Consider the following 72,089-nt stretch of genomic DNA (forward strand, 5'->3'; position numbering starts at 1 on the left):
TTCTTAATCATATCTCCTGTTTCTCATCATCCGTGACTACAAGATCTACTGGATGAAATATTCCTTCTCTCGACTCTTCTACATTATCCCTGAGATTTAATTTAACCTCTTCATCTTTCAGACACATAATGACAAACCCTTCCTCCAAAAACAAAACCACTTTGAAATATTTTAAAAAGTCATGCCCTAATATCACTTTCAGTAGTAAATGATGTATCACTAGACAGTTATCACATGTAATTGTCACTTCTATTCTGCTCTTAATTGTTCTTACACATCTTCGTCTTGCTGTTTACTGTTCCATGTGTTTCTACAATGTGTATTATGAACATTGACCATTTCTACTTTCTGTCACAGATTACATATACTTCCGATCAATCAACGACACGTGGCTTCTCAAGTCGAGCACACGTGTTACTGCGTGCATTTACATTTATAATCAGGTACCCAATATCCTCTGTTCTGCAGTCGAATTTCTTTATTATTGTGATAACGTTTCCTTTTGCTCATCACAGTTCACAAACAAGGCTCCTAATAGACTGATACTGTCTTACGGGGAAGTCAGAGCTTCAGCTGCTAGTCAGATTCTCTGTTCATTTCTTTATTCTGCATTCCGCTGATTTCTCCTACGATTTGGGCCATGTATCAGTACTATTTCAGCTTCCTGTCTGTACTGTTTGCCCATTGTCCCTTCGTTTCTTATTTCATTCAGCTTATTGTGCAGTCCCCATTGTCGACATAGATTCTGACAGTTCCACAGACTTCTGTTCTATCATGGTGGATGTCTCAGTTACCAATTCTTATTGTCCTCGTCATGTCTTTCCAGCTGAACATGAGTCATGAAAAGCATACCAGTTCCTTTGCTGTTGCAACATGATCGTATCCAAGTACCTGAAGTAGGTATTGGAATGCTCTATAATCTAGAATATTTTGACCTCCAATGATATTCTCTCTTTGGTGGCCATAGAGTAGCTTCACGATCCTGTCTGGCTTGTGACCAGTAATCTTTCAGGAATGTGTACTTAAAATACTTACATTTTTTACACTCTACCATGATTACTCGCATTCGTGTGGCTTCTTCCTCACCAAAATATGCATAAACAAAATTTATTTTCACTGCGTATGACCACAACATCTGCAATGCCCCTTCACACTGGTCTATCCACATTTTGGGGTGAAAACTGTTCGAGGGATCCTGAGAAAAGAGTAATTTTATATTGAGGCAAAGTGTTTGTGGATCACATCCTCGTCAAAGTCTTGACATACTGCACTTACCATTACACATGATTCTGTGGGTTAAAATGACTGTGTGGTCACACCTCTAAAACGAAAAGTCCGTATGTTACGTCTCAGAATTCTTCTTCGTCTCGTCTCACTTCTGCTTTGTTCATACTTATATCAGTACCTTTTGAATTGTATTATATTGTATGTTAACTGGGGGCCTGGAAACGACGGAGAGGCTCCGTCCCAGCAGCAGCCGCAGTGGTCCACAACCCCACGACGACTACCGCAGTCCACATCACCTCTCCGCCACCCCACACCGAACCACAGTTTCAGGGTTACTGTGCGTACGTGGTGAAATAGTTTGCGCTTCAATCGCAGACATAGTGTAGCTTCAAAATGGTTCAAATGGCTCTGAGCACTATGGGAGTTAACTTCTGTGGTCATCAGTCCCCTAGAACGTAGAACTACTTAAACCTAACTAACCTAAGGACATAACAGACATCCATGACCGAGTCCGGATTCGAACCTGCGACCGTAGCGATCGCACGGTTCCAGACTGTAGCGCCTAGAATCGCTCGGCCACTCCGGCTGGCATAGTGTAGTTGAGGCGGAATAAGGTGAACCAGCCCTCATTCGCCGAGGCAGATGGCAAACCGCCTAAAAACCATCCACAGACTGGCCGGGTCACCGGACCTCGACACAAGTCCGCCGGGTGGATTCGTGCCGGGGACCAGGCGCTCCTTCCCAATACACAAAGCCGTGTGTTAGACCTCCCGGCCAACCGGATGGGCACCTTTTGAATTACTATCCGAGTTGTTGCTCCACTCTTTCCCCTTTTGTAAGACATCTAACGCCTCTCTCTTTTACCGACTGATGTGAGCCTTCAACTGCAATACTCCTTTACTGTCTTCCTGATCGTGATAATTTTTGGGACAACCCTATCAGACAACGAATCATTATTCATTAACAGCTGTTGTACGGCTGTAGTGAAAACTTCGATTCACTCATTTACCTCCTTTACTGCATTTTCCTGTGACTTGATCTTTAAAGACCTTCACCTCCTTTGTGGTTTCTCCTTTTCATGAACTAATTTTTGCGTTTCTCTTCATATTACTGTCAATATCTTTCCGTAATACGTTGGCCATTTCTTTAGTGTTTTGTGCCAGTGTCTCAGATTTGTTATCGGTATCACGTGCATGTTCATCAGCTTTCTGCATTAATTGATCGTGCAATTGTTTCACATCATCTTCAGTCCTCTTCTCCATATTTTAAAATTTTTCATCGTTCTTCCTCTCCAATTTTTTTGACTTCTTGATACTCTCCTTGGACTGTTCCTTGCTGCATCTCAGTAGGCTCTCGATCTTCTTGTCTAGTTTCCCTAACTGTCATACTAAGAATATTTTCATATCAAATGCTGCTGTAACTCGAGGATTTGGTTCACGATATACATTCTGCGCCGCTGTTTCCTGCCTGGTACCTTTCAATGTCTCCGCCGCCTGTGAACTGTCACGTAATCTTCGGCCATGAACTCTTTTCCTAAGACATCCCCGCAATTTTGCATGTTGTTCTGTTTCTCTTACTCATCTATTCCACACTGTAAGCTTTCTTTCTGCGGCTCATTAAAATTAACCAACAAAATATTTTATTATTAAATCTCCAAGTCCCACATAGTATCTACTTTTTTTTTAAAATTAGCAGACAATTATTTCCCAATTATGACTATAGTTAAAAAAGTTTTCGTTCAGGACGCATTAATTTCGGCATGATACATTGAAAGTAACCTTTTATACTTCTAATCCTTGAATACAAACTGTAATTTCTTGGACAAATTCGGTAAACCTAAAAACTCTCAAAAAAAAAAAATAATAAACAGATTAACACAAACCCCTCCATATGTTCAACGATGACCTTCAACTGGTCAATGACTGACAAATACAAACCTACTCACATTGCTGAAAGAAAGTACGTGGGTTAGTTATGCACAGCGACTTAATGATAATTTAATTTCGTTAGCAGAGTTATTATTGAGGTTAAAATTGATGATTCTATCTGCACACTTCTGATCGTGAAGGAACAGGAAAAAAGTTTAAGTGAAAGCAAATGTTCTGACTTCTAAATCAAGAGATTGCAAATAACTGAAAACACGGAAGGTGTCGGTAATTTCCTTTGCGACGTTATCCAATGGAAGCAGCTTTTGTTGCTTATCAGCAGAGTCAGTAACAAATCAGTAAGGTTGGCGCCAGCCTAAAGGAGGCGCGTCCGTGTTCTTAAACACAAAAGCGCTCGACAGCCTCCTGTCTCATTCCGCTCAGGTAGAGTGTTTGCCGAAATGTTGATTACCTCCTGAGGGCAGGGCGCTGCAAAATTGTATTCTTTCATTGTCTGCTCGCAGTGTGTCCCTCCGGCGCTAGTTCACTGTTCATGTTAAAAACATGATACAAGGATTTATCATCAATTAGGACACAGTATAGTCGGTACCGCTTTGGTGGAGTTTAGCCCGCAACCAATACACTAGCCCGACTTCCTAACTGCGCTTCTTATCACCATGGTGGCATTTGTCTTTTGACAAGGTTGGCGGCTCACCTGATAGCAGGAGTCTGGCTATTTTCCCTGCACGGGTGGCCTTTGATCAAATTGTGTTCAGTAAGGCTCCGAGCTACATTCAAACAGACCTCTAGAGAAAGAATTTAGGACGACCATCTTAAAGCAGAATGTGGCAATCACTGAAATTAATTTTAATGATACTTTAGTTTCTAGCTTAGGGTTAATTTACATTGGCTGAGCTTATAAATTAATTGGAATTTAACTATGGTACATGAATTTGATTATGGTACATGAATTTAATCGATGAAAGAAGAAAATCTAAAAATGCAGTAAATGAAGCAGGCGAATAGGAATACAGACGTCTCAAAAATGAGATCGAAAGGAAGTGCAAAATGGCTAAGCAGGGAAGGCCAGAGGCAAAATGTAAGGATGTAGAAGCATGTATCACTAGGGGTAAGATAGATACTGCCTACAGCAAAATTACAGAGACTTTAGGAGAAAGAGAACCACGTATTTGAATATCAACAGCTGAAATGGAAAACAGTCCTGAACAGAGAAGGGAAAGCAGAAAGTTGGAAGAGAGGATCTATACAAGAGCGATGTACTAGTGGGCAATATTACGGAAATGGAGGAGAACGTAGTTGAAGATGAAATGGGAGATATGATACTGCGTGAAGAATTTGAAATTGTTCAAATGGCTCTGAGCACTATGGGACTTAACATCTGAGGTCATCAGTCCCCTAGAACTTAGAACTACTTCAACCTAACTAACCTAAAGACATCACACAAAACCATGCCCGAGGCAGGATTCGAACTTTCGACCTTAGCGGTCGCACGATTCCAGGCTGTAGCGCCTAGAACCGCTCGGTCACTACGGCCGGCGAAGAACTTGACAGAGCACTTGTAGTAATCACAACCAACAGCGGGAAAGCCTTGGGCCGCGGATCGGAGCCGCCAGGCGGGGAAGCCGCCGGCGGTGGAGCACGCACCACCGGGTAGACACAGGACGAGTCGGACGACAAACCAACGACAACTGACAACAACCGACCACGACCGACAATGAGTGAGACAACAAGGAAGAGATAAACAACGGAGGCTTGTGGAAACCACAACACCCAACACCAAACGTAAATCCACTCGGAACCAGAGCCAGGCAAATGTCAACAACGACCAACGACCAGAACGCCGAACCGCCGAGATAGAAACGAAATCCAGAGCGAGTACCAGACTGGCTGGACTAGGTTTTTTTTTCCTTTATTGTAATTTCATTCCCCTGCCCCATATGGGCAGGGGAGGGCTCTTCAGCCGAGTGACACAACAACTAAAACAAGAATAAAATGATACATACATAAGGAGATAAAAAAGGGGAACATAAAACAGAGAAAGGGGAGAACATGGAGGTAAAAATACACGGACATGGAGACGTTCATAGGGGACTGTTAAGAAAGTCACCAGAAAGTTAAAAAAACATTTGGTGATTCTTAAAACACAGAGAAGACACTGAATGCGCATGCACAGGTGAAAGGTCGGCCACAGTAATAAAAACACTTTGGAACAACACATTTAAAACCCATTCAGAGCACACACGACGAAGAATAAAACTGCCAGGTGGGACCTGCTGAGGGAAAGGTCAGAGAGGATGGAAAAGGAGGGGAGGGCATGGAGCAGCTGGGAAAGCGGCGGAATGAAGAGAGGAGGGGGCAGCAGGAGACACGTGGGGCGGGAGAGGGAGAGGGAAGGCAGGGCAGGATGGAGCGCAGAGACGCTGAAATGAGGCACAAGAGATCGAGGGGGACTAGGAGGGTGAAGCCACTCAGGAGGAGGGAGGGGGAGGAGACGGAGTCCTGAGGAGGAGGCAGGAAGATGGGGTTAGAGTTGGTAGGAAGGGTAGATGTCAGGGCGAAGCTCATCATCCGGGAGGGGTAGATGTTGGAAGCTGTGTTGGGAAGGGAGATGGAGGGTGTGGAGATGGAGAGAGGGTGGGACACAACGGTAAAGGTGTGGCAACTGGTTAGGGGTGGAGAGGAAGGGAGACACCAGGGGGTGAGGGGGGTCAAGGCGACGGACAATGTATAGTGTGCAGATGTGTTCAAGGAAAAGGAGAAGGTGGGGGAAGGGGATGAGGTCGTAGAGGATGCGCGTGGGGGATGGAAGGCAGATGCAGAAGGTGAGGCGGAGCACATGGCGTTTGAGGATTTGGAGGGATTTATAGAACTGGGGAGGGGCGGAAATCCAAGCGACGCTGGCATAACAAAGGATGGGGCAGATCAAGGATTTGTAGGTGTGAAGGGTGGTGGAAGGATGCAGACCCCACGTCTGGCCAGACAGGAGTTTCAGGAGGCGGAGGCGGTTGTGAGCTTTGTTTTGGATGGTAAGGAGGTGGGGGGTCCAGGTGAGGTGGCGGTCGAGTGTGAGGCCAAGGTATTTGAGGGTAGGAGTGAGGTGGATAGGACGGCCGTAAATGGTGAGGTAGAAATCATGGAGGCGGAAGGAGCGGGTTGTGCGGCCTATGATGATCGCCTGGGTCTTGGAGGGATTAACACAGAGGAACCACTGGTTGCACCCAGCAGTGAACTGGTCAAGGTGGGTTTGGAGGGTTATGTTGGGACAGCTGAAAGGTAGGAAAAGGGCTAGGAAGGTGGTGTCATCAGCGAACTGGAGAAGATGAACAGGAGGGGGAGGTTTGGGCATATCATCAGTGTACAGGAGATAGAGGAGAGGGGAAGGGACAGAACCTTGGGGCACGCCGGCAGAGGGGTAGAAAGTACAGGAGTTGGAATTGTGGATAGTCACATAGGAGGGATGATGGGAGAGGAAGGAAGCAACAAGACGGACAAAGTTGATGGGGAGAGCATAGGTCTGGAGTTTGAAGAGGAGCCCAGGCTGCCAGACACGGTCATAGGCGTTCTGGAGATCAAGGGAAACAAAGATAGCAGAGTGACGGGAGTTAAGTTGGAGGGAAGGAAGATTGGTAAGGTTAAGGAGCTGGTCGTCGGCGGAGAAGGAAGGCCGGAAGCCACATTGGGTAAGAGGAAGGAGGCGATGCTGGTTAAGGTGAATACGGTGAGAGAGGATGGCCTCGAAGACCTTACTGAACACAGAGGTGAGGCAGATTGGACGATAGGAAGAGATATCAGAAGGGGGTTTGTTAGGTTTAGGGAACAGCAGGACACAGGAAGTCTTCCACAGGTTGTGGTAAAATCCAGTGGAGGAGGAGGACATTGTACAGGGTAGCAAGGACAGACAGGAAGGATAGTGGGGATTCCTTGAGGTGACAGTAGGTGACGCCATCATTACCATGTGTGGTGATGGGAGTGTTGATGTCTGAGGGGGGTGACTGATCCAAGTACTGGAAGCTAGGGGCGAGTGGGGGACAGAGGTGTCAGTGTGGTCATGGACGGTGGGGAAGAGGGAGTAATCAAAATTGGGATTGTCAGGAATGGAGAAGACCTCAGATAAGTTGGAAGCAAAATGGTTAGCCTTACTGAGGTTGTCAGAAAAGGGTCGATCGTCATGGAGGATGGGGTAATGCGGGGTGGGATGGCTACCAGTAAGGCGGTGGATGGCTGACCAGTACTTGGAGGAGTTGACAGGGAGGGTGGAATTGAGGTTTGTGCATGTCTGGCGCCAGTCCCGGCGTATCTTTGCTGTAGGGAGGTTCTGGATATGTCACTGTAATTGTCAGTGGCGGGTGAGAGTATCCCAGTCACGAGTGCGGAGGAAGGAGTGGTAGAGCCTGCGGGATTCACGCAGAAGGAGGACAGCCTGTGGAGGAAGCGTAGGGCGGTGTGGGTGGATGAGTTTCGTAGGGACATGAGCCTCCACAGCGTCAGTGATGGTCTTCTGAAGGAAGGAAGAGGCATGGGTGATGTCATCAGGGTGGTGAAAGGTGAGGGAGTGGCTTTTGACCTGTAAGGCAATGGATTCCCGGCAGGCAACCCAATTGGCATGGTGGTAGTCATGGACAGACTTTGGAGGGGCAGCTGGGCGGGTGGCTGCAGTGGCGGGACGGGTAGAGGAGATGGTGAGAAGGACAGGGAGATGGTCACTACCAACAGGATCGAGGACATCAACGGCAATGCGATGAAGGAGGTTGGGGGAAGCGAGGATAACATCAGGGGTGGAGTTACTTTCAGGATAAGTGTGCTGTGGGAGAGGAACAAGGTCACCATGGAGGGTGGCAAGGAACTGATGCCACCGCCGAAGGGCTGCAGTGTCATGGCTGTGAATGTTGAGGTCAGTGGCGATCACATAGGTGGAGAAGGTACCGTCAACATGGGAAATTAAGTCAAAGGGGAGAGGAGCTGCAGGGCAGATATAGATAGTGGCACAGGTGACGGTGACGGAGGGGAAAAAATAGGCTGAGGAGAAGATGTTCAGTCGGGTCATTGAGGAGGGGTTTTGGCTGGACAGGGAGATGCCTGAGGTGGCCTATAGCGACCCCGCCTCGGGCTAGGGGAAGGGGATTGTCAGTGTGGTGAAGGAGATAAGGGGTGGTGCGGACAACATGGTGGGGTTCGAGGAAGGTTTCATTAAGGATGAAGGATTCAACCTGGTGCTGGGAGAGGGTATGCATGAAGAGGTATTTGTTTGCAGGGAGGGAGCGAATGTTGAGGTAGAGGAGATGATACTGTTGAGGTGCCAGTAGGTTGGCGGTAGGAAGGATGCGGGAAGGGGAGACAGGCGCGTAAACGAGGGTGTCTAGGTGGGTGAAGGTAAAGTGGGCCTGGTTGTGGGAGTATGTGGCGTAGGTGTTTAAGTGGAAAACAGAGCGGGCAGCAAGGGAAATCTGCTGGAGAGTCTGGGGGCCCTGGAAGGGGTGGATGTTCTGCAGGATGATGGTGAGGAACCGGATGATAACTACTGCTGTAGGGGGAGGGCGGAGGGAATTGTTAGGGTGGATGGGTGGGTCAATGGGGCGAACGGGGACAGTGAGTTCAGGTTTGGTGGGAGGGGGCTTGGCTTTGAATTTGGAGGAATAGGTGGGGTGAGGTTCATTGCAGGTGTTGCAGGACTGGGGGGAGGCGATGTTGGGACACTGTTTAAGGAAGTGGGAGGCTTTACAATGGGGGCAGGTGGGTGGGTTCTTGCAGTTTTGGGTGAGTTGGTCATTGTACAGAAGACAACGCTGGCAGCGGTAGGATTGAGGAGGGGAACGGGATGGGTCAACAGGGGGTGGCAGTTGAAAATCAGGGCTCCTTGCATGAGGAGGTGGTCGATGGAGGAGGCGGACTCTGTAAATATACGCATGAGGAAAGTAGGGCCAGAGGAGTTGTAAATACGGCAGGTGGAGCGGACTTCCAGGGCAGGGTGGGCATTCAGTTCCGCCAACACCTCAGCCTCCGTAACCACAGGGCTGAGTTTCGTGATGATGATGGTGAGGGTCGGCAGACAACGAGTCGGTTGTTGATGATGAGGAGAGGAGGAAGTTAGGAATGGGGTGAGGGATGCGTGGGGCCCAAAGCTGATGCGGGGAAGGCGCCGGAGGGGATCAGTATGGAAGGATGGAGAGGGAGACTTCATGAGAACAGAGTCTCTGCGAGGGATAAGTTGGGTGATGGGTGCACTGGGGATGTAGTTCCGGATTTCAAAGGTGAGGGTGCGGGCATCCAGGAATTTTGGATCAGGGTTGGCTAGGACAAAGGTATACAGGGAGGGGACCGGAGAGGGGGGGGTGGGGTGGTATCCATAGCAGGGTTGGTAGGAGGTGGGGCAGGCAGTGGCTTTTTGGATGAGGGAGTAGAGGAGAGGTCGCCACTGGGCCGTTTGGAAGATTTTTTGGTGGGCGTTGCCTGGGATGAGGGACTGGATGGATGGGGAGGTGGTGTGAGGCAGGGGCAGGGCCCTCCTGTGAGGCATTAGCACTGGATGAGAGGGTAGGGTGCTCTGTGGCGGCGACTGTGGCGCGGCGGGCGGTGACTCGGGCAGGGGAAGCAGTGGCAGTTGCAGGGGGGAGAGGGGGAAAGTCGTCTCGGCAGGCGACAGGAGCGGGTGGGGGGGGCGGGAGCAAGGGCAGAGGCAGGAGCAGCAGCAGCAGCAGGTGCAGTAGCAGGGGTAGGAGCAGGAGTAACATACAGGTGAGGATACAGTGATGGAGAGGAGATAGAAGGGGAGGAGACTGTGAGTAGGGGAGGTGGATGAGACGGGTTGATCCCAGAGGAAGCACTCCATGACGTTACAGTGGGGGCAAGTGAAGGGGAGGTTTAGATGATGGTGGTAGTTGGGGTGTCCTTGACTGCAGGCAGTAGCAGACACCAAGAGTCGGCGGCAGCAGCGGCGGCAGAAGCGGTGAGCACCGAGAGACGGCGGTAGAAGAAGCGGCGAGCACCGAGAGATGGCGGTAGAAGAAGCGGCGAGCACCGAGAGACAGCGGCAGCGTCAAAGATACACCCTGAGAGTAGCCCAGGCAGTGCGAGTCCTCGATGAGGAAGTGAGGGAACCCAGCCCTCGAATGCTGGACTAGGGTTGTTTTTTTTTTTTTCTTTATTGTTATTTTAAACCCGTACAACAGGCAGGCTGTCAGCAGCATTCTACGCCGCTCTTCAGCCAGAGGATACACAAAGAGAAGAAACACTGAGAAGACACATAAGTTACAGAATGGTGAGCAATAAAACAGCAGACACATAAAGACAAACACGGAGCCGTTCACACGCGATGATAATCCACACTACAAACTGTTGATACGATGCACAAACACTGAAGAAGACGATGGCACTGGTGAACGATGGAGTGTGACGGTGAGCACTGAACACTAAACATGACGGCACACACGAAACACTGATGGCGGTGATCTCCGGCGCGCGAATGTCCACTTAGGGTGTGCGAGTCTGGGGACCTGCCAAGAGGGGAACAGGGGTGAGGTGGGGGAGGGGAGAAAAAGGATGCCAATGGCTGAGGATACGAGGGCAGGAGGTGAGGGACAGGGGAGGGAAGGCCCGGGGGAGGAGGGGGGAGAAAAGGAGGAGGGAGGGAAATGGGTGAGAAGGGACGGAGGGAGCCCAGAGGTGCAGGCACAGGAGGAGGGCGGGAGGATCGAAGTTGGTAGGAGGGGTAGATGGAGGGGAGGAGGGCATCATCAGGGAGGGGGAGCTGGCGGAAGCCACCTTGGGAGAGGGTAAGGAAAGTGGAGGGATGGAGACCGGGTGGGACGTGCGAATACAGGTGCGGCAGCGGGCGGGGGTGGGAGAGGATCGGGGAGACGAGCGGGTGAGGAGGATCGAGTTTGCGTGTACAGGATCCGTATCCTTTCAAGGAAAAGGAGGAGGTGGAGGAAGGGGATGAGATCGTACAGGATCCGCGTGGGGGAGGGGAGACGGATGCGATAGGCGAGGCGGAGAGCATGACATTCAAGGATTTGGAGGGATTTATAAAAGGTAGGTGGGACGGAGATCCAAGCCGGATGGGCATAACAAAGGATAGGGCGGATGAGGGACTTATAGGTGTGGAGGATGGTGGAGGGCTCCAGACCCCACGTACGGCCGGAGAAGAGCTTGAGGAGACTGAGTCGGGAGCGTGCCTTGGCTTGGATTGGCCGGAGGTGGGGAGTCCAGGAGAGGCGACGGTCGAGGGTGACGCCAAGGTACTTAAGGGTGGGAGTGAGGGCGATAGGACGGCCATAGATGGTGAGATAGAAATCAAGGAGGCGGAAGGAAGGGGTGGTTTTGCCTACAATGATCGCCTGGGTTTTGGAGGGATTGACCTTGAGCAACCACTGGTTGCACCAAGCGGTGAACCGGTCAAGATGGGATTGGAGAAGGTGTTGGGAGCGCTGTAGGGTGGGGGCAAGGGCAAGGAAGGCGTTGTCATCGGCAAACTGGAGAAGGTGGACGGGGGCTGACGGCGGCGGCATGTCCGCCGTGTACAAAAGGTACAGAAGGGGGGAGAGGACGGAGCCTTGGGGCACACTGGCAGAGGGGAAAAAGGTGTAGGAATCCTTGTTATGGATGGTGACATAGGAAGGACGGCGGGAGAGTAAGGAGCCGATCAGACGGATGTAGTTAATGGGAAGGACGAAGGTTTGGAGTTTGAAGAGGAGACCGGAGTGCCATACGCGGTCATATGCACGTTCGAGGTCCAGGGAGAGGAAGATTGCGGAGCGACGGGAATTAAGCTGTTCGGAAAGGAGATGAGTGAGGTGAAGGAGAAGGTCGTCGGAAGGGAAGGACGGCCGAAAGCCACACTGGGTAACGGGAAGGAGGCGGTGCCGGCGGAGATGCTGGTGGATGCGTCGGGTGAGGATAGATTTCAGGACCTTGCTGAAGACCGAGGTAAGGCTGATGGGACGGTAGGAGGAGACGGCGGACGGCGGTTTGCCAGGTTTAAGGAACATGAGGATACGGGAGGTTTTCCACAGGTCGTGGTAGTAACCGGTGGACACGACTACATTGTAGAGCCTGGCCAGGGTGGAGAGGAAAGAGACAGGAGCTTCACGAAGGTGACGGTAGGTGACACGATCGTGACCAGGAGCGGTGTTGCGTTTTGTGCGGAGTCCTGGACTAGGGCAGAGCGGGTGCCTATATACGAAACCGGAGGGAGCGGCTATTGGCCGCTGTCTGCACGTGGCTTAGCGGTGGCGCCCTCGCTGCTCGAGAGCCGCTGCGTGGAATAGCCGCCGCGGAGTTGGAGCCCTCTATGGGCTGACCACGTCCATTTGATCTGCCGCGTGTTCGACTTCCGCGGCGGAAGGTACTAGAGCACTGAAAGTCCTAGGTCGAAACAAGGCCTCTCGAGTAGACAACATTCCATTAGAACTACTAATATCCTTGGGACAGCCAACCTAGAGAAGACTCTTCCATCTGGTAAGCAAGATGTATGAGATAGGCGAAATACCTTCAGACTTCAGGTAGAATGTAATAATTGTAATCCCTAAGAAAGCAAATGTTGACAGGTGTGAAGATTACCGAATAGGCCGTGGTTGCGAAATACTAACACGAATTCCTTACAGACGAATGGAAATACTGGTACAAGCCAACCTCGGGGAAGATCGGTTTGGATTCCATAGAAATGATGGAACACGCGAGGCAATACTGACCCAACGACATTCCTTAGGAGATAGGTTACGGAAAGGCAAACCTACGTTTCTAGCATTTGTAGACTTAGGGGAAAGCTTTTGACAATGTTACTGGAGTACTCTCTTTCAAATTATGAAGGTGGCAGGGGTAAAATACAGCGAAATGCTATTTACAATTTGTACAGAAACCATATGGCAGTTACAAGAGTCGAGGGGCACGAAAGAGAATCAGTGGTTGACAAGGGAGTGAGACGGGATTGTAGCCTATCTCCGACGTTATTCAATCTGTATGTTGAGCAAGCAGTAAATGAAACAAAAGAAAAATCTCGAGTAGCAATTAAAATCCATGGAGAAGAAATAAGAACTTTGAAGTTTGCGAACGATATTGTAATTCTGTCAGAGACAGCAAAAGACCTGGAAGAGCAGCTGAACGGAATATACAGTGTCTTGAAAGGAGGATATAAGATGAACATCAACAATAGAAAAAACCGCTACGGTCGCAGGTTCGAATCCTGCCTCGGGCATGGATGTGTGTGATGTCCTTAGGTTAGTTAGGTTTAAGTAGTTCTAAGTTCTAGGGGACTGATGACCTCGGAAGTTATGTCCCATAGTGCTCAGAGCCATTTGAACCATTTGAACAATAGAAAAACGAAGATAATGGAATGTAGTCGAATTAAATCTGGTGATGCTGAGGGAATTAGATTAGGAAATGAGACACTTAAAGTAGTAGATGAGTTTTGCTATTTGGGCAGCAAAATAACTGATGATGGTCGAAGTAGAGAGGATATAAAATGCAGACTGGCTATGGTAAAGAAAGCGTTTCTGAAGAAGAGAAATTTGTTAACATCGAGTATAGATTGAAGTGTCAAGAACCCTTTTCCGAAAGTATTTGTATAGAGTGTAGCCATGCATGGAAGTGAAGCATGGACAATAACTACTTTAGAAAAGAAGAGAATAGAAGCTTTCGAAATGGGGTGATATAGAAGAATGCTGAATATTAAATAGGTAGACCACATAATTATTTAGAGGGTAATGAATAAGATTGGGGAGATGTGGAATTTGTGGCACAACTTGACTGGTAGAAGGGATCGGTTGATAGGACACGTTATGATGCATCAAGGGATCACCAATTTAGTATTGAAGGGAAGCGCAGAGGGTAAAAATCGTAGAAGGAGAAAAAGAGATGAATACACTAAGCAGATTGAGAAGGACGTAGGTTACAGTAGCTATTCGGAGATGATGAGGCCTGCGCAGGATGGAGAAGCATGGAGAGCTGCATCTAACTAGTCTCTGGACTGAAGAACACAACAACAACACAACATGACACTAGCGTCAAAACTGATAGCGTAACAGTTTTAGTGAGGAAAAATTCCATGTCCTCACTCTGAGTATGTTACAAAATCTCATGCTCAGCATAAAGCACACAAAATTGTGATCATGTAGTGCAGCAGTAGCCAACCGCGACAGACGCAGCAACAGATAAGTAACCGCATTTGTCATTTACGAGTTCCTAACCAGGAGCGAATTTTATTGTATCATCTGTGTGCTTTAATAGTTTTGTTTTTGAGTACTTCCGTAGTTAGGTTTTTGAATATCTGCGTATTACTAGACACAATTCGTGCGATTTCGTCAGGTTCTACAGTAGAGTTGCGCAGCACGTGCTGATAGTCCGTTTATCTGCAAAGTTTAGTTTTCCTCGGTCTTTAGTATGGGCAGGGCCTGCAGTTGCTGTGTCCGGATGCGAGCCGAGTTGGTGACACTTCGCTCTCAGCTTCAAGCTGTGATGGCTTCGGTTACACAGCTTGACGCTGCAGTGGATGGGCACCACTGTTGTGGGCCGGCCGTAGGGATCCAACGGACGTCAAGCGCGTCAGAGTCGTACGATCGGTCCTCACCGGTGGCCAACCCAGTTACTGCTCGCACTGAGGCTGACCCCTCACATGTGGTCGTGGGAGGTCTCCCCGGAGCGAAGCAGGTGGCGAAAGACTTCCCAGGCAGCCACACATAAGGCTTCCCCGGTTTGTCTGACAAACAGGTTCTAGGTGCTCTCTGTGGCTGTCACTGTCGCTAAGCCAGATGCTGTCGCCTGTCCTGTTTCAGAGGAAACCACTCAGACTGAAAGATCCGGGCAATCGCAGAGGGTGGGATTATTGGTAGTTGTGACCTCCAACGTTAGGCGCGTTGTGGGGCCACTTAGGGACTTGGCAGGCAACAAGGGTGAGAAACCCGAAGTGCACTCCGTGTGCATACCGGGTGGAGTCATTCCGGATGTGGAAAGGGTCCTCCCAGATGCCATGAAGAGCACAGGGTCCAGCCAACTGCAGGTGGTGGTTCGCGTTGCTGCCAATGATGTGTGTCACTTTGCATCAGAAGAGATTCTCTCTGGTTTCGAGCGGCTAACAGAAGTGGTGAAGGCTGCCAGTCTTGCTTGCAAGATGAAAGCAGAGCTGACCATCTGCAGCATAGTCGACAGGACCGATTGCGGACCTCTGGTACAAAGCCGAGTGGAGGGTCTGAATCAGAGGCTCAGACGGTTCTGCGACCGTGTAGGCAGCAGATTCCTCGACTTGCGCCAAAGGGTGGTTGGGTTTCGGGTTCCGATCAATAGGTCAGGTGTCCACTATACTAAGGAGGCTTCTACACGGGTAGCAGGGGCTGTGTGGCACGGACTGGGCGATTTTTTAGGTTAGAGGGTCTCGGGGAAACGCAAGAAGGGCTGCAGTCACAAAGGATGCAGGCTGAACACAGGAAGAACGTAGATACAGGAACCATTGGTATAGAATTTGTAAATTTTCGTAGCTGTGTTGGGAAAGTACCACTGATGCTCAAATCGGTCAAAGAAAACTTGAGTTTGATTTCAAACACGTACCGGAATCATACGATAATAGTTGGTGGTGACTTTAATTTACCCTCGATATGTTGGCGAAAATACATGTTTAATTCCGAAGGTACGCATAAAATATCATCCGAAATTGTGCTAAACGCATTCTCTGAAAATTATCTCGAGCAATTAGTTCATGAGCCCACGCGAATAGTAAACGGTTGCGAAAACACATCTGACATCTTAGCAATAAATAATCCTGAGTTAATAACGAGCATGAAAACCGATTCAGAGATTAGTGAACACAGGGCTGTCGTAGCAAGATGGTATATTGTAATCCCCAAATCCTCGAAAAATAAGCTCAGAGTATACCTCTTCAGAAAAGCAGATAAACATTCACTTGACGTCTTCCTCAGAGACGATCCCCACTCATTCCAAATTAATAATATAAGTGTAGACCAGATGTGGCTTAAATTCAAAGAAACAGTATCGGCAGCAATTGCGAGATTTATACCAAATAAATTAACAAACTACGGAGCTGATCCTCCTTGGTACACAAAACGCATTAGAACGCTGTTGCAGAAACAACGAAACAAACCTACCAAATTTAAACAGACGCAAAATCCCCAAGACTGGCGATCCTTTACAGAAGCTCGAAATTTAGCGCGAACTGCAATGCGAGATACCTATAACAGTTTCCACAACGAAATTTTCTCTCGAAACCTGGAAGAAAATCCAAAGCGATTCTGGTCGTATGTGAAGTATGTTAGCGGCAAGAAACAATCAATACCTTCTCTACGCGATAGCAATGGATATACTATAGAAGACATTGCTGCCAAAGCAGAGTTACTAAATACAGCCTTTCGAAATGCCTTCACAAAAGAAGACGAAGTAAATATTGCAGAATTCGAATCGAGAACAGCTGTCAACATGAGTAATTTAGAAGTAAATGTCCTCGGAGTAGTGAAGCAACTTAAATCACTTAATAAATGCAAGTCTTCTGGTCCAGACTGTATACCAATTTGGTTCCTTTCGGAGTATGCTGATGCATTAGCTCCATACTTAACAATCATATACAACCGTTCGCTCGACGAAAGATCTGTGTCCATAGACTTGAAAGTTGCACAGGTCACACGAATATTCAAGAAAGGTAGTGGGAGTCATCTACTAAATTACAGGCCCATACGTTAACGTCGATATGCAGCAGGATTTTACAACATACGTTGTGTTCGAACGTAATGAATTACCTCGAAGAAAACGGTCTATTGACACACAGTCAACGTGGGTTTAGAAAATATCATTCTTGTGAAACACAACTAGCTCTTTATTCACATGAAGTGCTGTGTGCTTTTGACAAGGGATTTCAGATCGATTCCGTATTTCTGGATTTCCGGAAGGCTTTTGACACTGTAGCACACAAGCGGCTCGTAGTGAAATTGCGTGCTTATAGAATATCGTCTCAGTTATGTGACTGGATCTGTGATATCCTGCCAGAGGGGTCACAGTTCGTTGTAATTGTCGGAAAGTCATCGAGTAAAACAGAAGTGATTTCAAGCGTTCCCCAAGGTAGTATTAGAGGCCCTTTCCTGTTCCTTATCTATATAAACGATTTGGGAGACAATCTGAGCAGCCTTCTTCGGTTGTTTGCGGATGACGCAGTCGTTTATCGACTAATAAAGTCATCAGAAGATCGAAACTAACTGCAAAACGATTTAGAAGAAATATCGAAATGGTGCGAAAAGTGGCAGTTAATCTTAAATAACGAAAAGTGCGAAGTCATCCACATGAGTGCTAAAAAGAACGCGTTAAACTTCGGTTACACGATAAATAAGTCTAATCTAAAAGCCGTAAATTCAACTAAATATCTAGGAATTACAATTACGTACAGTTTAAATTGGAAGGAACACATAGAAAATGTTGTGGGGACGGTTAACCAAAGGCTGCGTTTCATTGGCAGGACACTTAGAAAATGTAACAGACCTACTAAGGAGACTGCCTACACTACGCTTGTCCGTTCTCTTTTAGAATACTGTTGCGCGCTGTGAGATCCTTACCAGATATGACTGACGGAGTACATCGGAAAAGTTCAAAGAAAGACAGCACGTTTTGAATTATCGCGAAATATGGTGAGAGTGTCACAGAAATGATACAGGATTAGGGATGGACGTCATTAAAAGAAAGGCGTTTTTCGTTGCGACGGAATCTTCTCACGAAATTCCAATCACCAACTTTCTCCTCCGAATGCGAAAATATTTTGTTGACACTGACTTACATAGGGAGGAACGATCACAAAGATAAAATAATGGAAATCAGAGCTCGTACGGAAAGATATAGGTGGTCATTCTTCCCACGCGCTGTACGATATTGGAAAAATAGAGAACTGTGAAGGTGGTTCGATGAACCCTCTTCCAGGTACTTAAATGCGATTTGCAGAGTATCCATGTAGATGTAGATGTAGATGAGAAGAGGTAGACATCAGGGTCTGGTGAAGGAAGATAATTTGATTGCTGTTATTAGATTAATAAGTTGAGGTGAAGCAGAGATACACTGTTCATGGTCTGTAAATTATCCAAGTTAATTGTAATGTTTCCATCAAATACCTTAAGAAGTGTTAGAATCAGATATATTTGAGATCTTCTGTTGCTTGGCGGCATAATGTGATGCGGCGGCCTTGGTGATTCCGAAGAAAAATGGGGTATTTCTCGATTCTAGAGGTAGCTTCCTTTGTTTTACACTGTACTTACCAAATAGAATTTATCCCCTTTACTGAACCTTAGATGTTACCGCAATCATTTATAGAACACAGTTATCCTTTATATTTCAAAAAATTTGAATAGTAATCATTGGTTATTGCCAGCATTTCCAGAACCACGGTATGTGGGCTTTAACTCTTTTAATAGGTGTGATGTCGTAGCATTCGAAAAACAGGAAGAGACTATGAAGCACATAGTCAATATACATGTCTCTCATTCAAAATTCATTGCCGCTACCAGCATCGCACTTTATCTTATATGAAATCATACTTAAACAATAGTTGGTGGCGAAGATGGAAAACGCATGTGAATTAGTCAACAGCACAAACGTCTATTTTCGATAAATTGTGCTATTCATTAACGGTACCCAGTATACAAGGGTTACACTTAAATTAACGCACTGAGTTTATGATACTGATGCAGACATACAGCCGCGTGGAGTGGCAGGGTAGTTTGAGGCGCCACGTCATGGATTGCGCTGCCCGTCCCGCCGGAGGTTCGATTCCTCGCTCGGGCTTGGGTGGGTGTGTTTTGTTCTTAGTGTAAGTTAGTTTAAGTATTGTGTAAGTCTAGGGACCGATGACATCATCAGTTTGGTCCCTTTCGAATTCACACACATTTACAGACATACAAGAGCCACACTTAAATTAAAGCACTGCATTTGTGATCCTGACGCATATTCGAAACTGGGAACAACGACATTCCTTGCTGCGGGTAACCGTTATGCGAGATCCAAGTTCAGTTATATGAAAACTGAATCCATTTTCCGTTGCCATCTCAAACACTTTGTATTAATAAAAGAAAAACACTCTGAGACAAAAAAAAGCAAACAAGAAACTACACATCAGAAACTAATTATCGGAATGTGAGGGAAATCGGTAGATGTGAAGTACAGGTAGAGACAAACAGATGATTACAATTTCAGAAAAAGTGGATGATTTATTCAGGCAAAAGAGCTTCACAAACTGAGCAAGTCAATAACGCGCTAGTCCATCCCTGACCTTTACGCAAGCAGTTACTTGATTTGATATAGACTGATAGAGTTGTTAGATGTCCTCCCAAACATTCGGGACAGATCCAGAGACCTTGGTGGCCAATGTACAGTTTGGAAAGCACGAAGACAAGTAGTAGAAACTTTCGCCGTGTGCAGGCGAGCATTATCTTGCTGATCTGTGAACTCAGTACGGCTTGCCACGAAGGGCAACAGAACAGGCCGTAGAATATTGTCGTTGTACTACTATGCTAGAAGGGTACCACGGATGACAACAAAAGGGGTCCTGCTATCAAATGAAGTGGCAACCCAGACCATCATTCCGGTTCTCAGGCCTTACGGCGGACGACAGTGTGGTTGGTGTCCCACCGCAGTCCGTGGCGTTACAAGACACGTCTTCGCTAGTTGTGGGGGCTCAGTTTGAAGTGGGAATAATCACTGAAGACAATTTTACTCCAGTCAGTGATATTACAGGCCAAAACCGTGTTTGGAGATCCCCCAGACTGTGGTGGGATACTAATCAGTCTGTTGTCCATACGGTTCGACAACCAGGATTGATGGCCTGGGGCGTCATTTTATTTCATAGCAGACACATTTCGTTGTCATCTGTGGCACTCTTACTGCACAGCGGTACGCCGACGATGTTCTGCAATCTGTTTCGCTGATCTTCATAGCAAACCATCCTGAACTTACATTGAGTCAAGATAATTCCAGCCCACACGCAACGAGATTTTTTACTGACTGTCTTCGTTCTTGCCAAATCCTGTCTCGGCTAGTAAGATTACCTGAACTCCTCACAACTGAGAAAGTTTGGAGCATTGCTTGTAGCGCCCCTAACAAGCACGGGATTTTGACGGTATAACGCACCAGTTGGGCAGAATTTAGCACGATATCCTTCAGGAAGTCATCCACCAGCTCTAGCAATCAGTACGGAAACAACCAATCACTTGCATAGGGCCCAGAGGTGGATCAGCGCGTTATTGACTTGCTCAACGTGTATAGCTCTTCCTCTTGAATGAATCATCCAACTTACCTGAAATTGTAATAATTTGTTTGCTTTACATGTGCATCACATTTACTGATTTCTGCCCCATTCGGATAATTCCTTCGTGCTGCGTCGTTTGCTTTCTTTGCCTTAGAGTGTATTATTGCGTCTATCTTTATCATAATGTTGTTTATGTACCTATGCATGGAAGTAAATGATGCCTATGTATTTCAGTGTGCTGACCAGTGTTTAGTAACTCACCCTAAGTTTTTTCAGCAAATTTCTTGCTATTTTAAGTTATAGTGGGAACTCTGTAGAGCATATTTTAGTGGTTATTTATTCTCCGCAGTGGTATCTGGTACACATCCCAACTTCAGGGGCGCCACAGACAGGTAATTTTGTCTTTTGCGGTAGTTTTCTTGTCATTTCCCAGGACGTACTGACTGCTTTGTTGTATTTTTCGAGACTTCACCTAAGTATTTTACACAGCACGAAATGGAAAGAGACTGTGCTTGTTGTGTGCGCACACAAAGGGAATTGGCTGCTGTCCGTAGATAGCTGGAAGCTGCGTTGGCCTCAGCCAACAGGTTTCTGGCAACTGCTCAGAGCTGCGGCGACATTGGGACCACGGAGACGAGTCCTGCAAAACTTTTATTGCTCTTTGAATTGCCTGGTGACCTGGTTGTTTCTGCAGCAACTTCCGATATGTAACATCTGACCAGTTTGTGTTCACTCGACAGTAAGTGGCGGTTAGTGGTGGGTTTGCGCGCCTCTGGGCGGAATGTGTTAATGGGAATTAACCACACTTCTAACTTCGTTAACCTTAGCATCAGGTACGCGGTGTTGCTCGCAGTAAACGCCTCCCCTGTTGGACATGTCACCCTTTTCCTTACCCAGTTGAGACAAGTGAATAAGGTGGATATGCAAGTAATTCAGAGCTCCACGAGGGGTTGAGGGGGCGGGCGGGGGGGGGGGGGGGGGGTGGAGCCCCTCAGGGAAATAGCACGAGAGTCATGAAAGAATGCCACTGTGCACTTGGTATGCTTGTCGGGCGAGAATCTCGTCCAACATGTAGAGGAGGCACTGACGGTTGTCATCGGGCGCAGTGGGTGCAACCGTCGGCAAATCCTGGCTCATGTCAGCAGGCTCAGTACTACGGGTATTACAAGGAGTGTTAGGAAAGGTAGGAAAATATTGTAGCTTAACAAGAGTAAAACGCCACAAATAACAGAGTATCTGAGTATTCAACATCAAAAATTTAGTGATGAGGACGAATATGTGAAAGAAAAATAGAAAAAATTAGAAATCATTGTGAAATATGTCTTAGAAATTTGCTCATATGTTCTGAATAAGGTCTTAAGGTATTGGAAATATCGAAACTGGTTTACTATACGCGTTACAAAACTACTTCGGAAACAAAGAATTCTTCATCACGTATTTGAGAGAAATCAAAATCTAGCTGACTAACATATGGAGAACGAAGCGACAACGGGAGTAAGGAAAGGACTGAGAGAAACGTTAAATGACTTGGAAAGTAAAGTTTTGTAAACATATATGAGTAAATATCCAAAGTGGTTTACATCATGCGTAAAAGTTGTAAGTGGTTCGAAATCCTCTATTTATACTGAGAAGCCTAAATATTATGACTACTGCCCACTGCGACGGTGACTGCCACCTTCTGGCACAACGGGAGTAAGGAGAGGACTGAGAGAAACGTTAAATGACGTGGAAAGTAAAGTTTTGTAAACAGCTATGAGTAAATATCCAAAGTGGTTTACATCATGCGTAAAAGTTGTAAGTGGTTCGAAAGCCTCTATTTATACTGAGAAGCCTAAATATTATGACTCCTGCCCACTGCGACGGTGACTGCCACCTTCTGGCTTTGCGGGCTCGTGATGAGGTAACAAAAGTATGTAAGTGGTGCAGACGCGGACAGGGGATCACCCTAGCGAAGATATGGGCTGCAAATGGGGATATCCATTGAGATAGCGTTTTTGACAAAGGGTAAATTATTTTTACGCAGAGCCTCCGAACAATCGCCTCGAAAACGGCGAAGCTGGTCGAATTATCACTTGCTACTGTCGTGAGCATACATGGAAAAAGGGAAAGGACAGTGGAACTACGACTAGGTGCTAAATCGTTGGACATTCACGACTCTGCACTGAACATGGGGTTACGAGGCTTTTTCGCTCTGTAAAGCAGTAGAGAAGGCGATCTGTGGCAGCTCTGCCGAAAAAGCACAGTGCTGGTGCACGCACAAATGTTTCGGAGCACACCATTCATCGTACATTGTTGAACATGGGACTTCACCGTAGACCACTCCTACTTGTTCACGTGTTGACCCAACAACATCGTCAATTATGATTGCAGTAGGCAATCGCGATTCGATCGTCGACCAATGGAAACGTGTCGGCTCTACAGGTGAATCACATTTTTGCTAAACTAGGTCGATGGTCGTACCCACAAACGCCGTCATCAAGTTGAACGGCGGCTCGAAACGTGCAGCGCACCACGGACACACGCTTGTGGGAGCAGTATTATGCTCTGGCAGACATTCTCCTGCTGTTGCATAGGACTGCGACAGTAATAGAAGACACAGTGACAGATGCGAACCACCAGCATCCCTTCGTGCTTGACGTGTCCTCCGACGGCGATGTCATCTTTCAACAGCATAACTGTCCGTGCCTCGGAGCCAGAACCGTGCTACAGTGGTTTGAGGAGCATTATAATGACCTCACGTACACGTCTCGGCGAACAAATTTGCCTGATGTAAATTCTATGGAACCCCTCTCGATCGCTATCGAGCACCATCACCGCGTACGCCAATCAGCTGCTCGTTATTTACGTGAATTACACGACCTGTTGTAAACATCTAGTGCGACATACCTCTACAAAGCTACTGAAAAACTGTCGGGTCTCTGATACGCAGAATCAGTGATCCGATGGCTGACAGACAGGCTACGAAGCAGGTAGTCATAATATTTTGGTTCATAAGTGTATACACTCAATGATAAAATTGGCACCAAAACGGAAGATAAGAGAGAGAAAGCCGTAATACGTAAGTGGATCTTTCGAAACTGTTTTACCACGTAAGATTGCAACACGATCCCTTTAATCATCATACGCACTTCGAAATGGCAGATGAGATAACCCATCGCGGAATAGAGAAACCACTGCAAACGCTTTGTAGTGGAAAGGCATCAGGAACAAGAGAAATTCCTTTTACATTCTACGGAGACCGTGCGAAAGAGCTTCCTCCGCTTCTAGCAGCGGTTTATCGCAGGTCGCTTTAGCAAAGAAGACTACCTAGCGACTGGCAAACAGCTCACGTCTTTCCGGTTTTAAAGGAGGTCCGCAGGACAGATAAACATAATTATAGGCCTATATCGTTGACGGAAATCTGTTGTATAATTATGGAACGTGTTGTAAGCTTATTTGTCCGTCGCTGACATAGAAGACCGCAAACCTTCTTTCCTTCGCGTCTGGGCAAGCTGTGCCGTGACTAGAGTACATATAAAGCTTACTAGGACAGGGCAAATGCTAGCCGTGAATCTCTTTGTCCACCCACACACTTCTGAGAATGGCATATTAACTATTTGCAATTACACGCCCGTATTATCGGCAGCTATGTTGATAAATACTCGGCATCTTGCAAGGATAACTACCAGATCAAGAATATTAGGTAAGCTGTTGGAAGTGGTTAAGCGTTGGTGAAAATCTCACTTCTGAGCACACAAAGAGCTCTAACCGCAGAACGCTGCACGGAACACGCGTTGGTGCAGTGCTGCGATACAGACCGTATAACTCCCTTCGAAGACGATGGCCAAGATGACGTCTCCAAGTCCGTACCGCGCGATGGCTGTAGGCGGAGTTCTCCTCTCCACAATTCTCCCTTCTCACACGCGTACGAAAACGCGGCGGAAGAAAACCCCGTTTCGGCCAATGTCGAAAGCTCTATCATCGCCGAAATCCCTCCAACGACATTTCTGAGATCTGCCCAATGATCGAGTAGGTCATATCGCCCATAGGCAAACTAAATTCCCGTCTTCGCCACGCGTTGCCCAGCACAGGTGGCTCCGGATGCCGGGCTATCCCCAAAAGCGTCGTATTGCCCCATCGTTTCCGGTGACCAATACATGCCGCCCACAGCGACGCGGCGAGCTACGGCCAGCTGCAGACTCTATATTCCACAATTCCCAGCTTCCGACACTTTTCACCAAAGCTTTAAGTTAGTGATCCAATCATGCAGACATGCAGAGAATACTGCTCGAGAGTGCCTCATATTTATCATGATTCAATAGAGTCATGATCTGATGCCCGTGCCAGTCCCTTCATTATTAATACTAATGTTGGTAAACTAACGTGTAAGTGCCCATGTCCTGGAACCTTACAATGTTTTGCACTTATTTGTTATGACGGTTTTGGGGAACGAAAATATCCTGTCTGAAAATCAACATGGATTCCACAAACGGAGATTTTGAGGCACTCAGCTGGCTCTGTTACTCCATTAAATCCACAGCACTGTAGGCATAGCCGTGTTCCTGCATTTCAGGACAATTGACACAGTCCCAAAGCTCCGTTTAGTGGAAGAAATGAGAACCTGTCCAGTATCGGACCAGATTTGCAGCTCGATTCAAAACTGCCTTGTTAAAGAACTAAAGACGTCCCTCTTAAGGGAACAAAACTGACAGATATGAAGCTAATTTCGGGGGTACCGCAAAGAAGTGAGATACAAGCGTTACGGCTTACATTGCGTGTAAAAGATCTAGTAGAATACTGTTAAAGCTGTTTAGTGCATTTCACAGATCATGCGTATGTCAGTAAGCTGAGAAAAATTAGAGAAGAAAGTACCGATTTACAAAAGAACCTACAGAGGTTTGATGATTGGTGCAGGGCCTGATAGTCGACCTTAAACGTAAATAACAGTTGATGACAAATTTCTGGGAATAGTAACCACTGAATTTATCTAGGAGTATCACTGCTGAGTGACCTTAAGTGGTATGACTATATGAAACAAACAGTAGAAGAAGCAAATGACAGACTGGTATTCAGAGGCAGGATTTTAAGGACACGTTCTAATGTTTCAAATGGCTCTGAGCACTATGGGACTTAACTTCCGTGGTCATCAGTCCCCTGAACTTAGAACTACTTAAACTTAACTAACCTAAAGACATCACACACATCCATGCCCGAGGCATGATTCGAACCTGCGACCGTGGCGGTCGCGCGGTTCCAGACTGAAGCGCCTAGAACCGCTCGGCTACACCGGCCGGCGAAGGACAAGTAATTCATCCACTAAATAAGCGGATTACAAGACACTTATTCGAGTCATTCTTGAGTATTGTCCATTAATCTGGGTCCCTTATCCGGTAGGACTAATAGAAGAGATAGTGAAAGTCCAACGAAGATCGACGCCCTTCGTTACGGCATCGTTTAGTCAATGCGAGGGAGAGACGCTGAGACGTTCAACAACAAATTCCGGTGGCAGACGCTACAACAGAGGCGTTATGCATCAACTAGAGGTTTTCTGTTGAAATTTCGAGGAGGAGGACGAGGAGGAAGAGATTAATGTGTAACGTCCCATAGACAACGAGGTTATAAGGGACGGAGCACAAGCTCGGATTAAAGAAGGATGGAGAAGGAAGGCGGCAGTCCCCTTTCGAAGGAACCATCCCGGAATTTGTCTTAATCGGTTTAGGGAAATCACGGAAAACCTAAAGCATGATGGCCGACGCGGGCTCGAACCGTTGTCGTCATGGATGTGAAGTCCAGCGTGCTAATTAAATTTCGTGAGTGTACTTTCCTGGAAGAGTCGGGCAACATGCTACTTCCTCCCATAGACGATTCAAGAAATCACCAAAGCGAGAATAATCGAGAAATTGGAGCTTGCCGACAGTTATTCTGCCCACATGCCATTCGCGAATGGTACTGGAAGAGGTAGTCAGTTACTTGTACCGTAAGTGCACTCCACCATACACCGTCTTCTAACTTGCGGAGCACTGATGCAGATGTACACGTAGATGTACATTTGAGGAACTTACATTTCTGTGTTTCTTGTTGAAACTCATAATTCAAACTTCTTCTTCCCGTAGTAGTAGTGATGTACAGGACTCATGATACCTGATGTATCAGGCCATGTTGACTAATCTAGTAGTGGTTTTACCCGTATAGTGCTAGGTATCCGTCCAGCCGTGTCTCAGTAGTGATGATATCGGGTGGAAGACGACCCTAGTGCTACTCAAGCTGAGCATTTTATTGATACTAGCTGATGAAGGACCCACACAAAGAAGGAAAATCAGCCTTTAGTTTGACATTTTCTTAATATTCCGTTCATGTGAATCCCCACATTGGAGCGGATTGACTTGATTTATTGATACGAAAAGAAAACATATTTTGTTCATTCCTTTCTATGGGGATGTGGCAACCAGCTTGGGCGCTGGCTTCTCACCACGATGGCACGCCTTCAGAGTGTGATGCTGACGTGCTAGAATTACCGTAGTGAAAGGAACAAGGGACGTACTCTGTGGACTACGTTCAACTTCTTCGGCGGGCATAGCGCTCAGAGCCATTTGAACCATTTGAACTTCTTCGGCCAATAGAGTGGCGTGAAACGAATGACGCTTTGCCTTGGCTAAGTATACGCATGTAACTGTGTGGAGCGCAGCTCTCTCTTACCGTCCTCCATTCCTCCAGTTAACACGCTCGGCTCTTGCTCTTCTACGCCGTGATTTTGATTTTCGCAAGCTGATGTTCCAGCTAGTTTGGTCATCTTTCCCCTTCTCCAGGCTCTGATGTATACCTACGTTTTGCAACAAACCTCATCTGGTGTGAGCTTTTACTATGCGATCTTTATTCATGATTAAGACCACCCAAGGTCTGGATACCTTCTTCTTCTTCTCTCGGCCTACCTTGTACGATGTTGTTCATATAAAGTTGTGTAGAAACCCTATGAATTCGATAAGCTGAAATAACACCAGAAGTTATCATTAATGTTTTCATTTATTGGTTCATCTACTTGTTGTAAATAAAGTTTCAGTTCCTACCATGAAATGTATTCTACGTATTCTTCATTAAGTACCCTAATCTCTCAGACGCAGAAGTATGGGTAGGCGGAATATGCCTGTGACGTAGTAGATAGACAAAGGAGGATTATCTTTTACATAATGCTAATTGTATCTTTGCCCTCTCTCAGCTTTTATAGGCTTAGCCGTAGTTTTGCTCGAGCAACTGACTGTTCAGCTGAAATGGTTCAGGGAAACTACGAAAAGCCTATTCCATTACAATCAGACTACAGCTGTAACCCACCGTTACATTGCCTTCTACTTAAGCCTTTCTGCCTTGATCGTATTTGGGGTCCGGATGAGTATACGTGTCTTGGACTCAAAGGAGCTGATATTTCGATAATGAACGACTAGGGCAGCTGCTATTTCTGCCTAGCTGTAAACTCAGTCGGGGCACCGTTATTATTTCACATGGTTGCAGGGATATAATTTCTAGACTGCCACTGCCTCTTTACTCACCATAAATGGAGTGGATAATTTGAGAGTCTATAATGAAAGCGGGTAATTGGTGAATGGAAGGAGAGACCCTTAATGTACCGTCGACGGTGAGATCATTGGAGACAGACTAAAATCACAGTGAATCAGATACAAGAATGGAATCGCTTTTCAAAGGAGCCGTCCAGATAGGTTAAAAGGCACTTCTTCTGATGTTAGCAGTTACGGCAATCTGAGACCACATGATACTAAAGAACAGTTTTATTCGGGAATGACGTGTTTGAAACGCTATAGAACGAGAATACGTGTCAAAGAAATGAAATTATACACACCAGACAGCGGTGTCTAACTGAACCAGTAAATTGTAGTAACGGTCGTTGGGGATGCTGCAAGAAACAACGAGTGGTATTGTTTCACACCTGAGTGATCTGACTGATACTGTTACGCCAACAGATCTCTCCTCAGGAGAGAGCGCTGATTGCTAATTTTTAAATGAACACACCGCTATTTGACTGTATCGTTGTTTATTTAATTACGACCCAGGTTTCGGCCTTTTATGCAATTAGCATATACCGGGTGGTCCATTAATAGTGACCGGCCCAAATATCTCACGAAATAAGCGTTAAACGAAAAAACTACAACGAAGGAAACTCGTCTAGCTTGAAGGGAGAAACCAAATTGCGCTATGGTTGGCCCGCTAGATGGCACTGCCATAGGTGAAACTGATATCAACTGCGTTTTTTTAAAAATAGGAACCCCCATTTTTATTACATATTCGTGTAGGACGTCAAGAAATATGAATGTTTCAGTTGGACCACTCTTTTCGCTTTGTGATAGATGGTGCTGTAATAGTCACAAACGTATAACTACATGGTATCACGTAATATTCAGACAGTGCGGACGGTATTTGCTTCGTGATACATTACTCGTGTTAAAATGGACCGTTTACCAATTGCGGAAAAGGTCGATATCGTGCTGATGTATGGCTATTGTGATCAGAATGCCTAACAGGCGTGTCCTGTGTATGCTGCTCGGTATCATGGACGACATCATCTAAGTGTCCGAACCGTTCGCCGGATAGTTACGTTATTTAAGGAAACAGGAAGCGTTCAGCCACTGTGAAACGTCAGCCACGACCTGCAACAAATGATGATGCCCAAGCAGGTGTTTTAGCTGCTGTCGCTGCTAATCTGCACATCAGTAGCAGACAAATTACGCGGAAATCGGAAATCACAAAAACGTCGGTGTTGAGAATGCGTCGATTGCACCCGTACCATATTCCTATGCACCAGAAATTGCATGGCGACGACTTTGAACGTCGTGTACAGTTCTGCCACTGGGCACAAGAGAAATTACTGGACGATGACAGATTTTTTGCACGCCTTCTATTTAGCAACGAAGCGTCATTCATAAACAGCGGTAACGTAAACCGGCATAATATGCACTATTGCGCAACGGAAAATCCACGATCTGCGACAAGTGGAACATCAAAAATGGTTCAAATGGCTCTGAGCACCATGGAACTTAACTTTTGAGGTCATCAGTCCCCTAGAACGTAGAACAACTTAAACCTAACTAACCTAAAGACATTACACACATCCATGCCCGAGGCAGGATTCGAACCTGCAACCATAGCGGTCGCGCGGTTCCAGACTGTAGCGCCTAGAACCGCTCGGCCACTCCGGCCGGCTAAGTGGAGCATCAGCGACCTTGGCGGGTTAATGTATGGTGCGGCATTATGGGAGGAAGGATAATTGGCCCCCATTTTATCGATGGGAATCTAAATGGTGCAGTGTATGCTGATTTCCTATGTAATGTGCTACTGATGTTACTACAAGATGTTTCACTGCATGACAGAATGGCGATGTACTTCCAACATGATGGATGTCCGGCACCTGCCTCGCGTGCGGTTGAAGCGGTATTGAATAGCATATTTCATGACAGGTCGATTGGTCGTCGAAGCACCATGCCATGGCCCGCACGTTCACAGGATCTGACGTCCCCGGATTCCTTTCTGTGGGGTAAGTTGAAGGATATTTGCTATCGTGATCCACCGACAACGCCTGGCAACATGCATCAGTGCATTGTCAATGCATGTGCGAACATTACTGAAGGCGAAGTACTCGCTGTTGAGAGCAATGTCGTTACACGTATTGCCAAATGCATTGAGGTTGACGGACATCATTTTGAGCATTTATTACATTAATGTGGTATTTACAGATAATCACGCTGTAACACCATGCGTTCTCAGAAATGATAAGCTCACAAAGGTACATGTATCACATTGGAACAACCGAAATAAAATGTTCAAACGTACCCACGTTCTGTATTTTAATTTTAAAAACCTACCTGTTACCAACTGTTCGTCTAAAATTGTGAGCCACGTGTTTGTGACTATTACAGCGCCATCTAGCACAAAGCGAAAAAATGGTCCAACTAAAACATACATATTTCTTTACATACTACATGAATATGTAACAAAAATGGGGGTTCCTATTTTTAAAAAGGCAGTTGATATCCGTTCGACCTATGGCAGCGCCATCTAGCGGGCCAACCTTAGCGCCATCTGGTTTCCCCCTTCAACCTAGACAAGTATCCTTCTTTGTAGCTTTTTCATTTGACGCTTATTTCGTGATATATTTGGCGCGGTCAATGGACCACCCTGTATTGCAGGGCATGTTAATGACATAAATTCAATCATTTGAAAATGGCGTAAAAGACCTAAACCTGGATCGTAATTAAATAAACAACAGTGCAGTCAAATGCGGGTGTGTTCATTTAAAAATTATTGTACGACTATTGCTCAGCAATATCAAAAACCATTTACTGGTTAACAATGTTTCTCAATGGAATTTAAAAACATGCGAGATATTATGGGGCCCTGAGCACTGTATCCTGAGTGGGTCTTACTGAACCTTCTATAAATCCCACCTATGAACACGTGATTCATGGACTGTACAAGAGAAGCCAGTGACGAAAGTATATTTATAATTTACCCCAAAACTGACATATAAGATTTTGAAGCGATTAAATATTCATTGCTAACAGTTTCAACTCACGTAGTACGTAGATGGTCACACCAATGACAGTAACTAGTTGTTAGCAAGGTTCTAAGATGGAAGAGAGTGACAATTTGATTACGACGATTCACTGCTATTGTTATTAAATCACAAAGTTACATGATGGGTACGCAGATATCCCAAAGTGTGGAGATTACAGAACATGAATAAATGTATGTTACTGAGGCAGCGTGATCGATAGTGTTAGCTGCTTCCATAGAACTTAACAAGGCATCGTGCTTATCTGTCACTATCATGGTAGTACTGCAATGCATTCTTACCCTAAGCAACGGTGGTCGCCGTCAAACGGTAGTGGCGTTAACTCTAGGGGTCTCTCCGTCTCTGCTCGTCGGACGTGCGCTTCCCTGAGCCGTCTGTCTCCAAACTTCTTGGTCGGAAAGTCCTAATCTAAATGTAGTTTGTTGTAGACTCTTAGATCGAATGTATGGAAATGTCCAAACCGGTCTGCTCAAACTGGAAATTCTGCGACTGTCCTGTTTTGCACTCAATGCCCGAATCTTCATCAACGTCCAGAAAATACCTCTCCACATCTGGCGACGGTTTTCCTCGTGCCTAAAAATTTCTGGCATATTACCCAATTTGCCGCCAACACCGCCCAATGGCCTAATTTTGTAATGTCCTTCATCCTCCCACCAGCAGCTCCATATAAAGTCTTCTACCAGTTATCTTCTACGCGGCCCTTCTCAATTTTAAAAGAGGTGCTCAGAGTCTATGTCACAGGACGTCTGAAAATGAGAGACTGTAATTTTTCCACTGGCGCTATTTCGCCGTTGTGGGGAAACGAAAAGGAGAAAAGTCCTGATTTCTCAGTGTAAGCTACGCGGGACGGCAGCTACGCAATAAAGTCACAGTCAGTGGTGTTTGTTACACTCTCTAAAGACGTTACCAGTGGACGGAGCCTATGGTTTTGTTCGACCACAGTAGTATTTCTCTGTAAACTCTCATACCACCAGATAAGTTTTTCTTGTAAATCAGACAGCAATTTGTATGGCCCGCAGGTTGGACTGGGGGAACCATGAGGGTTGCATTTTTATCGCTGGAGATGTGTCCCACCATATTGTCCTCAATCCTGACGGTTGTCGCTAGCGCCTGCCGGGCCACCAGCACACAGCCCCAATCTTTTGCTTTCCATTGACCGTGAGCTCGCCTACTCATGTGTACGAAGGGAAGAACCTCCATGGTGACCCTTCGCTCTCCCTTCTGCTCGCCCGCTTCTGATGGCAGAGTGCTGGGCCATACTCAGCTTTAAAGGCGAAACACGAAATCAAATCAGAACATAAAAGCACTGGGAGTTCTTAGTGCTCCTGTAATCACTGTCACATCTCGCCTTAAGAGTCTAAGTGCTACTATCATGCTTGATTGTCATTATCATAGTTAAACTAATCTGTTCCATCACTGCTTACATCGATGAGATGAGGCTACCCAGAAAGTTAGCACAGGAGGTGACGTACTGAAAAACTCATAGTGTGGCATTGGCACAGCCAAATATTTGAATGTCCCTGCTTCATCGAAATTTGTTTAACATTACTTCGCTATATTGGAATGGTGAAGGACATGACAATGGGATACTTGCTTTTATCCCTACCAGCACAAGAAAAAACACAGATATGTGTGTAAAAATTAATCATTCACACTCAGGGGAACAACGTTTTTCATCTACACCTAATAGTGGTCATATTCCTGAAGACAATTAACGTGATGCTGCGGAAGGCATTTCAATCTCAAAATCACCATTGAACAGTAATCTAAATGACAGATCAGAGTAAAATAAGGCTCTGTCCAGTAGTCCGCTGAAGACATTCACACATAGCTGGATGGGTTATTTGCGTTTAGAGGACGTCTGTCTTCCACTTCCTCAAATCAGTATGTATTCCCCAGTATCACAATTCCTCCATCTCGTTCAACAGAAAAAAGGTTGTTGAAATAATATCTGGCCACACTTACTTACACATTATCTCATTATAGAACTGTTTTTTTGAAAAAAAGCGAGATTTACATATCAATTACATTTACATCCTCAGTATATAAAATTACATGAGTAAACATTACTATAAAAATCATAATATTAGATAAAAATTTTGTACTCATACCAGAACACAAATTATATATTGTATGACACTGAGTAAGTTTCTGCGTTTGTACTAGGGATCAACACTATTCTAACGATATATAGATCAATCTGTACAAAAATGTGGCATTAACACAAACCATATATCAGCAATGTATAATTACGTGCAATAGCAAAATCACTGAATTTATACACAAACAAGACATAAATGTATATTAAATACTATAATAATCTCCTTTTACTGTTAAATTCAAGGTCCCAGAAAAAAATATTTGTTCACCAGATGATGTAAGATCATTCTGTTTGAGGCCAAGTGGATTGCAAATCTACCGCAAATAAATCTTTAAATTCTGGTGTATTAACACCCAAATATTATTTCATTCATAAATCCTTACCACATTTATAAATGCTGCTTATAGCTATAGTAACTTGCATCTGTGTCTCAGATACAACTAACCTTTACAGACAAAACGGGTCAAATGAATGGATGAGTGCATTGTTGCTATATTTAAGCATAGCATATGAAGCATATGACCAAATATGAAACATACAATATGACCGAAAGTATTAGTTTGTTTGAAGTATAGAAACACACGATTTACCAGAGAGAAGAACATTTTGTCTCCACCGAGCCTGAGTGGCATCCATCACACGATAGTTGTCTTGTTCATTTTCCCTCGCAAGAACAATTGTGTTGCACTGGCACCTGAATGTATGTGAAAGCATGGGGTTCAGTTTGACCGAGGAGGGTTGGGGACACATGGAGATTCTCGTCGCTTGTCACAGCAGCTGTGCTCTTCAAATTTAGTTATCTTGGCACCCCAGACAGGCAGGGACTCATCCACCTTTCAAGACAGTAGCCTGCTCAGAAGTTAAGCTTCCTTCATCTCGTATGACTATTTGGGGTGACAGATTTGCCCCATAGATGATGACAGCAATTCTGGCTTCGTTAGCGCCTGAGTGTCACTCAAGGAAACATTTATCATATTGTTTCTTGCGTAGGGCGGCCATGTGAAGCGTTCATCTGCACTATTTGACCTGATAGTGTTACATCTCTGCTATTTAAATGCAGTAAGATTCCGGAGGGCTCACAGGAGAGCAAACGTCATCCAATAAAGTCAGAGTTTAACATGGTATTGCTATCTGTGAATTTTCAGGATAGAATATAGGAAGCGGTTTGAAGCTGCATTGCATGATCGAAAGCAGGGAATTATTTCTCACTACCAGAAAATATATAATACACTACGATACCAGTGTTGCATCCTGGCTGCCTTCACGTTTTCCGAAAAGGGAAGGGCGTTGTTGTTCCCTTGTTGGGTTCCTCAATGAGTCTCTATAAAGACATAGCCTTATGCCACGTCTCCATGGTGGGGTGCAGTAGCTCATGGCATGTGCCCACGCTTGTGTTATGATGTAACCGTTTACCCACCCAGCTGGACTGCCAACACTGTTGTGACGTGCTCAGGTCCCAAGGGTGCGAAATGTGCGACTCTGTCCATGTCTAAGTGCGCCCACAGATGATCCCTTCACGATGAGGCTGCCCTGCTGATAGGCTGTTAGCTAGCCTCAAGTGTGGTTCAGCACATCCTGCTTATGACTCCCTCTGCAGTACCATAATGTGCAGTTCATAGGACATTCTCATCAGCTCTTATCTGCACAGTATATTCATAACACAACTTTATCTTAGTAATTCCCATGTGGCTAATTTGTTACCCATTATTACTAGACAAGTTTCCTGATTACAAATATGCATTTTGTTACACTTATTAATATACAAATGATTGTTATACAGTTTCAGTATTTGAATTGGATACTTATTATATTCTAGTGATAGTTACTGAAAATTTTTTGTAACGTAATGGTATCTCTGCTTTGTCACATGTCCTTTATGGGTTAGTAGAGTACTAATTAGTAGATTTTTTAATGATTAATTAATCATGCTTTGATCGAGCAATCTTTTACATGAATGTGATTTTGTCTTATGCATTGTAGGTTAATTCCTCCAGGTCTCTATGCCTGTGTTAATTATCATCCTTTACAGTCATATAAAAGAAGAGGATACTATCACCTGACACCAGTCACTCTTTGCTGCCAACCTTGTTCTTCCCTCCACATGTGTGTCTCCACACTTCCACCTTTTCTCTATTAATTCCATTAAACCTACTGTCACTCCCACATTATCCTCGGTACCATACATGGGACTGTCCCATTCTTGGCGTCGTCGCTCCAGTCCAACTACCTCGTTCATGTGAACATTTTCGATATGAAACGCCAACTCACTGTGTCCGTATTACCTTCCTTTTCCATCTAGCTGCATATACTAGCGGGACACCCCATTTTAATATTTTTTCATTATCATAATCAATGATCCACGTTGCCTGTGGGATCGATTACTGCTGTTCTCCTTACATTTTGCTACAGCTTTTAGTAGTGTCATGGACAGTTTATGCACTTCTTTCACGTTCATAAGTTCATCCTGTTCCCTTCATCATCAGTATTATCGCTTCTACTTATATGTGACAAAAAATGACAAATGTATGTATTTACTTTGCAAGTAACTATCGTAATATTCACATTTCACTTCTTTGATTGGATTTTCTTTCATGCACATTACCTATAAATCGACTTATAATTTAGTCCCTCAATATCCTTCGACTAATTTAAGGTAAAACACTTGTTCGCTATTTTTGGCTATAACTTTGGTGCTGTGTGTACACTATAAGCAACATCACTCTGTTTTCTACCATATGTCAACAATTTACAAGAAGAACTCTCAGTGCTGCCATTCCATTTAACTTCATATATCACTTCCTTATGCCCACTTGGCTGGAACACATATATCATCATATATTACTTCCTAACTTCCTACTCCCCACTCCAATATTCTTCCCCTCTCAGACCGATTCCCAGTGTTCCTGAAGTAATGTGCATTCCTTTAGATCAAAGATCTCTATCGCCTCTCTTGATATACCATCTGCCCCACTATGGGGTATTATAATCCTGCTTGCAGCATATACTCACTTAATTAATATTCATCACTATTATATATTATTACTACTTTTATCAGATATCGGAAGCCATACCCTGTACTTACCTTTCTATATGTCAACATTTACTTCCACTCACGCAATACAACATGAAGAGCCACACATTTGACTAACTAATTAATTACTCCCATTTTAACCTTCCTGATTCGTATAGTTCTCATCACCCCAGAGACATTTCTCTAATTCTTTCATCATTCTTTAAAAGGTTCAATGCCACTGATATGCTGTTCTCCACCATATTTGCCTTTTGTGACTGTCTCTACGTCCACATTGGTTTGGATAAGACTCTGAACCTTCACTGGTTTACAATACAGTGAAAAACATTTGTTACACTGCCTTCTGTCTGCTTGATAGTCTATGTGATCATATCAAAACATTTTGCCCTACTTCATAGTTCTATGTCTTTGCATATCTATTAGTTCTGCCCTTCCACTTTGTCCCATTTTTCTCATCTTCTTTAAGGCCAAGTCCGTCACTTACTTGTGCCACTGGTGTTGTATGGGTAATCTGTCTTCTCTGTAATCTTGTCCACTGCCATCTCTGTAATCTCGTCCACTCACCCAAACTGCTTCAGATTCACTTTATAGAATGCGTCCAAAACCGTCCTGGCTTTCGCTTTTCGCAAGGGCACCAAGCTCTCGTATTTTAAGCCAGTTCTCTTACCACAAAAATATACTTATACCGTCCTGTCACGTGAGATAGCAGTCGCATTAAATCTGTCACCAATAGTTGTGTTATCCCTTTGAAATGATGGAAAACAGATGCACATGGTTCGTCATCTGCCGCGCGGGATTAGCCGAGCGGTCTTAGGAGCTGCAGTCATGGACCGTGCGGCTGGTCCCGGCGGAGGTTCGAGTCCTCCCTCGGGCATGGGTGTTTGTGTTTGTCCTTAGAATGATTTAGGTTAAGTAGTGTGTAAGCTTTGGGACTGATGACCGTATCAGTTAGGTCCCATAAGATTTCACACACATTTGAAATTTCTTTTTTGTTTCAGCATCATTAATGGTTTTGATTTTTGACTTGGTTTGCAAATGGCTAACACCTTTCCGATTCTTCTTTCCATACTCCAGACTTAATATGTCGCCCATAATTTCAACTATCACTTTACCAGCCAAACATACGCATGACTCACTTAGGTATACGATATGAGTTTAATTATTACTTTTTCTCATATTCCCAATAACCATCCTATCCCACAAAAGTCCTGGCACAGAAATAGTACCCCTTTCTCCAATAGGTAAAAATGTCGTATAGATGTCTGCTCCGTGTCTTTCCTCTTCGTGTCACCTCCTTCTCAGACTACAAGGAATTACAAATTTTGATAACACGGACAGCGTATGAAAGATTAGCACCATGAGTATTATACGAGTACCTACAGGGATGACATTTCACCGTTGTATACGTCCCTAAGTTAATGAATATTGTGGCCTCTGCACTACCTTGTGCCCCAATAGATTTAACATAAACTAAGGAGGAGGAATTAGAAGAAAATCAGTACAATATTTTGAACATTGCTCCCCTTCAGAAATTTCTCGTTGTCTGAGAACATTCGTGTTTTCCTTCCATACATAAAATTTATATAGTTCTAGAATCCCCAGAAAATGGTGAGAGCCTCTATTTCTATCAGTGAATAATTATTTTCTTACTTCGTAAACACTTGACTGGTAAACACTAATATTTTTCGTCTTGTCTTCTTCGCTTCTTCAATTTCTTCACAGATAGCCACACCCAAACTGTCTTTGCGCTGTAAAAGACAGTGGATTTATCTCGGTGGGGTAATATCGGCTACAGTTGTCTTCTTCTGTGCCCGGAATGCTTTCTCATTCTTCATATCCCATACCGTACTGCATGGTCTTCAAAATATACGTGTCTTTCATTTTCCTTCTGTAAAGTAATCTCATCCCTATTAGGTCTGTTATCGCGTCATATGTTTGCATAAAGTCCGTTCTTAAAGTCGTTCATATAGAGAGGTTTCGCAAAATGATGAAATTCCAATCACGGGTATTGCCTCGTCACATATACTCGAACCACATTTGGTGGCACAAATCTGTGGTCGTTCCTGTTAACGCTCCTTTTACTTTCGTCCTGTGTAAACTTAGAACGCAGTTCGCTTTCATACATCGTAGAAATACACCGTCAGATACCACCGAAATTTGGCACCACTGTCGAGACTGACTTCAAAATCAATTTTAACATCCATTTACTGCTGGAAATACCCACAGGACGAAATTTTGTGAGAGACATTTTTGTATAGCTGGTATGTGAGGAATCGCGCTGCGAAGTGCAAGTGCGCCAATTTTTCTCCACTCTGTATATAAACAATGGAATGCTAGTTGGAAAGAAAGTGTACATGTATTATTTATTTCATACAGGCTGTCTTATATTTAAAGTTAAAGAAATATCATTTATTCTTTACTGTCTAATCTTCTAGTGAAGCTAGACTTTGCTTGTCTCTCCCTACTACTTTCTAAATATCTGACTACAATCAAAAAGTCCTCGTGTTATCGTGTCCTGGAAGGATCTCCAAAAATCCTGGAAGGCATTTAGTTTTACACCTGACTGATCTGACTGATACAGTAACAGCAACACACCTCTCCTCAACAGCCAGCGCTGATTAATTAAAGTGTACAATGGAATTTAATAAACCGCGATCTGTTACGGGGCCCTGAGCACTGTATTCTGAGTAGGTCTCACTGAAATTTCTATTAATCCTGCCTATGGGCACGTAATTCATGTACTATACAATAAAAAACGTTGCGTAAAGTGTATTTATAATCTGTTCCACAACTGGAATATCTTGAAGGAATCAAAAATTAATTGCTAACAATATGAATTCATGTAGTACTTAGATGTTCACATTAATGAGAGTAGCCAGGTGTTGACAAGGATCTGAAATGGACTGGGGTACTTAGATGTTCACATTAATAAGAGTAACCAGATGTTGACAAGGTTCTGAAATGGACTGGGGTGTCAGTTTGGTTACGATGATTCCCTATCATTATTACTAAATCAAAAGGTTAATGACGGGTACGTGGTGATCCCAAGGTGAAAAGATGACAAGAAGTGAGGACAAGCATCTCACTGGGACAGAGCGACAGGTAGAGGATTCGCCGCTTTCGTTCAAATTAAAAAGTTATCAAGCCTGTCCATCCCTGTCATGCTGATGAAGCAGTGTGTTCTTAACGTAAGCAGTGGTGGCCGACAATGAACCATAGTGGCATAACTAAAGCGGGCTGTCCTTCCCCACTGACTGGGTGTGTGATCCTCCGAGCCCATCTGTCTCTGAAACTCTGTGTCCAGAGGCGTGAATCTACCGTTTTCCAGACTCTCAGACCACACCCGTCCGCTAAAACCCGAAAGTCAGCGACTGCAGTGTTCCCCACTGTATGCCCGAATGATAGTGAATGTCGAGAAACAAACTCATCAACGTCTGGCTTATTAACTGATTTGCCACCAACACTGGCAAATGGTCTGTCATGTTCCCTCCAGCAGATCCATGAGAACTCCGCTCCCAGGCTACTGCTCTATTGTCCCTTTCAGTCTAAATAGCGAAAGTCATGACCTATATCATAGGCCATTTAGTAATAACAAACCGTTCTCTTTCCACAAGTGCGATTTGCTGTCGGTGGAAAATGAGAATGGAGAAAAATCCTACTCTCTCAGCGTCGGCTTGGTGGGCTACCACTCATGCCATAAAGTGACAGTCAGTGGTGTTTTTGGTATGTTGTCTAAATATGTTACCGGTTCTGGAGCCTATGCTTTCGCACACCCAGAGTATCGTTTCACTCAAATTCTCACATCAAAGGGCAGCTTCTTGCTGTGAACCTGAGGACACGTTGTATGGCCCACTCGTCATACTAGGACTAACAGTGGGTGTTGTGTTTTTATCACCGTGACTCTGTTCATCCCAAGTGCCCATGGTCGTGTCGGTCTGGGGCCTGGCAGACGCCATCACGACACCCCATTATTCTGTTTTCAGCCAGTCATGGGTAAACTCTCCAGCTTGTAATGGACACTGCCACCTACTTCCCAAGGGCGTGACCCCCACGGAAGCCCTCAGCTCTTCCTGGTGTTCCTTCACCCCTGACAGCATACCATCCGCCTATACACCTCTCAGTTTTTGACCGAGGAATCTATCTTCTGTCATACCAAGGCAGTAAAGGTGGTGACCCTGTTTGCAAAAAAAAGAAAAAAAAATTATTTAATATGTTTTCTGGGATATATGCTTCAGTGTGGCGTTCATCCGATGTTCTCTGGGAACTCCTTTATCGGATTGCAAGGCTATTTGTGCAGAAGTGTCTTGGCAGAAAAACAACAAAACTCACCTATTTTTCATGCGTTCGTGGAGATCTATCCCAATAATGACGTAATGTACTAATGTTGTACTATCAGTAATAATACTAAACTATAATTCAAAATTTCCATAATTGTTGTCGTAAGTGTTCATGGTGCCAATACGTGTTCAGTATAGGAATCGGTAACAAATATTTACCTCATGAATCCAGAGCAAGGTCTTTGCAGATGATAAACATCTTTTGCTCTACGCGACGAAATATTTTCTCAAGACAGCGTATGAAATTCTGCCTAATGTGGTTTGTTGGAGTATTGATAACTTAATTTAGATAAAATCACACTTGTAACGTCATACGACAATTTTATTATATGTTACGTATTTATACTCAATGTTTCTTGAGACCATGTGAGCCATAGATGTTGAATCAAGAGCTAGTCTACATAATTTACAGACTGGTGATAAAAATGTAGAACACTACAAAAGAAAAAACGAAACATTTACTGTTCAGTCACATTAACCTGGCCATCTGACAAAAGCCTGAAACATTTTGCGTAATGGATCACTGCGAGATGCGCAGGAAGAGAATTAATGGTGTTCTGGAACGTACCGACAGGGATGCGGAGCCATGCTAACTTCAGTGCCGTGGCCAGCCGCACTATGTTTCTCTGTTGAGAATCCATTGCGCAGAAAGCCCTATCACGGTCATCCCACGGATCAGATTGGGTTTAAATCTGAGGAGTGTGGTGGCCAGGAGAGATCGGCAACCTCAATCTGGTTCTTTTAACCACGCCTGCACCACATGTGTGCAAGAACATGCATTGTGTTGCAGTATAGGATATCTACAGAAAATATTTAAGTGTGACGTGTCAACTGGAAGAAACCTGTAGTATATGTATTTAGAAGAACAACAAATGGACATAAGATGAATGTGAGTGGAGCAATAAAAGATTGTTTATTTCTAACTATAAGTGGATTTAAATGAGCTGGCAGAAACTATTTTAGATCTCATGTCAAAGTGTCTGTAATTACATAATTTACTTTGGACTATAGGCCAGTAAAGATTCATATCACGAATAGGTGAAACATGTGTTACATACAAATGTATTCAGCTATAAAAGAGAATATCTTTTATGCGTGTATGATAAGGTATAATTTAAAAAGTAAGTCATATGTCCCACCTAATGACAGATTATTGATACATATTGTTAACTTCCTGTCAAGTGAATGTCACAACCAGAAAAGAATATTTTGCTCTCCACAGTGCTTCATTGTCAATGAAGTCTAGAACACTGCAATACTTTTCAAGGAGATTAATTTAACGGGACGATGAACCTCATCTCTACTCCCAGCACCATTCCCCCTCGCCCCTACCAACACAACCACAGACGATGTGTTTCGTTTTGTGAACACGGTTCAGCAAAATATCTTTCGTTTTCAGTGACATCTCATTCTCCAATTAAACACTTGCTCTGTATTTCATATGAATGACATCACCAACACACAAACATAGCAACATACCCATGTCGTCTTCTCCCTCCTAGATACCAATGTTCAGTCTTATTTCCACTCTCCCTAGCTAAGTAATTCCTATCCTGTTGAAATCACACTAACAGCACAGAAAATTCATTTTTCATTACCTCGACCCTTGAAACGCTTCCATGCTTTCACAATTCTCTTCGCAAACTCCGTTCCCATCATCATCACATCACATACACCCTATCCCCACTTTCCTTTCCATAGTCACAGTTAACCCTGTTGTTTACCCAAGAGTAGTCATCAGTTTTCAGACAGACCAACTCGAGAAGAATGAGAGGACTCTAATATCCACCATAGCATGACATTACCAACTGCTTCGGTATCGTAGATGTCAAAATAAGGATACCACTTTTAATTAATAAAATCTGCCTATCTCACCATTTCATATTTATACTTTTAAATTCTAAATAAAAAATATTTATTTAGTCTTAAAAATTTTGCAGCATTGAACGTCACTATAATTGATACACCGGATGTATGAAATATTTATGCCTTCAGTTACAATTAGAGGAGCTAAGCATGGTCAGCAACATGGCACAAAACAATGGTTACAATAGCGATATAGGACACAAATTACGTGACACAATTAAAAGCGAAGTACAAGCAGGGGACAGCAAAATTGACAACAGGCCACATCTACCAACACGTAAAAATAACACGCAGTTTACATCCACACCAGAAATCTCACTCCTCGGCATAAAATGACACAACATAACATACCAGAACCAGCCCACACAAAATATAAGTAATATGTTTGGTTGTACTTAACCGACAATCTTATCTCTTTACACCAATAAATGATGTTACCTACAACATTGTCTCCAACATAATTTATTCTACACGACGTTACATTACACATCTTTCCCAAATATGCTTTTGTCATTTAGAAAAGTAAATATTTTTTAAAAAAATTTTCAGTTGTTTGTCTTCAGTTGCTACTTGAAGTATGCTTTATCATTATTTATTTTTTATGTTTTATTGTATCACACGATGCATTTATGACACTGTGGGTACATTACCAGATGCAATGTGCTTTAATACCCTTGATTGAGGCAATACGAACCGTATGTTCCTGTTCTGAGGAGGTTAGCGGTTAAGTTTCAAAATTTTCGAATAAAATAACGGAAAATATGATGAGAAACTGTGGAAAACCTACCGAAAAATCAATTTAGAAATTTTATAATTTTAATGTTAGCACATGTTGCTTTCTTCATTCTTTAATTGCACCTCAAATCAGTCTGCACAGATCTAATTATTTTATAATTACTAAAATAACTATGGCTAGCGAAATCTATGTATCCGTTTAACACGGATTCGGGCATTGTGATTTTACGGAGTATATTTCCACTTATTGTAACCGATTTACAGTCTGGCCATTGGTTTGATTGTGCGGCGCCACAGTTTTTTTTCTGTCCTGTTAATGATGGGATTGGTTTTCAGAATATACTGCAGAAAGACATTTTTCAAAGTGGTTAAGTGTGAAGGTATCCGTGTGTCCTTGGAAACGCCTTTTTAAACTTCTGCCTCCTTCCCTACATGGTAAGCAGTACAACTAGTACCTGATATCATGTCTCAGTTGTCAAGCCTGTTGTGTAGGGAAAAGAAACAGAAGATTCAAAATCCGTTTACAAGAATACAGGAAAGACTTCATACTGAGCAACACTGAAAAATCATTGCACAGCATACTCGGAAAACCAAAAACTTATTTAACAGGGTACTGAACAGTTTGGTAGTGCTACAGAATTAGCCTAATGGTGAGACCCTAAATCTGTAGGAACAACTGTAAATATACTTCAATAAAATGACAGAGCTTGAATTCATGTTAAAGGATGAAAGTGATTTCGCTAGCCATGGTTATATTAGTGATTATGGAGACTCATTTTAAATTTGGTGCCTGATATATCTGAATTTATTTAAGCTGAGATATCTGCCACTACATAATAAATTTTATCCTTGGTAATCTAATATTAAGCCATATATGTGAAGGGTTTTGATATATACAAGTCTGGACTGTCAGTATGTTTTACTGTTTCTCAAAATATGTTACGTTATTTCATCCTCTATTTTCGAAACATAGCGTCTAAGCTTTTTAGAACATTTTGCATCACTTCACTCAAAAGCAGAAGTAATTATGTATTAAAGCCATTAGCGCCTGATGATGGACGCACAGTTCATCAAAACAGAAAAGAATTGGATGATGGCGTTATTATTTCATACAACATGTGCAAGAATATGTATAGTCGGAGAGCTGATAGATACCTGTTTCCTGTCAGCAAGATGGAAGAATGGGGAACAAGAAAGAAAAATTAGGGAACGTAATTGAATACATTGCAAAGCATGATAGCGTATTCGAAGCTAAGCTATTAATAGATGGAGTTTTAACAATTAATAACGGTATCACTTATATGAAACTCTACGAATTTCTGAAATTCTGACAGCCAAAATATTGTGCCAGTTTCAGATCATTACAACAGCCGAAAGGAGGCCTTAATTACGTTTCTTAACGGGTTAGACTGTGTAACAGCCTGGGACCGTATTTATCTACTTCCGTCGGAGTGGTTCTTCCGATGAGCGTTAGACTAGCGAGGAATCAAAGACTGTTTCTATTGACATGGAGATGATAAACAGAGATAATCATGTATTTTAATTGTGAGTCGGGCTTTGGAGTACCTTTGGATGGCTACTTTGGTTGGTGAATTGTCCGTCTAAAGCAAAAGCCGGGCTTTGCGTCATATTCCTCTTGTTTCATTCGTTCACTGAAGATGTACAGGATTGAGTGAAGGCAGTATCTCTTAGTACGAAAATATCAGGCGTTCAGGGTCCTAATAACTTATGTAACAAGGTTAAAAGTTCAATGAATAAGACTTTACTGGCTGTGAGACAAGTTTTTAAATGGCCATCAAGTCCGCATTTATTGCCGGAAACTATTATTACTGCAAGTTGGCTACTATTTGTATGTAAATCATCACACAAAAAGCAACTAGAATTTTGAAGTCCGATCTCATTAATTTCTACTTATACACAGTCACTGATCCACATCTATTCGCGAGTTACTGCATTCAGTCTTTCAGTGTCTTAAAAAGAAGACCTTGTCATAATGTTGCGAGAACGTTCGCAAAACACGACATGCAGAGCTGTTGTATGACAAGAAAGTTCACATCTAAATCACTTCCGAAAGAAATGTTTAAAACTGTATTTGTTCGTATTTCCGGTAAAAGAACGGCAAAACCAATGATTTTCTTCATTTCTGTAGATATTTCTGCGTCCCGGTTCCACACGATCTGCACGGTAAAACAGTTTCCGAGCGATTTCAGGAATCGCAGAGCGGCATAACAAAGCGCTACACTACATGAAGGAGCCGTCTGATTCCTATTAGCTGATGATTTAGTCAGCCAATCGGAAAACCTTCTGGCCTCCAACACTTACGCTAATTCTTAACTCATCCAACAGGGTTACGGAAAGCAATTTTGGTAAGAGTTTCTGAATTTACAGAACTAGTTTTTTATAAAATCAACCAAACTATGAATAAAGGCCAAGAAATTACATAGTTAAAAGATGGATGAAAGCAGCAATCGTAAATAAGCTTTCAATGAATGATGTATGCAGCCAATCGTAGTATGTTGTAACAAGCCTTCACAGATATCAATACCATTAAGGGTATCTCCTTTAGAACGAATAAAGTCTAATATAACGTTTTAAACATACCACAAAGCTAAATTTAAAACAACCAGTACATTAAAACCGTGAATTTTAGTACACGGAATGGAAAAGTTACTTACATAACTTGCAATACGTGCAATCTGTAGGTATATATTATGAGCTGAAACGCTGAAATCAGATAACAGAAATCATAGATTAAGTTCTCCGTCAGAAACAGCATGAATTAATAGAAAGGCACAGTTTTTTTAAGGAAAGTCACTGAACTAAATAAGTAATTTAGGCACCAATACGTCAGTATGGTATACATTTAAGCGTTTTAAACTGAACAAATTGAACATACTCTAAAAGCCAGGACATTAGAAAAGGGAATGAACGAAGCATAAAATAATTAAAAAATGACTCTGTTAATATGTAGCACAACATCAGTAAATGCTCGTATATAAAAATGTGTACTGATGAAAAATAACAAAGACTATACTGTAGCAGGATTTTTACAAATTATTACAATATGCAAAAATGAAGATTATTATGTATGTAAACCAGGATAAACGACAATACAGAATACAGAAAGAGTAATTACGAACACTGGTACCCTTGTTTACTAATTGGTGTTCTTCGCATCTTATGTTAAAGGCCCAACCAGCCGGTGTAATGTAAAACACTGGACACATAACTACAATCAATTTAGTAAACTCTTGAGCTACGTAAAGGTTAATTTCAAGTTTTTAAAACTTGGGTTAATTTTTTTGTATAGTGTTATTTGCGGTGAAACCTAAATAAGGCACTGAAACAAATTTTCCTTTACCATTATCCCTATTTTGACAATTAACTAGAGCAGTGAATCATGTATTAGTTTTCACTTCGAAAATTCTTTCCACTAATGAGGTTTCATAAATGTTATTAAACGCTACTGTTTCTTGCATTAATTTCCTTCTTGCAGCGCAGTGAACAGCTGAATGAAAGAAAGTTTCTTATGGGACTGAGGACTGTTTGAATCAGAAGGTGCACTGTGACCAGTACTTGTTCCTTTGCGGAAAATATCAAAAGATAATCTTTCATCTTCTATGGTAAACTTGAACTTCAGAGGTTAGCTCACAATTTTATTTTGGCAGCTGGCAAGTGAAACTGATTTCATGAAGAAGATTATTAGACATTTCAAAGAGTTAGTCTGCTGCATCATTAGTTGCACTGTATATAGTCAAAATATCATCCATATACCTCAAGCAGGAATGAATACATAATTCTACAGAAGCATAAATAAAAAAAATTAATTCTAGTCAAATTATAAAAATATCAGCTAGAGGGTCCACTAACACATAGAAAGGTCATCTGGCTGTTGTAACAATTTTCATCAAATTCGAAGTAACTGTATTTGCTCGTCCACTATATCTTTCTTGTAAGTACACAGGTCTTTCTTCAAAAATTTTGTATGTACTGATAGATTTGTGTACAGTTTAATAATGTAAGAAGATATTAATTTTTTCCAATGGCTACATCTCAAACTTTTCATTTTTTTATCATGGATTGAGATTAGCTACCGAATAATTATTCTAAGAAATGTATAATTTTTATCTGTACAGCAAGAATATAACTTAGGATACTGTATATTCATGTTAATCAATTATTTCCTTTAAAAACCTGTAACAGATTTTTGGCGTTACCTGCAGCACACCTATTTTCTTTTTGTAAGGTACAAGATGTACCTGTTTCCAAATGGGAAACATCACTTTCCTCAAAGAACTTTGAAGTATTGCAGACAGATTCATCTTTACTGGCCATAAGTACAGCTTTACCTGTATCGGATTTTGTTATGAGGGTTTCATTTTGCTTAAATTTCGCAATAATATTCTTGATTACTTTTAAATCTTAATTTTTTGAAAACTCACTGTTAAATTCATTTTTACTAAGGATGTTACTATCGTTGTCATCTTTTGTAAACTTCTGGGAATTTTCAACTTTTATACTATCAACGAGAATCTTAAGATCTACAAAATAATTTCCTATTAGATTCTGATATGTAACTTTTTGCATTATGTTATAATGTATTTGAGGCGTTCTTCAAGATGGTATTCTCCTCTTCCGTAACATTTATTTCTTCGTTATTTGAATGTCAACTGAAAAAATTGTGATGAGATTTTTGGAAGCCAACAGCTGTGGAATATTTTGTTCTAGGTATAATGCTTCTGTGTTTAGCTACTTTCTTTTCTTGCCTACCAAAAATTACATCTTTACAATAATTTAACTTTTCGTTGATAAAGTGCCATATAATGCCTATTGGAAAATTAAAATGCAAAGAAACACTTTTGTTAGTTCTAAACACAATTAATGTGTCCCTTTATTCATACTGTCTTTTTTTATTTAATGCACTAACTCTATCGAAAATGTTTTTTGAATCAAGCTTTCAAATTTCTTGGGCTGTTTCATCTACTGTTTGACATAGGGAAGCATTATACATAGTTTGGTAGTAGTCCCCTTTCTTGGCAACGTCGCTTGAAGGGGTAGCCATACCTGTGTTACACATTTTTCTTCTGGCATCTTTGTATTTTTCAGCAGACTTAAATACTTAGACAGGCAGAAATTTCACAATTTTAAACATGACCTGCAGCCGTAAATGCTAATAAACTTTCAGTAAACGATGTATACGGCCAGTTGGTTGCTAAACGTTTGTTGTAGTTAGCCTTGACTGGGTTTCAGTACCACCTAAAGGGACTCCTGCAGAATGACTAGTCACCTATAATTTCTTAAACATATTAGAAAATGAACATCTGATGTAACCAATATATTATAGCAGTGAAATATATTACATGGAATGAAAAAGGTATTTACATAACTTATGTTAAAATTATAAATAAACATGATGAGCTGAAATTTTCTGGTCAAAAAGCAGAAATCATAGATTAAGTCCTCCGTGAAAAGCAGCAAGAACTACTAGACAGGTACTGTTTATCGTAAGAACAAACTTTGAACTAAGTGTGTGGCAACTAGTTACGATGTTAAGTAAAAGCAGTGTAGAGCGCATCAACTGAATGGCGTTAGTAATGCGATAAATGCTGAGCAGTAAGAAATATTCAAATGAAGCAGTAATGCATTAGTAAAATATGTATTAAAGTAGTTACTGTAGAACAAATTGTTCATACGCTAAGAGGAATGACATTATAAAAGAGAATATGACAGGAATAAAATAATTTTAATAAACGACTCAGACAATATGCAGCACAAAACCACTAAATGGTTAGATACTGAAATGTGTACTGATGAAATATAATAAAGAATGCACTATAGCAGCATTTTGACAAGATATTGCAGCATTCAAAAAAGAAAAACATTATTTATGTAACACCTGCATAAAAAGAATACAGTGACAGTCTGGCATACTACCAATGAGGTAATTCAGTGTCCACCGAGTAAAGGGAAAAACAACATTTTCGAAATGGAAGTGAAAAGGAACACGGGCCAAGACATCAAGCCACTGCGAGCAGTGGAACAAAAAGGGTAGAGAATACTTTGTATGTCTTCATCTGAAATGAGACCGTCTTCACTAATCATAAGTCTAAAGTTTTCCAGTTCTATATATGAAGGTAGTATCTGTTCTCGAAAGAACAGATACCATTGATGACCGTGCAGCTTCTCTAGAATGAAATGATGATTAAATCGACACCCTAGCTGCAAACAGGCATTGATATACATCATTGGGAACATGTGGAAAATGTGTGCCCCGACTGGGACTCGAACCCGAGATCTCCAGCTTACGTGGCACATGCTCTATCCATCTGAGCCACCGAGGGCACAGAGTATAGTGCGCCTGCAGGGACTAATCCAGTGCACGCTCTCCGTGAGACCCGCATTCCCAACATGTCCACAACACAACATTTTTAGAACGCCTAAAGGGGGTATATAAACGCCTGTTTGCAGCTAGGGTGTCGATGTAATTATCATTTCCCAGTTCTTCCAAGACATGAAGCTTTCTCCCTTTCTTCACTCTATGTACAATAGTGTAGTATTTGCCAGTAAAAATGAACATGTCTGCAAAATTTTAAAATTCTTTGGAATAATAATGTTTTTTTTTTTTAGTTGGAGGAGTGGATGATGCCCACTTTACAAAAAGAAATCAGGTGTCCCGCAGGTGGTGCCAAACTTCTGTTAAGGCCTTAGCACAGGGTACAATTAAATAACACGAATTCACAGTATCCTAAGTTACGTTCTCACTTCACGGTCATTAAAATAAATCATCTAATTCATCCAACAGTAAACATTATTACAATGGGTACCATGAATTATATTTCTTCATGGAAAGATTAAGAAATCAAACTTTCCCAAAATAATTGTTCAGTAGATAATAAACAAATTAAGCTAATCAAAATTAAAAATTTGCATTGTAGGAAAGAGACAAGACTAATATCTTTCGATATTAATAATTTGTACACTAATGCACCAGTTCAACAACTGCAAAAATCATGGAGAAAAACCCGTGTGTTTATGAAAAAGACATAATAGATCAACAAATTAAAGATGTTCTGTGGTTAGTAAAAGTGGTTTACATCGACTGTGATGAAAAATTGCTCCAGCGACAGAAGGCCTTGCAACGGGTGATCTGTTAGCAGGCATTCTAGTAGAAATTTTTATAAATTCTGAAGGAAACTATTTAAGATTTATGCTTCTACAGAATTAGGCATTCAGTACTACTCGAGATGTATGGATTATATGTTCATTTTATACAATGGTATTAAAGATATAGTGGACCATCTCTTTGAAATATTTAATAATCGTCATGAGAAAATTAGTTTCACTTTCGGATTGCACAATGAAATCGTGAGCTACATTTTTGGATCTCAAGTTGATCGTAATAAATGATAACATATGTTTTAATATTTTCTGAAAGAAGCAAGCGCCATTCAAATCGTACCATGATTCAACACATGTGAAGTCTCTGAAGACAGATTTCTTTCATTCAGTTATTCATTGCTCTGTAGTTGTAACTTTATTACCAATTAAGGAAAGAAATTAATGTAATTAAATCACTGGCATGTAATACCGTTTATGAACCCTCATTAGTGGAAAAAGTCTTGAATTCAGAATTAATAAAAACTCACTACTCTAGGTAACTGTCAAAATGGGGATAATCATAAAGAGAAACTGATTTCTGTACCTTATTTAGGTGACGTATCGTATAGGATCCACTGTTACATGTTGTATGTGCCCAGCGTTCTGTATTGGACATACAGGTAGGATCTTTAACGTGAAGTGCATGGAACACTTGTTAGGAAAGGGGGATGACAGTGTTCATAACTCCATTTCCGCAATCGGGACAATGCGAAATGCGTAGACGGAATGTTGACTCTACATACAAAGAAAAAAGGGTGAAATGTTCAAGTGCTGGAAGAACTCGAAAACTTGGGACACATTATTTGCCAAGATGGTCTGATGTTAAAAGAACTACTTCAGTTCAGAAACAACGCTTTTAAATTGTTTCTCGCAGCAGTATGATGTTTCGACTCATGTTACATTTCACTTCTATTTCTGAGACGTTGTTTTTCCGTTACCTAGCGTACACCGTATTTCCTTACCGATTGTACGCCAGACCGGCATTGCAGTCTGGTTTATCAGGTTTTACACAAACAGTAATCTGCTTTTTTGTGTCTTGATATCCTGTCATAATCCTGCTACTGTACGTTCTTTATTATTTTCCATCGGTACATATTTCTATAATTAACTGTTTGTTGATTTTGTCTTATGTATTGTCAGAGTCATTCTTTTACTTATTTTATTCGCTTTATATTTTCTTTTATAATTTCCAGGCTTTCAGAGCATGTAAAACTTATTCTATTTAAATCACTTGAATGTATGCTATACTGAGTATTACTGCTTCAGTTACGTATGTAATTGGTTGACTTTTACTTGGCATCGTAACTAGTTGCCACACGTTTAGTTTAATGTTTGTTTTTACATAAAAAAATAAGTTGTACCTGTGGAGTAATTCTTGCTGGTTTTACTAAAGGACGTAATCTACGATCTCTGCTGTATGACTTGAGCGTTTCAGCTCTTCATGTATGCTTGTAACGTATGTTGCGTAAATACCTTATGTATTCCATCTGTTACCATTCACTGTTGTGATTTTCGTTTTATAGTACGTTTAAAACATCCTAGGTGACTTTATTTATTCTGAAAAATATACTTTTAGTGGTACTGAAACCCAGTCAAGGGGATTACAAAGTCTTCAACAAGATAAGGCATCCATACTTTTCGTATTTCCTCCATAAACTCTGTCACTCTTTCTACATCACTCACAAAAAATACATAATTAAATAATAATTTCACAGAGACTACTTTTACGTCACCAAGCAGTTGTATCAAAAGCAAAGAAAATTCTAGAAAAACAAATTTTATGAAATGAATCTTTTTACTTATAGTTTGGGATGAGATTTTACATGAATACACTACAAATCCAAGCTCAGTTTGGTAGAACCACAAAAATTATTATCGGTTTTAGGTAAAATATTATGTCTCCGAAAGCGATTCAGATAATGAACTGAGATTTTTACACTATACTTATAATATCAGTAAAACTCTGTGTATGGAGTATGAAGAAGAGTGAATAAATTTAATACTGTTTCTTTAGATTAATATGGAGTGTGAAAATACTTGTCGATCGTATGCGAGGCAGGTTCGCTATTCAAGTGTACAACGGCAGCTACGAAATCGAGCGAGCAAAAAACTTCTCTCCTTTCCGGCTACAGAATAATACAAGTTTTTAAGATCACCTACCTCACTATAAGGAATGAAGACCTGGAATAGTCTGCTACGTTACAACAGAAAGTGGTTCACGTCTGGACCATTACGTGTCTCTTCCCGCTTGTCAATACTACAGAGCATTCGCTACGATAAACACTGAAATATAGTATTAACGTCACCATCAGAAACATAGCATTTGTCCACTCGCTACACGCAATCGCCGTATATCGGCCTGTTGTTGCGATCCATAACAGGATTATGCCTTTGACAATATCACAAAGCCAGCCACCGCAACCATGAAGGGTGGTTATTAGGTCCACTGCCGCCAATGTCCCTTGTAGCATACACGCGAGAGAGTGAATTTCGTTTCTTGCTTCGTCCACAGCCTGTGACACAAAGGCTGCTTTGACAGCAACGTTCCCGTGATGAGATCTGGCGACGAAATGACATTACGTACGCTCGAGGTACTGCTATTTTTCAGTATACTTTTTCTCATTAGGTAAGTCCTGTTAATCATAAAGAATAGAGCAGGAATATCAGATGAAAGAATGCACAATACACTACTGATCACAACAGAAACATTGCAAAAACCGTAACAATAAGATTTGCTCACCATATCGATGAATATAATTCAGATATGTGAAAGTAAGTTTGTCTGAGCACTCCTTTTCAAAAAACTAAAGAAAAATCATCGTACGACACATTGAGATAATGCCTCGTAATGTACAGTCCATAATGCCTCCTCCATAAAAATCGGCATGTACGTCAGCAGAAGTTTGTTGCTTCTATTTTTGCTCTTTTTGTAAGTTGTCGCTAGAGCTCTTCTTCTATTTGTAGTTGCGAAATAAATTTATTGATGAACAGTCGACATTCTCCTAGCATGATTTTCTTTATATCCTGCAGCGATACGTGTGTTATGTGGCAGGAAGCAGGTAACGAGAGAGACAACAACAGTTATGTGAAAAGTATTTACTCAACTCTGTGAGTTGCTGAATTCACGAGCTGTCAGATTCATAGTAGGTCCAGGATGTTCCAGTTCGTAGCCACTTCATAATACTGGAGTCACTGATAGAGAGAGGCTGTATACTCAGGGGTGTCGTTCTCCATAGAGAAGAAAGTTGTCAGCCTCCGGTGGCCTCTTACGCACGTCGATATAGTCGCTGCCTGCACCAAGGATATGTAGCGGCCGCCCATTGGATGCCACATTTGCTGTGTGGCTGCCTCTCGTGGCGGTATTAGTAATATTTGGTGGCAACCTATAAACTATGTTCTGCCATACCACTGGGATGTCTGTGGCAAACGACACCACAATTTCCTTTCAGACATATAAATCGTATTTAAGTGATATTTAAGAGCGCAGTTTTTACACCTAATTTTGCAAGTAGCCCGTAGTATTCTATAAATCAAATAGATGGAAGAAATTGTGACACGCGGAAACGATATGCAATCTACTTAATTATTCAATGAAACAAAAACTTCGCAAAGGAAATTAGTATTGAAATTGCGATTTAAATCAATTAATCCAGTCAACCAAGGAAAATAGAGGAAAGAATTAGTGTAGTCGCCAATTGTTGTACAGTGATGGAGGAAGAGTAACGAAAAACATACTAAAAATCCTGAGCGGTGATGCGTGGGCGTGAGGGTGGGGTTGGAGGGAGAGGGGGTGTTTAAAGACTTTACTTTACGTTCTTTTAACATCTCGAAAAGCGCGGCTTCTATTGAAGATATTTCCCAGTAGAAAATTAAACGATATTAAATTTCCTCCGAAAAAGATATTAATAAATTTTTCCTCTTGGACTAGTGGTTTCCACATTTCAAGGGATGGAAATATCGTTAATTATTAAAAATAGTATTTCAATTGTATACAGTTAAGGTTTATTGTTCAATGAAGGAGGTTAAGAACTATTTAACATGTGTACCACATTAAAGTGCAAGAGAAACGTATTAAGGGATAAACTGTTCCCGGAGTTTAACAGTTGGCAGATCTATTAAGAATGGAACTGCATGACCACAATCTGGCGACCTGCCTTCCCTTAAATAAATACTGCAACACACCCACCCCAACCCAGTAACCTCCCCCCCCCCCCCCCCCCCCCCCCCCCCGCACCATTAAAACACATCTGCGGTGTTTCCATCCCCTGCAACGCGGAAATTATTAGTGCTAGAGAAGGAATAGGTCGGACATTTTTGTAGAAAATTTAATATCGTTCGAGTATTTTACTGCTATACATTCTCGCTAGAAGTTGCAGTTTTGGAGATATTAAAAAAAAAGTGGCCTTTATTCGCTCACCCACTCCTACGCTCCCACACCTCTGATCAGGAAATTTGTATGTTGTTCCTAACACATCCTCCTACCAATTTGCAACTACAAAAAATTTTTACCCACAGTCGACCCTTAATGGTCTCTGTTGGCTAGGCTAAAGAACATATGGAGCTATCAGCACTTATACACATTTCAGCATTCTGATACTGTCTCGTTAATAACAGAAGAGATAAAACACACTTCATGTACTGGGACGTTTGCGAACTTCAGCCTAACGGAAACACTAATACGCATTTCTTTTTGTGATAGTGCGGTAGGAATTGAGTAACAAATAAAGCCTTGAAAATTATCATGCTTTCATTATACAGGAATCCAACATGCCACACGTCTATAACGGTTGCTCGAAGCAGGAAACATAAATTAAGCTAACAAGGCACACTTTTAAAACGTCATTTATTAGAATCCTTTATCAATTATATGACATATTACACCAATAGTAAGGACAAACTCTCGTTCCAGATGGGCAAAGGAGAGTTGAGGTACAAGAATCTTAGAAGGTTCTCAATTAAGTAACAGTAATAGGAGGAACGGTTGGTGATAGTAATACAGGGGAAGGAAAGTATATCAAAACAATGGTACTACACACACACAAACTGACACACACACACACACACACACACACACACACACACACAACTCACACAGGATAGCTACACTGATTCAAAATGAGCCAAGATATCTCATCCTTGAATTTGAATTAAAATTATTTCATATCATTGCTTCATCTATGGACTCGCACATGGCGCGTTACACGTGTTTCGTCAGAAAAAATAATCTCTCTGATCGCCATAATTTTTAGATGGATGGGAAACGAAACCCCTTTTGTAGTGTTCAGAGAGGGGAAAGAGACACAATCGAATCACTCGAAATCTACGTAGTTCGTCACACAAAGAAAGCAACACAAAACTGCATAATTAATTCAGCAGGCTACATCGGTATAAATGGCAAAACCGGTTCTGTAGTGCGTTGAGGATTACGAAGGGCACACTGGAAACATTTATTCGACCTGTTACATACTGTATCTTCCTTACTCACGACACACGTGATTAGCCACAAAAACAAAGTATCACAAAACTGAGAACTTAAATCAGCGGTCTACATAGTAATAAAAAGAAAAACACTTCTACAACATTTTAAAGAGGGAAAAGGAGACACCATAAGTAAACCTATTCCTCCTGAAGCACCTGTAAGTGACCCAGAACCCACATGGTTCATGGTACAAGGACCCGCCAAACTGAACTATTACAGCAGCATTCATATCAAAATAATCCGGAAACATTGTTCCTCAGACAATATATACCTACAAGAGCAGCATGGTTGTGGATTCGCTTCCTTTGTCTCTCAGTAAATGACAGGCCACCTTGACCACTCTTTGGTCACCCCTCACTACCTGTCTCGTTATGGCCCAAAGAGGTTCCTCAGATACAGTTATTTCCAGTCTTGGTTGAATAATGCACAGCAGGTTACCTGCTCAACGACTGAGAGTCCAAAAACGCAAAACAAAGGTAGTGAAGCTTTGAGAGTTTCATGACAAAAGGGCCCACTGTTCTCATATGTAAACAAACTAGCCACTTTCCAGAGCCTCATTTAATGACCCTTATGTAAACAAACCACTCACTTGGGCCCTTGTTTTGTTGATTTACTAAAAATTTGTGACCGATATCTGTCATTATAATATAAGTTAATAGACTGTAACTGGCATTATAATTAACATAATTCGTGGCCAAGATGGTCACCTAGTAGCGCACTTGTTCTTATGTTTACCCAGGTGTTGCTTAATGGTCAAATGCTTTTAGCCTAAACTGATAACTGTTATCATAGACATGGAACGATTCACGTTAAGCTATCGGGACACATGAGCCTTCGACTGTCCTGCTTCTATTCTTTCTATGTCCGCCTGCCGCTGTGGCCGAGCGGTTCTAGGTGCTTCAGTCCAGAACCGTGGATTGCTACGGTCGCAGGTTCGAATCCTGCCACGGGCATGGATGTGTGTGATGTCCTTAAGTCAGTTAGGTTTAAGTAGTTCTAAGTCTAGGCGACTGATGACCTCAGTTGTCAAGTCCCATAGTGCTTAGCACCATTTGAACCATTTTTTCTATGTCCCTCTACCGCAGGGAGCCTTGCTGGCGTCTTCTCTGTGCCACAGAGCTCCGTCTGTGACTGTGTAAACAGAGATTGTACATTGTGAACACCCTGCAAACACCATCCCGTTTGATTGGTGCCCTGACCTCATCGTTGGCATGGTTGTTCCTTGGGTGGCATGCTATCTTCCGTGCGGAATACGAACGTACGGACATTTGTTGACAGTTTGTTTGATTATGTAGTGAATTAGACACAGGACGGGGAAACAGTGATTTGTTGCTCTAATTTTGAAGACCAGTGTATTTCAGTTAGTACAAAATCACGTTGAATATACGCACTGGCTATCTGAGTTAGCTGGTTAATGGTGACTCGTCCGAGTAAGAAACGACTGCATTGAACAGACTGTAATTCAATCCAGGTAGTCAGGAAGCCAAAATTTTCGTCATGTGTGGGGCACCAGTGCTACGAGAAAATCGTATCACAGCCGTATGTGGAGTTAAGTGGACAGCTGAACTCTACGAAAGAATTAGAGACTGGAATGTGGATCTCATCCCGAAATCGTTGAGGGCAAACGACTCCCTAGTAAAGTTGTTGATCCATACTGGAGTTACACCATATCTTGGATTCAAATCTGTAGAGAGTACCTGTGGTTAGAGAGTCGGCAAAATTTTGAAGGTTCGTGTCACCATAAAGAATCATTAGCTTCTGATTTGATAGAAATGTTTGAGACAACGTGTTTTCGCAAGTGTCCTGTATATGACGTTAATATTAAAAAAGATGATCCGGAAACTTATAAAGAAACAGATCAGAATACATGTACAATGCAACAGTTGTATGACAAATTAGGTCTTGACGAGAACACCAAAGATTTTACGGGACACGCATTAGCATTGTACAGAGATGATGATTATTTGCATTGTAGCGCAATCGAAACAATTCTCAGGATTAAATTGTATAGTGATTCCTTGTCCCGATATGGAAGATCTCGGTATCTGCACCCTATGTACGGTCTTGGAGAGGTACCTCTTGGGTTCACTCGATTTAGTGCAATATACGGCGGTACGTATATGCTTGAAAAGAAACTCAATAAAATTGTTTTGGAAGACGGCCACGTTTTTAGCGTACGATCAGGGGAAGAAGTCGCACATTGTAAAAAAGTGTATTGCGTATCGTCGTATGTCCCCGACAATGTGAAAACAGACGGGCCAAGACACTCGCTGTATCTGTCTCATGGATCATCAGTACCAAATACAAGGGATGATCTGTCAACACAGATATATATACGAGGGGCGTTCAGAAAGTAAGCTCCGATCGGTCGCGAAATGGAAACGACTATGAAAATCCGATAAAGCTTTGCACAGATGTGTTGGGTAGTGTCTCTAGTATAACCCCAATTAGCATCACGTCGCTCTTCTCATTTCTGAGCTCGCAGTGAGTGCGTAAAGATGTCTAGAAAATAGTGTCTGCCGCCAAGTACGAGGGCCTGGTGAGAAATTTCGCCTGAAGCTATGCAGCTAACATTACATAACTGTCGTGCTGTTTCTTCTTCAAGACAATTCTCAGCCGCATTCTGCAGGGGCAATGAAGATGCTCCTGCATCGTTTTCAAATGGAAATGTGAGATTACCCACAATACAGTCCGCAGTTGTCTCCCCCTGAGTTTCATCTCTGGTCACATGAACCGCTGTCTTTGAAGACAACATTTTGACACAGACAACGAGGTGTAGGCCAGCGTGGAGAATTGGCGGAAAGCACTGGCGGCTGCCTTCTATGATGAGGCTATTGAAAAGTTGGTACAACGCTATGACAAAAGTCTAAGTCAGAACGGCGACTACGTAGAGAAGTAGCTGAAAGGTGTAGCTAATTGTTACAAGTAAAACATTTCTGATGTTCACTGTGGTTTCAATTTGGCAATCAATCGGAGCTTACTTTCTGAACAGGCCTCGTATGTGTCTCTTGTTTCACTAATCAGGTAACAGCCAAGTGTTAGTTCACTGCTACGGTTTCAATCACCGTTGAATATGCCAACCCGAAGCAGAAATCAGACCTTTTCTGGATTTTCTTGGTCTTATATATCAAAAATTTGCCGGTGTAAGCGGTTACTACGGGTCAGCAGACGTGGGGAGTGTGTGGTGAAGGTACTCACGCCTGCAGAGAGCGCCGCACCTCAATCGATAAGCCGCGCTCGAAACACTCGTAGCGCACCAGCTCCATGGGTTGTTAGTACGAACTATAGGGAGGTCCGCCGGGGGATACAGCTGTCAACCCATTGGCATCACGTATGTGGATAGCGATTGGTCGATGCCCCGATAAGTACGAGGACACAGAGCTATGGCGGACAATTATCTTCAGAGCACCGAGTCGTGTACAGTCTCTAGTTACCGCCGAGTCTACATGGTGCAGTGTTCATCCGTCGTCTCCGAGACTTGGGCGCCGTAGGCATCGTGGGCTAGCTCTGGACTCTACGTAGGCATCTATCAGAAGCACAGTGGCAGGACTTCAATGTTTTAGAAGACTTACAATAATTTCAAAGACCTCATTCTGCTGGATGTTTCCCAAGAAGGAGCATCACTTAAGTTGAGTATGTCTTCATATTTGTGAAATGTCATTTTATTACTAACTGTTGGCAATCGTTCTGATGGAAAGTAACCCACACTGCCCTCCTCCATTCCGAACAGAGTGAAATGCAGATATTTATTTGCACATCATACGATGCCACTACAAATTTTGGAACAACTTGTCTGGATGTGGTGGACATTTTCTGCCGAGCTGCAGGTGTAGATTTAGATTCTTCAGAAGTTAAGCTTGATCTTGGTGATGAGAAACAGTAAGTACTTTCGAACTGGTGCTCATATTTGTGTGAACGTTACTCACTGCACATACCTGATTATAAGTAATTCAAATTTTCGTATTGTACGCATTTTAACCGCTTAGCCCCTGTTGTACCGTTTGTAATAGTTTACAATGTATGAATGTCGATGGCAGGTGTAGGTCTTATGCAGCTACGAGATTGCCGTCCTGTATTCTGTTCATGTGGTACTGAAAATCATTCTAGCCTGTGAAAGTGCATTTAGACAGTATAAAATAAAATATTTCTAGGCAACAGAAGGAAGATTGTTCTGTAATGGTTGTTAAGTTATTGCCTGTAGGAACATTTGTTTGTGGAGAGACGTCTTTGAAACGTATTACTTCAGTTGAGGCATAAACAACACAGATTATAAAGACGCACGACGTAGTTTTGTTTTATTGCACTACTTAAGGTGGAAGTAAAATTTTGTCAACGTAAAAACAGTGGTCGTGAGCTTGATACTAGTTTAGTATCCGTATGATCATAGGAGATCATATTTAGCACTGATTACGCCAAGTAAAGAACTTACGATGATGATGGAAGCAATAGAAATGACTTAAAATTTGTGTCACGGCCAGGGCTCGACTCCTTGTCTTCTCGTTCACTAAACAGAAATGCTCACCATTACTTCACAGGAGCACGGTGGTCAACTTCACTGCATGAACCCCCAAAGTCGAATGCCCTCCCCAACACAAATTCAGTTCATATCGTTAGCTTATTTTCCGTTAGACAGAAATGCTGGCCATTACTGCACCGCAGCACTATGGTCAACATTGCTGCTCGAAGTACCCAAGTCGAATGTCCACCCCAACATAAATTTTAATTCATTTCTTCACCTTCCATCATTATTGTAGATTTTTATTTTAGTTAAAAAAAACAAACCTCATGTATGGCCACATAGTATTACTCCGTCTTTTATTACAGGTTGATTCTGGTTTCACGGGACTTGATTTCTTCGTAGCGATATAGTACCATCAATTCGTTGTTTGCTCAAGCTTCCGAACTCCTCAAATTCTCCATGTAAGGCACGTGTCAGGGTTAGAATTCTGGTTCGGCTCTAAATTTTCGTAACGTAATTTCAGGTTTTAGCATGAGCACATGTAACTATTGGTGGAAGTATATTTTAACTTTTAATATCTCTTCATTCTTTGCCAATAACGATATGTGACTGTTTCGACTTAAAGAGATACTCAAATCTTTTAGTCGCATCATTTAAAAACGGCACATGCCACTCCTAACTACTGGTGAAAAATAATTCGATAATTACTGTCTCGGCCATCCTAATTTAGGTTTTCCGTGATTTCCCTAAATCGCTCCAGGCAAATTCCGGGATGGTTCCTTTAAAAGGGCGCGGCCGACTTCCTTCCCCGTCCTTCCCTAATCCGATGAGACCGATGACCTCGCTGTTTGGTCTCCTCCCCCAAACTACCCAATTAAAGTGTCTTCGTGGAGTTCGATTCCCAGTCATCACTGTACTCTTCGATAACTGGAATTTGACCGTACTTACACAACAATCGTACTAGTTGCTGGTTTCGAATCGCCATCAAACACATACATTACGTCATTTCATTTCATAATGAAACCATATTTAACGTCTTTCGTGGTTAATTAACCGGGACAACAGTTTTATAATATTTGTCCTGACGCAGTAAAAAAATTTTCGTCACGTAGTTTAAAGTTAAGATTTGCTGATATTGGCTACAAATGTATTATGTAACGATATTTTAAAGATAGTCAGGAATGACGATCAGTGCTGTGGTTGAATTTCCGTGGGGCTCAAGTGTTTTGCTTAGTTAGTATTGGGTCTCAATCCATATCAAGAGGAGCAGAGTTCATCATGTCATTTAAAGTTCAAACAGATGCGCAGCTTCATGCTCAGCAATAGCTTTCATTTTTGATGTCACTTCGTGTTAGATAATAAGTGCGATTCGCAGCTTTCGAACTGATCATAGTCCAACGTGGCATTACTAGCGATGCTGTATTGATGGTGAAGTTTCGACAGAACGATTGAAGCTGTTAATCATGGATTTTGTGGTTAATTAGTCCGTTATTCGGTTTATGCGTAAGCTCTCGCATAGTGAACTATGGTTAATAGGTGGTTGGAAAACTTTCTAGAGAGTAAAAATACTTTAGGTAAACATAGAACAAGAAAGTGCAGATACTCTTGAACATTTCTTATTCGCAAAAAAGTTTGGTTTTGAGCAAGGACAACGGAATAATTCATGTGATAGAGTTGGGGGTATTATTGTGTCAGAAATTAACGAGAGTGGTAATAGTGAGAAATGTCACTTATTGTAGTAAATTTGAGTTTACAGACGTTATGGGCTGTCTCAGGCATTCCGTCATATTTGTAATATTTTAGTATTATTTACACCTGACTTTTATTGCCATACAGAGGAGTGTTTTCTTCTGGTAACTTGTGGTAACCATTTTGTATGGTCAATCGACTGTACCAGATCCAGATTAGAGGACCTGCAAGACAGTTAAACTATGTGAGATACATGAAAATGCTGCGAATTTCAGTACAGGTCATTCGGATACTTTTGAGCATGATAGTGCATTTCAAATGTGAGTGAGTATAAGTGTGTGATTTTGTGCATGTTCTCTGGTCACGTGTTCAACAATCTTATAGTGTCTAATAACCCCCTATTAATCGGCAATTATATTATGCTTTCATCATATGAGTGGTGGCAGTTATGTGCGAATTTCTCATAGGCAGCATCCCTGTTCAACATTCAGGTATCCTACCTTGTTTTACTGGACTGTCGCACTGTATGTTAGTGACTATCGAAAACCTAAATTTGTAATAATGGTGGCGGGTTAGAGTAAACCTATTTCGAGGATTCAACATTCAGAAACTTAATTTGTGTTAGTTGTGCCATCCAGTGCATTGTGAATAACTTTGTAGGGTGGAGGAATTTCCTGTACGTATTTTCGGCAGTGTGTGCTGCACCCTTTCATAGCTGAGTAATGAGAAAAATTCTGAGGGCGTTTCCACTAAAAATTTTGATGTATGTGTAAACACCATGTATGGTGCATCAGCTACCTCGTTGGACAAGAAAATGCATGCAAAGTTACATATGTTCATATGCCCCACAATGTTATCCGAAATGATTATAAAAAGTAAATTAGCTTTAAAAAAATTGCACTTGTTTCGAACAAAGTATCTCAGTCAGTAGTGTAATTCCGCTAAGAAATACGAGTGCGCCTCCATTATGGGCATACTGTAGCCTAAAACGACTAAACATCTGTGCATCCAGAGGAACTACCCAAATATGTGATCAGTTTCCTTTACATAAAAAGATCATGAGAGAGTTATATATCTTTGATAATTCCTAAATTATTTACCAGATATACCATAATTTGTATCTCTATTTTGTACGGAGATACGTAGAATTGACTATAAACTATAGAGATACGTTTTCCTTCGGTATATGCATTAATGACTAAATAGATAACTAGAAACTTTTTTCACAATACTACTACATCATCTCCCATGGCAGCCTAAAGTAAATGTGGTTATTTTTTGTGATACAAGTGAGTATCTTCCATACACTGAGCAACAGAATTAAATTATCACTTTCTTGAAACCACATAAGATTAGCCCATCCCAGTGCACAAGACTGAAATTAGGCTCGAAGGTGCGTACAACCTTTCTCTGTAATGGTGCAAAAACGTGGCGCCATGCAACCTCATCCTTTGACTTGACGACGCTTCACACAGCAAAGAAGGTCAGATCTCAGAAGTTGATGTGACGGGTAAAATGAGTTAATAATGTCACGTTGGCACCAAATTTCACTACAACTCTGCCCAACGTCACTGTGAACGTGTCACACGATAGGAAGATTATCATAGGACCTCTTTCCCACGTTTTACCCCTTCTTTTGACGCCTTTGCGATGGAGGCCAGAACCACGACGCACAGAGTTGAAATCACGCGTTTTTGTTATGAGTGGCCGAGGAAAACATTTCAGACACACCGCCGCTCTGAATCGAAACGGAAAAGCCTGAGGGGATGGCATCAAGGGCGTCTATGAAACCATTCCTTTTCTTGGGACGCTGATTCCCACAAACGCTGTGAGGACAAAAACGACATTTCGCAGTACGATGAGCCAGAGGACGAAGTCCTTGACAAACTATGGCACCAAATGTTATCAAGACCGTCTTCCTGTTGCCTACTGAACTTCGAACTGTCGTTTTCGACTGCGGAATGTTTAAGACTAAACGTCCCAAGAAAAGACGTGATTTCATTAGCACAGTTTATGCCACCCTCTGAGGCCATTTTGTTTCGATTCAGGGTGGTAGTGTGTCTGAATTGTTTACCTCTGCGACTCGTGAGAGAACTGCGTCATTTCAACGCTGGGCGTTGCTGTTCTGGCCTCCATTACAGATGTATCAAAAGAAGGGGTGAAATTAAAGTAAGATTAGCTGCGACAAACTTCCTACTCTGTGACACGTCCATTGTGGAATTGGCAAAACTGTGATGAGATTTGGTGCAAATCTAATATCGTTAACCCGCTTTACACGTCACATGATCTTCTGAGCTATGACCTATTTTTCGCATGTGTCGGCATCTTACTCGTTAAAACGTCGTCGTGCCCGAACGTGACGTCGCAGGGCGCAATGCTTTTGTACCATTACAGAAAAAGGTTTTAGGTACCTTTGAGAAAAATATCAAACTTATTCATGGGAATATATATATATATATATATATATATATATATATATATATATATATATATATATATATATATATATATATCAAGAGAATTAAAGTGGGTTATGTATATATGTTGATAGGGAATTCAAGTATCACTTTTTCGGAACCCCGCAATTGTGTTCCATTCCTATGCGTAAGTTTGAAATATGTCTCAGAGGTACCTAGAATCTTCTTCTGTTATCGTATAAAACCAAGGCGCACTGCGACGTCATGTTCGGGCTCGACGACGCTTCAACTAGTAAGATATCGACATATGCCACAAATGGGCTAGACATCAGAAGATGATGAGACGTGTAAAGTGGGTTATGCATTAAACTGAAACATGAAGCAGGTGATACTGCGTCCCCAACAGATTATATTGAGGTAGGAATCAATAGTCAGAAACGCATATCTATTGTGATATGGACGTACAGAGCATACACCACATTACAGCAACATAGCTCATAGCAATTCTTCAGATGACCACCAGTCTCAATGCATATATTGTGGCAGTGAACACAGTTCTTCCGTGTGTGTCTGTTGTACACTGGAACAGGAAGCAGGTGATAAACAGCGTCCATCCCTGGCCACCAATCAGACATACACTACACAATTTAGCTCATATCAAGTGTGCCATGTGACGACTGCTTCCATCAAAATTGCGCATTAACCTGTGCCACACGTATATCGCTACCCCTAGAGTCTGTTGTCCATTGTATCAGACAGCTTATGGTGTGTCCATTGTGAGGTGTGTTACTTTCTACAGACCATGAGACGTAGTCAAAGACGGAACATTACTCGTCACAGGAGACTGCGGACATTCGTTTAATGTATGGTGCAGCAGTATGCAGTGCCCATAAGAGCATCACGAATGTCCTGAGAATTCTTGCACGACAGGTGTCGTCCTAACTGGGAGAAGTTAATGTCCATGGATACCAACTTACGAGAGATGGTGTCGTTCACGCCACAGAGAGCCGACCAAGGTTCTTGCTGAAGACATGTCCGAACACCACACTTGGAGGAGATGCTATCGGATGCTGTGGCCGACGACCCAGCAATAAGACCATCAGATTAAGAGATCAGTATCCACTTCTTTCAGTGGATTATCCACTGCAGTGCTCTACTGCTGAACTTCAAACAGTCTTTATTGTTCATGGATGAGGCCTCATTCACCAGTGGTGGTGTTTACAACATTTACAACAGCCACATCTGGAGTGAGGGCAAGCCACACTAAATCCACACCAGTAATCACCAATAACAACTCTCTCTCAATGTATAGGTGGGAATTGTCGTAGAACACCTAGGACGACCTTGTTTCCTGCCTGCACATTTGACTAGTCTACGTTAACTGGCGATCCTGCAAATTTTGCTGCCACAGTTCTTAGAGGATGAACCCCCTGTTTTCCCTGAAAGGATGTTGTTTTAAGACGATGATGCAGCGGCCCACTTTGATATTCTGGTCTGCGAGAACCTGAACACAATATATCCTGGAAGTTGGCTGTCCCACAGCTAGCACAATCGCCGGAGCTCATATATTTGGACATTTTGCTCTGAGGTTATATCAAGATGTTGGGGTATGGAAACCCCATAGAAACGGATGAATGACTGTTTCCTAGGATCCAAGCTGACTTTATCCTTATACAATGGACACCAGCGATCTTTGAGATAGTGTGGCAGAAATTCATATGTCGTTGCCATACATGCATTGAGACTGACGGTCGTCAATTCGAGCAATTACTATGAGCTACCTTGTTGTCATGTGGTGTGCAATGTGTCCAGCCATAACACAATAAATATACATTTCCAACCATTAGTTCCCTACCTCATTATAGTTAATTGTTGATCCACTACCACCTATTTGCGTTTGTCCGAAATGCTTGAGCCTGTATATAGCTGACACAACGTTAGAGGTTCTTTTTCATGTAATTGTTTTAATGCAGTTATCACTTTTTATCTTTGACAATAGATGTGCTACTTTAAAATAGAAGACAAATAAAAATATATACATGTAAGCACTAATAATAATGGGTTGGCTACTAAAAGGAAAAAAAAACTTATAGACAAGTCACTCACACACATACACACACACACACACACACACACACACACACACACACACACACACACCCCTTCTCAAACTTATTCACATACACAGTTTACATCCAAATACAAAGTACAACACGCGTAAGAACAATGAGTCTCGATCCCATTTGCACATATGAACTATTTGTTCTCATGCCACGATAGATTGATTTTAAGTTGCAAAACAGTTCTTGCGATTGATTACTCACTTGTCACAATATATGCAGAGATGAAGAATCCACACCAGGTCGCAGCCACGCAAGGTCTTCATCAATCGTAAAAGCCAGTGAGGCTACATGATGCACACTCATAGCCCGCCTTTCGGTAGCGCCTGCTTCTGTAAGGCACGCATACATTTGTATTAAATACATCAAACTCCATAATCTTTGACTCAGTCACCTTGTCTTTTATTATGTCAATAACCTTCTTGGTTTGAGGTGCAATAGCACAAGGATTATTGACCACTATTCGGACATGCAGAATTCTTAAGGATTATACCTAATTACTTCATGTGGACTGCAGCAGATGAGCCAGTCTGTATCCATGTAAAGTAACATTCGATTAATGATGTCTGGCTTTCCAAACTTTTCGTGAAATTGGTACAGTTGGAGCTCGGAAATGTCCAATATACACACACCTACATAAATTGGTCTCAGAGAAGCTTATAGATTTGCTGTTATTCTCCTAGAGTGAGAAACAGTATTGCTTATGTGCCAAGAACATGTCGCACTTAATTCTGCCCAACAGACGAAACACAATATTCCACAATATCATCTCCCTAGATGCCTCATTACTTCCACTATTAGTGAAGGTCTAGAAAAGCATCTGATTGAATGCTCTACCCAAAGAACTGTTTGTGTGGATGTGCCCACTAAATAAAACGAGTTTCTGAAGTTCAAGGTAGAAATTCTTGAACCTCTACCAGCAGGAGCGTTATACCACTATCGTATTCACTGACTTCAAATGCCTACCCGCTACTGCAGCGTGCTGTGAGGGAGACGCCATTGCATCACATAGAACACTCACAGAGAGGCATATACAATGTCGAGTTGCATGCTCATCTGTTTCAAGTCGCAAACCTCTCATATCATACGATGGGGAAAAACTTCGAAGACATGTGCTCTCTGAGCTTGTGAGTTAACGAGAATTGCGCTCTCATTTAAGCATATCGCCGAATGAGTCACCCTTCAGGAATTGTGAAACGAACCCTGTCATCCAGGACCGTGTGCCACAAAGAACGTAGATTCGCCACGAGATGGAGAAGTTCATAGGCGTCTATAATGATGTAGTGTGCGAGTGAGACAGAGGAGAACCTACATCATAGGGATACCAAGTAGAAGCCGTTTGTGGTCAGAGAGACATAGCAGTGTTAAAAATGGGTGACCTAAGATCGGCCATAAAGGAAAACATTTATGAAAACAATTTAATTTCGTAACAATGCAGGGAATGAAGCCACAGTAATTTTAATCTATCATCCTACAAAAAATTTCATGGTGGCTCCAATAAAACTTGAATATTGTTCATATCTATAGTAGTTTAGGATGTACTGTTAAAGTGAAGTTAGCAAGTTTTGTAACAAAGACCTCAATGATAAAATATTAACGCCTCGATCGATCTTAACGATCGACATTTGATATAGAAGCACATCATTAAAATGACAAATGTAAATATCAACTCTGTCACTTTATTTGTTTACAAGATATAGTAAATTTAAATTACCAGTATTTGCAGTTAAGCATCATATCATCATTTCCCGGGAGGCAACGTAAGAAATTGTATGAGTATTCAAGATGCTCTAATGGCTGAGGCGACAGAGGCTGTTAGCAACCTATCCGTTAGGATAGGTAAAGGGGAGAAATAAGTAGATACAATAAAGGAAAAAGTAGAATACGGCATTAAAATTGAAAAAAGTGAAGCTAAAAAGCGAATCAATGAAATAAAAAGCGAATTGAATTCTTTAGTTGCGTATCAAACCTCTACGTTGATCAGCGTTCCGTGGATTAACTCAGGATCAGGAAAATGTTTTGGAGATGACGAGAAATATCACCCAGTAAATTTTCTAGCAGCATGCAGGGTACATTTGGATGGTGAGACGCAATCGTGGGCATATATACACGGTGATAAGTTCACTACCTACGAAATATTTTAAAACAGTTTCCTGAACAAGGTCTGGAGTGAAGCGAAGCAAACTCGACTCCAGAATGAGTTTCTGAACGGGCCAACATTTAAATACGGGAACGGATCGATGCGAGAACTTTGTAAAAGGGAACTTGCGAGATTAACGCAGTCCGCAGCTCGTGGTCGTGCGGTAGCGTTCTCGCTTCCACCGCCAGGGTTCCCGGGTTCGATTCCCGGCGGGGTCAGGGATTTTCTCTGCCTCGTGATGACTGGGTGTTGTGTGATGTCCTTAGGTTAGTTAGGTTTACGTAGTTCTAAGTTCTCGGGGACTGATGACCATAGTTGTTAAGTCCCATAGTGCTCACAAGTGAACCTCCCCATCGCACCCCCCTCAGATTTAGTTATAAGTTGGCACGGTGGATAGGCCTTGATAAACTGAACACAGATCAATTGAGAAAACAGGAAGAAGTTGTGTGGAACTGCGAAAAAATAATCAAAATATAGAAACTGAGTAGTCCATGGGCCACATAGGCAACATCAAGGAAAATGTGAACTCAGGAGTGCTGTGGTCCCGTGGTAGCGTGAGCAGCTGCAGAAGAAGAGGTCCTTGGTTAAAGTCTTCCCTCGAGTGAAAATTTTACTTTCTTTATTTTCGCATAGTTATTATCTGTCCGTTCGTTCATTGACGTCTCTGTTCACTGTAATAAGTTTAATGTCTGTGTTTTGCGACCGCATCGCAAAACCGTGCGATCAGTAGACGAAAGGACGTGCCTCTCCAATCGGAACCGAAAACATTTGATCGCAAGGTCATAGGTCAACCAATTCCTCCACAGGAAAACACATCTAATATATTCTATACGACAATGGTGACGGCATGTGCGTCACATGACAGGAATACGTTGTCGACCCACCTAACTTGTACACTTGGTGAATGGGCAAAAAGATTCTTCTACCTTGCCCGATTTAGGTTTTCTTGTGGATGTGATAATCACTCCCAAAAAAGTGATGAAAACATAAGAGTTTGTCACATAAACCGAAAATAAAAAATTAAACTTCTCACTCGACGGAAGATTTGAACCAAGGACCTTTCGTTCCGCAGCTGCTCACTTTACCACCAGACCACGGCGCTCCAGCGTTCCCAGTGTCCTAGATGTTGCCTATGTTCCCATGAACTACTCGGTTTGTATATTTTGCTTATTTTTTCACAGTCCCACACAACTTCTTCCTGTTTTCTCATTTGATCTGTGTTCAGTTTTTCAAGGCCTATCCACTGTGCCAACTTATAACTAAATCTAAGGGGGGTGCGATGGGGAGGTTCCCTTGTCAGAGCCATTTGAACCATTTTTAGATTAATGCACGTGAAGCGTCCACTGAAATTACGACGTTGAAAAGGCGGTTACAGGAAAGTTTGCAGTGGGTTCTAGTGCACTAGCAACTCAACATATGAATTTTTGGACTTAGTAGAAAAATTAGAACTGGCAACGCAACGAAAACACCAGTTTTGATAAAGGAAACGGTAACAGGAACACATCCAATGATAAATTTCAAAGGGGTAATGGGAACGGATATTTTCATGACAGGGACCAACACCAAGAACGTAGATTTGAGGGACCGACAGCTGGCGAAATGAACCAGCCTAATGGGGGATCGGGAAACTAAGTTTCGCAGCATCTCAGGTTCGGAGATGGCAAAATAGACCGGCGATGAATAGAACGCGAGTAAACGGAAATGTGATATGTGTTGATAAATCGACAGAAAGGCGTGAGAATATTGAAATGAAATTATTAAGAGGTGAGAATGAAATAGGTAAATTTTCAAACCATATCGCACGAAAAGTCGTAATCCTAAGATAATGATAGGTAACGACAAAGGCTATGATGACGGCTTAGGAATAAATGATTTGTTTTATGAATGTGAGACGAAAGAGTGTGTGAATGTTAATACAATGAAATATTGTACGTGCCAAGAGGAGGCTGAGGTGGAGCTGATTTTGGTGGAGTTGAATGGTATAGAAAATTCTAAAGAGGTACTAATCAGCGGTTAGGTAATGATATTTCAGGTAATATTGCCACTGCGAAAGCTGTTAAAGAGGTTAATAAGGGCGGCGTAGCGTTAGTCTCGTAAGCTGTTGATGAATTTGTTTGTGTGAGCCGTGCACGGCTCGTGTTCATGCAGTTTATTGTTTGTCATCTTTTATTACTGTACTGCCGCCTCGTTTTCTTCTTCCACTTACTGGCGTCACTAACTTTCTACGTTACTTACCGGTGAGCGGCAGCAGCAGTGTGTATCGATAAGTGCAATGTCCTACAATCTGTGGAGCGACCGATAGTATTTCCGGGTCGTCGTGTGTCCGGCAGTCAGTTCGGGACGGACAAGCAGTGCAGTCGAGACGCAGCAGCAGTGAAGTCGGGGGACGGAGCGCCGTCGAGGGGCCGATAGCCAGTGCTCGCCGACCGCTGGCGACACGCATAAACTGTCCGACGGAGGGAGATTGGAGTGGGACGACCGTTGGTTGGTCGTCTCATCGGCCGACGTATACTTGCTCCTTTCACAGTTTCCGGGCCTGGGCAGTTGGTCGGTTGGCGTGGAGCAGCGAGAAAATATCCGAGGCGCGTAGTTGGTCGGGCCCACTGGCGGCTTCTACGCGGTGTTGGAGTGTGTGGTGGTGTTCCTTTTGATACGATGTTCTTGGTTCACCGATCCTGGACATGAAAGTTGAATTTTGACGTAATCTACCAGCAAGTCACGACCGTTCACATTGTGTCGTTAGGAGTTCATTGTCTGCTGTTGGGATATTCCTGCGAGCAACAACATGTGTTCTCAAGTTGGCAAATTTTAGCCACCCTCCAGTGGAGTTTAACTGTAATTGGTTATTTGAATTGAAGTGCACCAGCGGAATCTTGTGCCTTGTGGCCGTTAACGTTCCGGTTACCTGCCCTGGACGTTGACATATTTTCCTCATCGTGTTGTCGCTGTCCAGCACGGTGTGTAGTTTGACAGCTTAATGCGTAATTAGTTGTGGGCGCCAATACCTTCAACTTTGTTCAATTGAACTCCCTGTTGTGCGCTCGTCGGGTGAATCAGAGGTTATCTTGTCGGTGGGTCCGTTGACTGACTGTCTGTCGGTTGGGTTGTAGTCGGATCGACAATGGTTGGGCCGACTGCCTGTCTCACCTAAGCGAGCGTTAGTGTTTGAATTCCAGGCCGACCCTTGGAACTTCTGAGCGCCCTTGGGTGTAACGCCTTTTCTTGTTTGTTCTTGTTGTTTGTACTTGCATGTCTTCTAGCCGATTTTTAGATTAAGGTTGTTATGCCCTTAAGGCGTCAGATGGTTTGGGCCTTCAGTCTAATTTAAGAACTGTTTTACGTAAAGCCTTCGACATTTTTAAAATTAATGTTATTGTTTCTTAAGTGTTGGGCCTTCAGTGGATTTTGAATTTAAGTTGTTTTGCTCTCATAGTGTCAGGTTTTTTGGTCCTTCAGCCTAATTAAGGAACTGTTTTAAGATGAGGATTTGCCTTTTAAATTTCTGATTTTGGTTGAGCTTTAAGTTATTGCCTTTCAGCCGTTTTTAATTTAAAGTGGTCTTGCTCTTAAGACATGAGATTGTACAGCGCATTCAGCCGCTAAATAAGTTTCAAAAGTTAAGCTCTGTTTTTTTTTTTCTTGGGTCTTGTAATGTATGATCAAATAAAAGGTCG

The 72,089-nt window shown here is 42.5% G+C and overlaps 1 pseudogene; it reads left to right on the plus strand.

The window, feature by feature from the left end:
• The first annotated feature begins 10,102 nt into the window (after positions 1-10,102).
• On the plus strand, positions 10,103-59,473 carry LOC124556044 (annotated as a pseudogene).
• The last annotated feature ends 12,616 nt before the right edge of the window (positions 59,474-72,089 follow it).

Source organism: Schistocerca americana, chromosome X (genome assembly GCF_021461395.2).
Source record: "Schistocerca americana isolate TAMUIC-IGC-003095 chromosome X, iqSchAmer2.1, whole genome shotgun sequence".
NCBI lineage: Eukaryota > Metazoa > Arthropoda > Insecta > Orthoptera > Acrididae > Schistocerca > Schistocerca americana.